This window comes from Miniopterus natalensis, chromosome 12 (genome assembly GCF_054644295.1).
Source record: "Miniopterus natalensis isolate mMinNat1 chromosome 12, mMinNat1.hap1, whole genome shotgun sequence".
NCBI lineage: Eukaryota > Metazoa > Chordata > Mammalia > Chiroptera > Miniopteridae > Miniopterus > Miniopterus natalensis.
In genome coordinates, this window is record NC_142092.1 from 31,652,138 (window position 1) to 31,724,226 (window position 72,089).

Consider the following 72,089-nt stretch of genomic DNA (forward strand, 5'->3'; position numbering starts at 1 on the left):
TGTCACAGAAATATGGTATTGTCCAAGGACCCCTAACATCTACACTAGAGGATCAACTTAAGAAATTTAGGAATGAATGGAATATACAACTTTGGAAGGCAGAGAGTAGCCAAGTCACTTTTGCTCTTGACGTCCTCTGCTGCTTTCAGGAGCCCTGCCTGAGTTAGGGGTTATCTGGTGTCTGCCCTGTGCACCATGGATGGGGTTCTGTACCCAGTTAGGCAGATTCCTTAAAATGAAATAGTGAATGTTTCAACATAGTCGTATTTTGGAGGTCACTGAAAATTACTTAAAAGAATAAATTAAACATTTGAAGTTAGTCTTTGTTTTAGCTACATTGTGTTACCTGGGGAACTTTTAGATAATCTTTTATTTTTGTTCATTAAATTTGAATATATAATAAATGCAACCTGTTGTTTATTTCTGGCTTTTTAAGATAGAGACCCAAGAAAACAAATGGTAATGTTGTCAGTTTCTCATCACAAAGTCTTCCCAGGTAATAACAAACATGAACACTGACATGTGTATCACATTTAATATAAATAATGGTCTATTTTTAGCCAGTAGTATTGCCGAAGTATTGCCTCCAAATATATCACACACTAGTCATGATGTGCACGTACAAGTTTGTGTGTGTATTAGTGGTGTTTTTTGTGTTGGTATCTTGTTTATTTTCAGTTGTAAAATTTTAGAAGCAGTGATTGTTTACTTCCTGGACACGTGTGGGCAACCACTTGAATTGCCCTGCTCTGTGAGCTCAAAGACTCAATGTGGCAGTGACTACTTAATGACTCTTAGATGAGAGCAATTCAGTGATCCTTTTGGGTTTTGTTTTTGTTTTCCAGAGTTGCTATAATGGACGTCAAAGCAAAAAAAAAATTCACAGGAAAAGGTACAAAGACATCACAAGAGAAAAACAGATTTTATAAAAGCAATGGTAAGATGGCCTTATCAAAATATGCTTCCTCTGTGGCAGTTTGTTTGGCCCTTATCTTTGGAGGGAGGGGCTTGTGGGATGAAGAGGCATGCAGCAAATTGCAGCCTTTATTGGTGGGTTAGAATTAGGATTAAAATAGGAAAAATCTTTGTTGCTGTGTGTTAGTGTGCATGTTCCCTGCGAAACTAACACATTTAAGAATAATTGCCAGGATAATTGGGGGATGCTATCCTCATAAAAGACTCCTCGTGTCAGCTAGTGATACTGTCGCCTCATGTTAGTCACACTAATTCACCACATTTTATTTTAATGTTTGATAAAGTGTGGCTGACTAATATATACTACTGGTAAGCTACATACTTTTATCTTCAAGATTTCTAATTGTGATGTCTTTATTATTCCATCAGGTGTCAGTATTGCAAAATAGAAAAGTCAGAGTCTGTGTAAATGATCGTTCCCTAAGCAATCTTGTGTGTTTTTTTCTTACAGCAGTCTTAGGGCATAGCTGTTGCAGTTTTCATTTCATTTGTTAGGTACTTAATTTGCAAGCTTTGTTGACCAAAGAATATTTTTGTCAAATAACTTTATTATAGGCTTTGAAAATTTTTTTCAAAAATTAGAATTTTTGAAAAATTAACATCTTTAATTTGTCTATATGGTATACCTTCTAAATTTCAAGTGTTTATTCTATTTTTAGATTCTTATAATTTTATTGAGCCTTTAGAAGTTATGCGTAAAGACTTTAATGACATGGAGACATTAAAGTAGAATACAAAGGTATATAAATAATACCTCATTTCTACTCTGTACTTAAAATAAAGAAATACATCAGCCTGACAACAAGTTATCTCTAGAATTATGGATAGTTTTATTATGTATTTCTCTACTTTATAGGTTTTCTGTAATGAACCTATATTATAATTTTATAATCAGAAAGTTTTTTAATTATGTTTTGGTATTTTAAATCCTGGTCTGTTCCATATTTGAGAGTAAGACAAAGTATGTTTCACCAAAGAGGGTGTAATTTTCTGTAACAAATACATCCCAGTGGATAAAAGAGATCTTGGCTCAGGATCATTGAACTAATAATTATTTATTATCGACACTAGATTCTGGTTCTTCAAAGACATTCCCAAGAAAAGTTGTTAAGGAAGATGGACCTAAAGTCACATCTAAGAACTTTCAGAAAAGTTCCACAAAACCAGGGAGAAAAGGTGTGAAGCAGTTCAAGAACAAGCAGCAAGGGGATAAAGTACCAAAGAACAAATTCCAGCAGGCAAACAAATTCAGCAAGAAGAGAAAATTCCAGCCAGACAGCAAAAGCGATGGTAAGCACCGATAGCTTCAGCATGGTTTTTGTGGGATCCTTCCCCTGCCTGAGCAGTTGCCAGAACCACTGTGCATAGGGACCCCAGAAATCTGTTAGAGACCTCGGTTCTTGTTTCTTGACAGGCAGTATTTGGGGTGGGGGCGAAGAGTAAGTGGTATTAAATAAACCACAGGAAGCATCTTCCTTGGTCAGATTGTCCTCCAGTGCTTGGAGTTCCTTATGTCCTAGGCCCTTGCTGAATTACCTAGCCCTAGAGTTAAGCTAAGTTGTAATGGCTTTATACAGAGGAATATCAATAAAACATTCCTTTTTGTGGGCTACCATTCATTCATTCAGTCAGTCATTAAACAAATATTTGAGTTTTCTGTACACTGTGGTTGGAGATGGGAAAAATAACCAATAAGTGTACAAGCCCTGTCTAATCAGCATAGAAGCTGGGCTCAAACAGTTAGCGTGTCCTGCTAAATATCTGCCTTGGCTAAGGATGTCTTGATGAACAAGAGATACATGGTCCCTGCTTTCACAATGCTTAGGCCACTCCAATACGGTCAACCCATGAGATGGCCCAGGTCCAGCAGGCAGTTCCAAGGAAGGTGTAGTATACACATGGCATATTTGACTGTCATTGGTTCAGGACAGCTTGCTAACTGATGGGATGTACTGGCAGGGCTCCTATTTGTCTGTTGAAACAAACTGCTGTTCTCTTTGTCATGATGTTCCAGGGGTCATTTCTAACCCAGAGCTTTGCTGTCTGCTGTACAGCATGCCCCTCTTGAGTATTATCTTCCATTGGTCTCCAGGTAGCATGGGCCATTGTACATACACCTTCTCTGCAGCACCATGGGAATTTCCCTGTCTTTCCTTTTTTTCTCCAGCTTGGCATATCCTAACTGCTCCTTTGCTGCCCACTGAGACACTGCCATACGGCCTTCTCAGTGCAGTTCCCCAGCCCTGACCCCTGCTCTCTACTCTCCCCGGGGCTGTTCACTAGAGGGACAGCAGCCTTAAGAAAGGGAGGCTGGGAGAGGAAGGAAGGGACATTTTCATTGTTTTTCATTAAGCCTGCTGGGTCCTTTTATGCTCCAGCTCCAGTGTCTTCTCTTCATCATGTTTTCTTCCTTTTCCCTCCATCATGACCACACCCCACAGTTTCTCTCTCAGGTTTCCTTTCCTACCTCTTTCCTCCCCTCTCCGATAGCTCCTAAGTCTCCCTTTCTCTACTGGGATTCTTGGCACCTGCATTTTAAACACACACGTTCTCACATCAAGATCCTGAGATCCTGCAGCCTGGTTCCTTCTATGGGGGATATGTTCCTGACATCTCAAAATGGAGCTCTGATTTTATTTTCTCGTATTTTCATACTAGCAACTGAGGGAGCTTGGATACTAGTCATCCCTAAAATTGATATATCTACTGCAGCCTAGCATGGTGTATGTCAAGGGTGCCCAAATGTTTGTGAACCTCTGAATCAGTTACTATCCTCTGTTATACAGTACATGATGGTCTAATATTAATGGTAAATAAGCCCTCTGTTACCTACAACCCTCTATTGCCAGGCCAGGGACAAATAACCAGTAAGGAGAATAAATACGTTGTATATTATATAGCCATTAAAAATTATGGTTTGAGGAATATTTATTTTCATGGAGGAACACTTACAATATAGTTATTAAGTTTAAGGGAAGACAAATTCTGAATTAGAGCCATATAAAACATGCATAGGTAAAAAGACAAGAGGGAAATAAAATGTTAATGGTTATATCTAAGTTTTGGGATTATAGGAGAATTTTGTTTTTGCATTCTCTAAGTTTTTATAATTTGTGTATTTCCTAATCAGAGAAAGGGAGATATTTAGAAGAAACTAATTCTCCAAAGAGTTCTTTGCAGGATACTCATGTTAACAATACACATTTTATTAAGTTGTGTGTTTGGCCTCATCAGGCTTTTCGATTCAATTGGTATGTTATTTATATTTTGAGGACAAAAAATACTAATAGAAAGACACTTGACTTTTATAGAATTACTTTGTAATTTTGATTGTGCATTGTCATGAGTAAGGCAGCAGAGCAGTTGTCTCTGGATTTGAATCCTGACTCTGCCACTTAGTAGCTGTATAACCTTTAACTAGGAGCTTAACTGCTTGGTGCCTTTGTTTCCCCAGTGTGAAGGGAAGGGTAATAATAGTACCTACCTCTTAGCAAATTCCCAGTATTCAGTACAGTATTAAGGATAGTCATCATTCTGTACGTTATCTAGACTTACTCATCCTACAGAGTTACAACTCTGTACCCTTGGCCCAGCGTGTTTCCATTTTCCCCAACTCCCTGCCTCTGGTAACCACTGTTCTATTGCCTGCTTCAGTGTATTTGGCGTTTTTAGATTCTACATGTACGTTAGATTTTACAGTCTTTTTCTTTTCTGTGTCTACCCCGGAACTCATCTTGTAAAAAAATACACACACACACACACACACACACACACACACACAGTACTCACCTTACAATAGAGTTGTAATTAAGTGACTTAATATATAACAGCACTCAGAATAGTGAATTTTTTATTTCATTTTTTTTCCTATTTTATTTATTTATTTATTTATTTTGGTTTTTTGTTGTTGTTTTTCCTATTTTAATTTGGACTAATTTTTGTTTTCCTTAAGAACTGATTATACCTAAAGTCCACTGAACTTAATGTTCTAAAGTAGAATTTTATTTTACTGAAAAAGATGCTTTTACCATCTTTTACCACCCTTTCAGTTTCCTTTTTTCTTTGTAGTCACCCTCTTAAGAATCAATAAATAGCTGTTGAATGAATGAATGGTTAGTGTCAACCAAATTTAAAATGTATAAACTGCTCAGAAAATGCAGTAAAGTATAAGTTTATGGAGAATGATATTTTCCCCCTTCTAGTTTCCCCATTGAGTAGAAATAGATCCTGATCAGTGATTGCCCTCTGTACATGATTTGTATTTGTTTGTGTCGCTCAGAATGTTAAATGTAACTGGTAATAATTTCTATAATGACCAGACTCGGCGACCAAGAAACCCAAATGGGATGATTTCAAAAAAAAGAAGAAAGAATTGAAGCAAAGCAGACAACTCAGTGATAGAACCAACTATGACGTTGTTGTTCGGGCAAAGCAGATTTGGGAGCTGGTGAGAAGGTAACACTACTCGGTGGCATCTTTATTAGTTCCTTTGAGATGATGAAGGAGTAAGAGTATCCCTTGTAAATAGTGAGATGCCCTAAAACAGATGACATACACTTGGGTTATTTAGGGAGCACTCCTAACACTCCAGTAGAGGCATGAGTATTTGGATGTCTGCTTGTTGTAGAAATGTGGGGATCACTAGGATGGTGTCAGATAGGTTTATGAAAATGTATGAGAGTTAAATTGGATTCGACATCCTTCCTGAAAGACTTCTGAGACAACGAAAGACAATTTTTTATCAGCTAGGTTTTGAGATACTTAAGTATTTGGTATCTTGCACTTGTTTTATTATTTTCTTTACTTTTGAAGTTCTGCCTGTGAAGATTTAGATTGATGCATGAAATTATACCTTGTGAGATGAGTTTCTGCCTTTGAGAAAATTACTTCTCTCTGGCTGCTCTGGAATAATAATTTTAACGTCAGAAGATTTGCTGCTTTCAAAGAGAAAATCACGCTTAACTGGGTGAACATACACTGAAACGGTTTTTAGTTTCTTGTGTTTAAAATTAAAATAATGTCTTTGCTTAAGCTATGTTTCCTCCCTCTTTTATTCTCTTTTATAGAAAAGATTGTGACAAAGAAAAAAGAGTGAAGTTGATGAGTGATTTGCAGAAGTTGATTCAAGGAAAAATTAAAACTGTAAGTAGGGCATACTTACAGTTGCAGTTTTAACTCTTGAAATTGACTTACCTCAGTAAAGGGTAGCTGACCATTTATGACAAGTGAAATTGTTGTTTTAAATGTATTTAGCCAACATTTTCAAATACTGACTAAGTAAAAAGTTTAATAATGAGAGAACTTATTTCTGGAAAATTATAAAAAGACTGTCCAAGTATTTGGCTGTGTTATTTTAAAATAATTTACTAAAATCGGTGTTCTTTAAAGCTATCTTGAAGAATTCATTAGTTCAGTAGTATGTGGTAGAATGTCTTGCTCTGAACTTCATATACTTTTGTATGTTCTAAATTGCTGGCTTTTTTTGTGTGTGTGATGCAAAATGATTACGTCATTCTTTTCTTCCATGCTTTTACACACATGCAAAGATCCTTAAAATGTTATAGATTTGGGAGTTCTAAAGTAATTTTCATTGTTGCTGTTTAGTCCTGTTTTATAATAAACTTCTGTTGGCTTGTATATTTGGATAAATACTTAGTGACTATCTAGTCTGTTAAGACAACAGATTCAGTAGCTTTGGGGACTCTGGAGGGGCAGCATTTGCCAAACCACGTACATATGTCCAACAGGCTACATTGTAGTTCGAAGAAATGTCTTGAAATAGCAAGTTCCCAGCAGCTACTTTCTTATAAATCCAGCCAGATCTTTCTAAAATAGAACTGTTCCTCTGCTCTAGTAGTGCGTTCTCCTTTATTTATAAATATTTTACACTCAGGATCCTTTACCAATTACCCTTAGGTTACTAGTACATGCCCATGGATGTGGGAGTTAGTCTGGTATTTAAATCTGGTGTTAAAGTCACTCTGATGCTTAATATATCTGTGCCTTTAGATAATGGCAACCTGTTATTTACTGTGTGTAGAAGTTGTGCTAACCAATGCATATATTGCCTCCTTTACCTTAAAGTCATCACTGTTAGACATTTCATACATCTAGCACTCAGATGAGTTAACTTTCAATCCAGGGTCACAGGAACAGAAAGTTCCTTAACTTCTCATAAACTTACTTTTTTTGCCTGCAAAGTGAGAATAACAACAGCCCACTCTTAAGATTGCTTTGAGGCCTAAATGAGAAAAATATATTTAAAGCATGTATATTGATTATATAGTAAGTAATCAATATATGCACAAAACAGCCTTATTTTTAAAATTTATTTATTTATTTTAGTTTTAATCATAAATGTTTATGTAAGTATCCCTTAAGGAAATTCTTCTGTGACTTTGATGGGTCTGATTTGTTAGAATTAAAAAATGTTAAAGACAGACTAAGCAACAAATAATGAGCACTATTAAAGTAAACTGGTACTGTAGCATAGTAAATAATTTTTCATGACTGATTGTTTGTGGTTATTGCTATGGAAAACTGATCAGCAGTCCTTCATTGAGGACCTAGTTCATCCAGTAGTTGTGAGGGGGAGATGGGTGAAGGAATCAGATTTGAACTACAACATATTTCTAGGAATATAATGAAAATGTGAGAAATGGAGAGATTAACTTATAATTGCCAATGTATGTGTTTACTTGTGTAGCAAGACTTTTTTAGATCTATACCTTTGGTTGCCAAAGCCAAACATTCTTAGATTTAAGAAATTATAGAATAATAGAATTTTTGAATTGGAAAATTCTCCTTGTAGGGAAAGCAACTTTCAGAGAAATGAGAAATATAATGTGTATAACCTAGACAGGTTTGTTTTGATATTTGGTTTTAATTAATAATGATAGGAATCTTGCAAAATGGTTAAATCTGTCCCTGTCTCAGTGCCGTATCATAGGCGGCAGAACCAAAGAATGCAATTTTGTACAATTAAAACAAGTATTTCTACTCCCCAGTAGCCTAGATTTAATTTTATCCATGAAGATCCTACCTTTTCTCTAACCAGGAATTCTGAAAGAGGTAACAATAAAACAGAAGTAATATGATAGAAACATAAATCTCAGAGAGACCCAAACTGTCTTCCCTACAGATTGCGTTTGCACATGATTCAACGCGTGTGATCCAGTGTTACATTCAGTATGGCAATGAAGAGCAAAGAAAGCAGGCTTTTGAAGAACTGCAAGGTATTTCTTATGTTTTGGAGATGAATTGTAATCATTTGTAATGAGTGACTTGTTTTCTCTTGAAATACCCAAGACTGTCCTGGGAAATAATTCTGTTGTGGGAAAGTAATGTGTCCTCTGTAGGACCTTTTTTATTTTATTATTTGTTCTTTGCCTGGGACAAACAGAGAGCTAGTTGTTTATATTCCTAGGATTATGCATTTATTTAGTTCCTTCCTTTGTTTCTAAGGAGTCATTGTAATGTATTTTGTTTTTCAGATGATTTGGTCGAATTAAGTAAAGCTAAGTATTCCAGAAATATTGTTAAGAAATTTCTCATGTATGGGTGAGTTGTTTTATTTTTAAAATATATTTTTATTAGTTTTTTAAAAGTGTGGATACTGATTGTGTGCACATGTTACTTAAATGTCTGTGGCCATAATAGTGGCCCTCAACAGATGCTTGTAAAGTTTCCAGGGAGCGTGGTCTTAAGAACAGTTCTTGAAGTTAATGTAAATTGATGGTACTTCCTTCACCATTTTTAGGGGAGTATATCTTGAAGCCCTGGAAGAAAAGTAGGATAATCACCTTGTAATTTGTTACCAGTATTTAGAGGGGAGAGGTTTGGAAGGGGCAGGTGAGTAAATACAGTAGCAGAGGCAGTGGGACAGGAAATGTAAAGATGGGAGGATTTCCTGAATTAGGTGGGATTGATACTTGTCTTGATTTCTCTTTTTGAGTGTAATAAGGTGCCAAAATATGCCAATCAACAACAAAAAAGTACAGTTGACAGAATTTTCAAAAACTATTTCTGACTATAATTATCAGCAGCTTGATTTTAGGATGTAATATAAATGCTTGTGACTGAGTCCTGTTTTAAAAGAGCATCCTTCGAATATGTTTTATTCATTTCCATGCATCGCTGGCCTTTACCTGGCCCTTTCCTTCTGTCCTCCCTTTTCCAAGCGGAACGGTTGGATGGGAACTACATTTGTTGAGCACTTGTTATGAGCTGGTCACAGTTCTCAGTACATCTTAACCCATTTAATCCTCATGTCAGCCTTATTCTTTCTCTTTCATGAATGAAGAAGCTGAGGCACAGAGGGGTTAAATAACTCGTTCAGGGTCTCGCAGCTGGTAAGCAGAGCCAGGTTTCAGCTCCTGGGTGACTTAGAAAGCTTGAGGCAGAAATGCAAAACAGTTTGATTTCCTTAGAAGCATTTCTCCGTGGTACACACCCACCCCCGCGTGATGAGTTGGTCTCAGGAGTTCTGTTGGTGTCAAGGTATGTTTTGTTGTCACCCAGCTTTCTCCTGTGTCACTTATCTTTTCCCTTTACCACATTGGGTTTAGGAGCAAACCACAGATTGCAGAGATAATCAGAAGTTTTAAAGGCCACGTGAGGAAGATGCTCCGACACGCGGAGGCCTCGGCCATTGTGGAGTATGCGTACAATGACAAGGCCATTTTGGAGCAGAGGAACATGTTGACAGAGGAGCTCTATGGGAACACATTTCAGCTCTACAAGGTAGCATTTCAAGGCATTTTTTTCTAGTGTTTTTACTTTTTCTATTACTTTATGATGCCCTGTTTTCAGAATGTGTTTTCAATTTGGCTGGTCATTTAAGAGACCATCTTAAAGTACCTTTTTCTTATGGATTATTTTGTCTCTGGTGATTATACTTTCTCTCTCACCCAGAGCACTACTTTTAAATCCCCTTTAAATTGAACTGCGTTTGTTCCTTCCTCCCAAGTGCTGTGTGTAATGCTTCAGTACTTCCGTTTCTGCAGTCAGATAGACCGAGGAAGAAGACGTAACAGTTAATGTAGCTGTGTGGCCACCCGACCAGCTCTGGCAGAAGTGCATCAGGCTCCCTGTTGTTGCCTTTTCCTGTGTTTCTTCATGTGTGTGGATTACCCTTCTCCAGCTTGTATGTAGAGAGGAAGGGGAGTAGAGAGACCCAACCTTGGATATATTCAGAGACTGAATCTGGAAAAGGCCAGTAATAAGACTAGGATATTTAAAGGATCTATTTCAGACCTTGGGATATAAATGCCCACACTTATCTCCAGGGATATGGATTAATTCCTGGGTTGAATTTAGTGCTTTGTTTCTTTTATAACAGTCACTACAGGAATATGCAGGTAAGTACAAAATACATGGTAAGGATTTGCAAACTGACAGCTTGATCTTGTAGTTAAGTATGTGCTAGGTGCTTGACAAGTACCTTTTGGCTGGTTGAGTTGGTTGGCCGGTTAGCCTGGCTCTTTATGTGCATTGGTGGCCATATACATTGAGAATCAGATAATCAGGAATTACTCCATGAGTGTATCTAAAGCAGGGCTTTTGTTATATGAATATGGGAAGTCTAAAACTTAATTTAAGTTTATTTAAAATGATGGTGATTGGTTTTCTTTGTTACGAAGCTGAAGAAACGTCATTAAATTTAGAAGGGTTTGATTTTTCTTGTGTTGCAGTCAGCAGATCACCCAACTCTGGAGAAAGTATTACAGGTACAGCCAGAGAAACTAGAGCTTATCATGGATGAAATGAAACAGATTTTAACTCCAATGGCCCAAAAGTAAGAAAGCTGGTTTTTGTTTTTTCTTAACAAATAGCGTTTAAAGGAGGAAAGTTTTGTATGACCCTTGCATAGAAGGGCGGATAGTTTTCCATATATAATCTGTTACTTCATTTGGATTGTAAGACTTAGAAATTGGGCATGTGAACTTCTTGGCACTTGGTCCATGGTGGAGGGGTTAAGGTGTACCCTCAGACCAGATGGGCTGGGTGTGAATCCTAGTGCCCCCTCCATCACCCCTCCATCACTAACTGTGACGTTGGGCAGTTTAACCTCTCTGTGCCTCAGTTTCCATATCTATAAAATTGGGATATAATAGTACATATATCATAGAGTTTTTTTGAAGATTAAATACATTGATATTTCCAAAACACTCAGAACAGTGCTTTGCCCATAAAGGCAACCTGTTTTTGCCAACTACTCAGACACTCACTGTGAACTGAAATCTTTGGTGCCTGGTCATCAGCCTCCACTATACACCTGAATTCACCAAGTGTCACACTGGGAAGCTTGGGTCGAGTAGGTGTTACAGTTTCTGATACTGTTTTGATCTACTTGAGTTTAACTTTGCTAAAATTATTTTATGAAACTGATGCATTATGAAGAATGCTTGACAGAGAGAAAATAGCTATAAAAAGTAAGTCCACATATAGATTTCTAATTGTATGTCCATTCTTGTGTAAAAAATATAAATGTCCTTATTTAAGAGAGTGTATTTTGAATCATTTCATCTTTGCTGATTAAGTACTAGAAATCTGTACCCTGGTTTTGGTCATAGATGGCAAGCATTAAAATATTTTTATAGTCTAAAAGTTTTGGGTTTTTTTAATCCTAATATTGCTGAAAGATACACTCTGTCTTTTGATAAATAACACTTGTTAAAACCATTTAACTTTCTTTGATTATTTTAGGACAACTGAGGTTACCTGTATCTGCATTACTGTAGTGCCAGATCTGACATATACTCTTTTCCCTTTTTTCTGTTTTCAGAGAAGCTGTGATTAAGCACTCATTGGTGCATAAAGTATTCTTGGACTTTTTTACCTACGCACCCCCAAAGCTAAGATCAGTAAGTTCTTGATTTTAGTTTTTAAACCAAAACACAAAAGAGCCATGTTAATATGTAAAACACTGCTTTGATATACATTATCTTTTGGAAATTTTAAAGATTTATTTAGAGAAGATAATGCACTAAACTTTCTTTGAGCAAGTCTACTAATTGTGTTTAGATTTCTACAAGAAGACAATAGAATTGACTGGTTTTATCAACTCCATTGAATTTTTATATTTTAATTATAATCCAGAGTATCCTCTAGCTAACCTAATTTAAAAATTAACAAATAGAGGGATATTCAGCATTCAGGTAGTTTTAAATTCACCTGTGCCAATACAACAACAAAAATTATGTTGGTGTTCAAAGGTTAGAGGAGGACACTTATGTAAAAAGTAGATGGACCATGAAAAATTGGACCTTCTATGATAGAGGGAAAAGGAACAGAGACTGAAGGCAAATTGCAGTGCCCTTTAAGTCAATGATGGGAACACAAATGAGAATTCATCGTTTAGTCCTAAACTTTGCCTCATCATGCAGTGAACTCATTGTCCATTTGTCCTAATTCATATAATAAGGCATAACTAAAGTAATGATACTGACTTCTTAACAAATATACCAGACTAAGCATTCATAAAAACTTTGACCTGCTCAAAATTGACATACAAAATAATTTTCCACCAACCTAAACTTGTGGCTCAGTGACTGTAGCAGCTGCTGCTTCTCTTTTGGGTAATTCTCTCCCTTTCCTGCCGAGCAGTGTCTCACAGTTCTAGATGTACTGAGGTGGGACTACATTTTCAGAACTGAAAAAAATTATCACTTGAATACATTCAGTGGTGGAAAATCTTTCTTTTTAGTGTTAAATGTGTTTTAGTAATAGCAAAAAAAAAAATTGTTGGGAACCTAGTGTCAGTATAAAGTAATGAGGCAAATCTTTTCTGGCCCTGGGGGCATTTTCAAAAAGAGAAACTAAAAAAAAACCTTTGGGGATAGTGGAAGCATAATTGGAATATGTGTATAACTCCCTGACTGGATAGCTTTGAAGAGAATCATGAGTTTAGGTACGTAAGTTAAAAGCCATGTCACTGAGATTCATCCTGGGTAAGGGTTGTAGGACAGTTAAAGGTGAAATTGCTTGTTCCTTATTGATAAAAATAAGCACCTACCTTCCTCTCCTGGCAGGAGACCTGTACTTATTTGTTTAATATAAATTTTTTTTTAAGTGGGAATGGACTAAAATGGGGCCCTGCAGTTGTTTACTGGAACTCACATCTGTATGCTGGACTTCTAAAATATAATTTAGAAATTATATGCATTGACAATGAAGAATAAAGATTAAAAATAAGCTAAACTACCTTGTAAGAAATTAACAATTGAGTTTTTATTAAAGGGTCATTGATAGTGTGGACCTATTCTAATATAGAGATTAATTTTATTAGGAAACTGTTATTTAGTATTTCTAGGGTTAATTGTCACTGTGATTTATGGAAGTAATCTGGTGATAAACTAAAAAGGAGATACTTTTTCAGCCAAATTAATGTTTTGGTTCTCATTATATGCATGTCTCTTTTAGGAAATAGCATTTTATTTATGTGGCTTTTCTGTTGCCTTCTTACCGTAGCCACCTCCTAGCCTCCTTTTTCTTGAAAAATCATTTAGAATATACTATAGATGTATATTCTTCTTTGAATAGACATTGAATTTTAATATAAATATATTTTATAAAATAGACAGGTATTTTAATAGAAATTGCTTGCCAGCAGTATTTGCTACTCTTGATGGAAAAGAATGTTCTTAGAAAGATGTGTGTCTCTGTGCTTGGCTACAAGATGAAAAGTTAAATTGTTTGCTACTTTTATTCTTTGTGCTTAACTGCTCCCCAGTAGATAGATTTTTTTAAAGGCAGAGAGAAAGAATAAACCAAAGCCCTGATGGCATTTGTTCCCCAGGAAATGATTGAAGCCATCCGTGAAGCAGTGGTATACCTGGCGCACACACATGATGGTGCCAGAGTGGCCATGCACTGCCTGTGGCATGGCACGCCCAAGGTAAGTGTGCGGGGCTTGACTTGCTGTCCTTATACTTGCTGTCGTCCTTGGTCTTAACCCTGTTGTGCATAAACAGCTTATCTTTGCAAAGTTGTGCCTCAGGGCCTCATAGGAAGTGCTCTTCTTTGGGCCTAGTGTTTCTTCTCTGCTGGAGTTTTCAAAAAGTATGAAAAACTTGAGTTGTCATTTTTTGGGAAGGGACCTGTCAAGCAAATAACTACAATATTTATGTTAGGCTCCCACTTACAGAAGCTTTGGTACCTGTCAGTCTCTGATTCCTCATTTAATGATCTTAATGGGGAAGATAGTGAACAGTTACACATTTGCTTATACGTGTGTTAAGTACTTTGAGGGAAAAGGTGAAAGTCCATATTAATTACAGAAGTTTAACAGAACTGATTCCCATATCTTTGAACAGTATAATTCTGCCTTTAAAAGACAGTTATATTTTGTCCACTTTTTAAATTAATACAAATTTAATTTCTATTCAACAAATATGCATTGAATGCCGTAGACTGTGTTTGAAGACAATTCAGGCATTGGAAGAGGGATCTCTCAGTTCTCACTATAAAAGGAGACCATTTCACTTGGTTTGCCTTGTGACTGATAATTTATCGTTTGGTATTTATGTCTGAATGGATAGCACATACAAGTCTTAAGATTCTAATAGCTCTGAAAAGGCTAATATATTGCAGTTTTTTTGTTCTGGCTGTAAAACTATTTTCACTAATGAAAAGTATGCCACTCCAATGACAGTTTAATATTACATAAAAATTTTGCATATGAAATACTTTTAATCTATAATTAAAAGTTGGGACAATTTTTCTTTTTTAAGGACAGGAAAGTGATTGTGAAAACAATGAAGACTTATGTTGAAAAGGTGGCTAATGTAAGTATAATATTTCTTTTAATTCTTTTTAATGAAATTATGTTTATTATGGAAAATTTGAAAAATTCAGAAAATTATCAAGGAAGTTATTCATTGTTTTATTACATTCTTTTCCTATGCATATGCATGCATTTTATATATTAAATTTATGCAAATGAGATTTCTCCTTTATTCATTTAACATTATATAGTGACACTTTTCCATTTTTATTAGATATTTTTCGAAGACCTGATATTTACTACCTTACTTAATGAATTTGTTAGGTCATATTAAACATGGAAATTACTGCCTAGAATAAATTCTAGTCAAGCCTTAGAGTTCTTTGGAATCCTTTGGAGATGCTCTAACAGCTTTCCTGGTGAAATTAGAGAATGCAGAAAATTTTTCTGAGGCATTAATGACCTCAAAAAATAGTATTTCTTTGTATTTAAATACTAAGTAGTTTTCCATAGTATTTCTAGAATGCTGGGTGAGGCAAAAGTAATTTTGCAGTTGTTCATAAGGAAAAGAAACTCTTGTTTTGTGTACTCACAACTGTAAACTTACTTTTGCCCACCTGGTATGTGTAGCAGCAAATACTATAAAATTTTTTGAGTTATTTTATATGTTAATGTTTTATAGCTTCTCATTTACTGGAGAACTAAAATTAGTGATATCAACAACTTTTTCCTATGAAAAATCTAATGAGAACTACTAGCATCTGGTGAATACTTAGTACAGTAAATATGAATTCGAGCACATACGCTGCTGTGTGATTGTATACATGCCTGTCTTCTGTAGGGTTGGAGACCAGGGAGAGAGTGTAAGACCACTTAAAAGGTAGCTAACCTTTCTGTAACAAAATGAAATAAGATTCTCTAGTGAGCCATTTCCAGAGTATGAGAATATGATTCATTATTCACCATGAAATAAGTCGTTTTGTATAACATTTTAATTTGAATATTTTAAATTAGAAATGAATAAAAATAGGATGTTAATAGAAAGTTCTAAAAGGTATTCATAGTAAAAGACATTTTAAGTAATAAAATTAGATTGTTTTAACTTTATAGTTTATTTGTAATAATGAGATTTTTTCGAGAAACTAATCCCTGCAAGGCTCTGATGGTAACAAGACATTAACAGTGCAGTGTAATTTTTATCTCAAGGAGTTGCTTCTAAGGGTTTAATACAACCCATGGATTTGATTTATTTAGAAGAGTTTAATTTCCAAACATTGGGGGTTTCTTGACATACTCTGTTATTTCAGTCCTTTTCAATTTATAAAGACTTATTTTATGGCCTAGTGTGGTCTATCTTAGTTTCTTAAAAGGAATGTGTTTTGTGGAGTCATAGGGTATAGTACTCTGTAGATGCCGATTAGATCAGGGTGGTGGATAGTGTTGTTCAGATCATCAGAGACTTTACTGATTTATCATTGTTTAGTTCTACCAGTGGATGAGAGAAGCCTGTTAAAATCTCCAACTGTAATTGTAGACTTGTCTATTTCTCACTTAAATTCTGTTACAGCCGCTTCTGTATTCAGCCAGAGATGTCCTGGGTATAGAACTTGAAAATCAGAAACCAGTGCTGTGTACTAGATGCACGATGTTCTCCTCTTTGCTTCCCTCACTTAAAGTATCTCGGAGGTCATTTCATTTCAATATGTGCACATCTACCCACATCACTTTTTTTGATGACTTCATACTATTTCATTATATGACTTCCAATAAGCCACTTAACCAGTCCCTACTGTTGGACACTTGGGTAATTTCTAGTTTTTTGTCATTTCAAGTAGTGTTCCAGTGCATGTCCTTTGTGCATACATGGGAGCATGTCTGTAAGATAAATCTAGAACTAAAGTTGCTGGATCAGAAGGTACATGCATTTTAAGTTTTTTAGATGTAAATTGCCCTTCAAAAAAGTTGAACTACTTTACATTCTCACCAATGACATAAAAGTATACCTGCTTTTCTCCAGACCTTTGCCAAATTAGTATATTATCAAGGGTTTCACTTCTGCCTATAGAATAGGTGGGAAATGATACTTTATTGTTTTCATTATTACCTTTAATTAATGAGTGAGCATTAATTCATGTGCGTAAAGCCATTTGCACTTCTCTTTTTCTATGAACTGACTCTTCATGTTCTTTGCCCATTTTAGTAGATTGTTGGTCTTTGTACAGTAAAGATGTTAGACCTTTGTTATTTTTCTCTAGTTTGTCTAATTGAAATGTTACCTGCCATATTCATCAGACCTGGCTCTGAATGGGGTTATAAAAAGTCAAATCCCCCCTCTTAGTAAAGAATGATTCATACTATCTAGGATACAAAAAGAATATACCATGAACTCTGAGAACACTTTCCCCTCCTCCCCCCTCTCCCCCCTCCTCCTCCTCCTCCTCCTTCTTTTCCCCTTCTTCCTCCTCCCCCTCCCCTTCTTCCTTTTCCTCCCCCCTCCTCCTTCCCTTTCCTCCTTCCCCTTCCTCCTCCCCCTTCCTCCTACCTCCTCTTCCCCCTCCCCCAACATAAAGTGCTGCTTTAATTCTTCAGAACAATACCAGCATCACAGAACAATTCTGTCATTTCAAGAGGTGGCAGTTGTGAAAGTCACCTAGTACTACTAGTCTAATTGTATAGGATTGTTTTAAAGAACTTGGGACGATACACAGACAAAGTGAAAGATTTGTATCCTCCAACCTAGAGGTGACTGTTACTTTACAGTGTTCTGGGGTTTTCTCTGCACATGTATTATGTACGTTTTGTATGTGTATAATTACAACTGAGTTTATATAATAGTTTTATATTCTTGGTGTGTTTTTTAACCTATTGAGTTTGTTTATTTTTTTTAGTTCAATTTTTTAGTAGCTGTTCATCAACAGGGTTCCTATTTTTGAAAAGTATTATATCCTGGTTAAAAAAACTGAGTTCGGGTTAGTTGATATTGAAGAATGTGCTTTTCTGTTTTTCTTTTTAATATCAACCTAGAATATAATTCAGTCAGTCCTGGTAAGAATCCCTTTGAGTGGCTTTTACCCCTCTGGTTTGTGTAATGCTGGGCAGGCTACAGGATTAGTGAGCTTCATGGAGGACGGGCGGGCTGCATGAAAGGGAGAGGGAGCGCTGTGTCTTTTTAACTTTCCCTGGCTTTGATCTCTGCAGGGCCAATACTCCCACTTGGTTTTACTGGCCGCATTTGATTGTATTGATGATACTAAGCTCGTGAAGCAGATTCTCATATCAGTAAGTAATTCTCATGGTCTTGAATTTAAGTTAAATCGATATATCATTTGTGGGTTTGTGTTACTTCACACATACATGTGTAAAGACTTTGAAGTATCTGCTTCTTGAAAGCCTTTTGTTAGTTATTAGTTGACTCATTAAGTCTTGTTTCGGGGTTTGCTTTATTCCTGTATAAGCCATAATCTTACAGCTTCATATTAATAATTAATATTGTTTTAAATATGTAAAAGAATGGTTGAATTAGGATAACATGGCTTTTTAAACCGTATGACATACTAAATGAAAATGTAGCAGTGCAGTGCTTAGATTTGCATAGAAATTCATTGACATAGTAATTCTTCAGTTATTCAAGAGTTCACATCCAGCAGAGGACATCCATGACCTTTCTCTCCCATTGGAGTAACTACCTCTACACAGTCACCCAGTCTGTCAGGACATCTGTCCTGATTGAGCTGGGGAAGAAAAACTGACAAAACTCACTCAATTGTGATACTTCCTAGAGCTTTCATGAAAGTTTTTAAGACTCAGATTAAAAATTATTACTAAAATGAAAATACTAGCTTCTTTTATACATTTCAGCAATTCCTTTTAGCATAGTATAATGACCATAAAGTGGTAGTAATTGAATGCAATTTATTTCACCCTAAATTTGCCTTCAGGAAAATTGAGCTGTTCTCTTGAAAGAACTGCTCCAAAGTAAAAACTGCATTGTGAAATCATTTCCTTGTTTCTGCAGTGATTGCCTTCTGAATCTGGTCTTCTCTTCCGTTCCTTGATTTCTAGTATGTAGGTAGTGTTGGGTATATAATAGAGGTTGCAGGGGTAGGGTTAAGAAATTGCAACATTGGTTGCAGGAAACATTTTAAAAACCACATAATCTGTATAGACATACTCATCTGAAAATTACACAAAGTTTCTCTTTGATACCATGGACAGGCCGTTGGAGAAATCTAAGTAACAGAAGCTACTTTCACAGCATCTGCAGGGAGAAGCAGATGGATGTTCAGAAAGAGACTTTACCTGTTGGCATGTGACGGTGCTGTGGCTCTCTCTGTAGCCTGTCTGGACCAGTAGAACTGAGTGTAGGGGAAAAAATGTATCAGCTAGTGGAGGGGAAGGAGATTTTTCTTAGATGCCAACTGTAGGTCCTAGTGTGTGTGAATTTCTCATGCCCTTGCTGTCATTTTCCAGCTTTTCCCTTGACTATTTTAAGATTATAATGACTTTCTTTGGGATAAGATTGTGGGAAGAAACCATTTGGCAAGACTTTCATGTCACAAACTAAGTATTTTGACACATTCCTTGTGACTTTATTACCCTTTTGACCCCAATCAGTAATGATTGTTTTTCATTCCTGTGACAGTGATGTGAGGCCATAGATTTGTTAATGAATAAAGTTGTTTCATGAAAATGGAAACAGGCTGGGCTATTCAAAGATTGCTTTTGCTTAATATTTTCAGGACAACTAAAATTTGCATAACTTCCAAATAGATTTCAAGAGAAGCCGTACTTCCTTCAGGATTTGCCACAATTTGTCTGCTAGATTTTTTTACAAAGATTTATCCCACTTAAAGTTGCTGTTGGAACAGTTTTAATTCCTTGTGCTTATCAGATTGATTCCCACCACTACTTAGCCCACATTCCTGATGACTTTCTCATGCTCAGGGCAGCTCTCTGAGAGTGGCCTGATTTACTGATCTCTTGCTTCTAACTGACAAATGCTCAAAAGGTTCTGTGTATCATTAAACTATGTAGCCAGTGATAAAATCCTGGAACACTAATTGCCTTTGCATTTTCCCCACCCGTTTACCAGAAAACCTGTTGCAGTAGGCAGTTCTTTTAAAAAATACACAAGGAAGCTTAGTGTTGCTAAGAATTCTTTTCAGGGTAATCAGACTTCCTGAAATACCAGGTCAAAATGACAGCCTGGTCAGCTGAGCCCTCACCTTTCAAAATGGATACACACTGTTTCCCACCTACTTTACTTTCCAAAATAAACATACTTATAAAATTTGATCCATTTTACCCTGGGATTGTTGGTTTGGTGCAGCTGCTTTGACAGCAGTGTTCCTCAGAAAAGGAAATATCTCTATACAGAAAGGTATAATGAATAAGACAGTGAGGATGCAGCCTCCTACTATCTGACAAAGAAGTAAAACTTCACAAATACAGTTAAAGTTCAGGTCCTTTGCATACCTATCCCCGATTGCATGTCCACCCCCCCACAACCATGGTGATGAATTTTGTATTTATTATTCGTATGCATTTCCTTACCCTTTTGCTACACGTAGATGTATATAGTACTATCTTGCATGTTTACAGATGCCATGTAAATGACATCTTGTAGGTTGTCTCATGCAACTTGCTTTTTTCTTTTGCTATTATGTTTGTGGAATTATCATCAGGGGTTGGCAAGCCTTTTTGAAAAGGGCCAGATAGTATTTTAGGCTTTGTGGGCTACATATGATCTCTGTTGCCTGTTCTCAGTTTGTTTTGTTTTTATTCTTGAACAGTCCTTTAAAATTTAAAGGCCGTTCTTATCTTGTAGGATTTACAAAACCAGGCTGCAGGTTGACCCACAGGACTTTGTTTGCCCCCCTCCTGTTCTAAATCATTTATTTTCCAACGCCAAATAGTGTTTTACTATGAGTATACTGCAGTTTATTTTTCCACTTTCTGTTGATGGACATTTAGATTGTTTATAATTTTAAAAACTTCAAAAACTCATTACGTTTTGCTGTTCCAAATAATTCTGTGAGCATTCTTGTATGTCTGTTTAGCAAAATTGCTGGATTGTCAGATATGTTGCACATAATGTGTATCTAGAGGGAGTCACGTGACCGTCCCACCCAATCACTGCAAAGCCTGTTGCATTGTGCAGTAAAGATATATTACTTTATAGCTATTTTCAGTTTGCAGTGTGACTTTTTTTTTCTTTTTTAAAAATATATCTTTATTGATTTCAGAGAGAGGAAAGGAGAGGGAGAGAGAGATAGAAACATCAATGATGAGAGAGTCATTGATCGAGCCCGCAACCCGGGCATGTGCCCTGACCGGGAATCGAACCCCGATCTCCTGGATCCCAGATCGACGCTCAACCACTGAGCCACGCCCGGCTGGGCAGACTTTTCTAATTTGCTTCTGGTCATGGCCCACAGTCAGGCCAGGGCATCATTTCCTTTTACAGATAAGGGAACTGATGTATGGAGAGGTTAAAAGATTTGCCAAAGGCTACACTGTTTGAGCTGATCAATAGTTGCAATAGTTGATTGGTTCTTCTTACCTGTTTCTACATGTTATTGTTCTCTTTGTTGTTCTCCTTTCTAGAAATTTCTCTCCTCTTTGTGTGTAACCCAGCTTAAAGAGAAATGAATTAGTGCTCTAATATAACAGCAGTCATACTGTTTCCTTTTAGGTATATGGTTTTGAGAGTAGGAAAGCTGGAATGAAGGGGGAGAATTAAGTGATTTCACACTCAAACGAACATAACTTTAGATTCTCAGTTCCTTAATTACAAACTGAAAGGCAGTAAAGTCCTTGAGTAGTATTTGCACGAGGCTTTAAGCCTCTCATGTTAAGGTAAAACCTTTCCTGCCCTTGTCTGTGTGTATTGCCCCAGTCCTTAAATGTGGGACCCACAGAGAAAGTGAGTACACTGAGGAATATGGTGCTGGTCTCATGCCACCCTTTCTGCTCCTTACACCAAGAACGAAAATAATAAAAAATGCATATGTTGAGCCCTGGCCAGTGTGGTTCGGTTGGAGCGTCCCCCATATACCAAAGGGTCACGAGTTTGATTCCAGTCAGGGCATATACCCGGGTTTCGGGTTTAATCCCTGGTTGGGGTGCATGTGGAAGGCAACTGGTCGATGTTTCTCTCCCTTTCTCTTTCTCTAAAATCAATAAAAGCATGTCCTTGAGAGGATTTTAAAAAATGCCTGTGTGGAGTCTACTTTGGGGCATGTTTACCTTGAAATTTCTAAAGAGCTCCCTCCTCTGTGATGTGTACATTTTTGTTTTGTCTTGCCCTTTTTACTGAAATTTCAAGTTCATTTTCCTTGGATGGTTGACATTTATATTACTTTTGAGGGGGTTAGTTCTGTTGTACCTGTTCTCTGGAAACCTTTCTGTTTATGGGGAAAACCTTTATACATGGCCTTAAACTTCTTCAAAGGTAGAAGAGCACAGTGGGGCTTAGAGTCATGGAAAGGGGTGACCATGTCCTAGATGAGTGGCCTTTACTTATCTACTTTAATTCACCTTATTTGTTTGGACCTTGGGCTTCTTATTTGTAACACGAAAGTAAGCTGTAGTACTTGTGTCGTCATGATGTAAGGAATATTTAAGGTGATGGACATAGCACTCTCAGCACAGGGTCTGGTTCCTGGTGAGCACGTAAGTGTTAGCTGCTGTAATTAATTATAGGAAGGACAATATACTTTTGTGCAGAAAATGAGCGATGCTTGAGACTTTAAAAAGAGAAATGTGTCTGGAATCTGGAGTTGCATCATCAACTTTGGGGTCATGAACTTTACTGTATCATGATCCCATGGTTGGTGACTGCCTTAATTTTTTTTCTTGTCTTAAAATTATTTTATTTTTTTAAATAAATGTATTGGGGTGACAGTGGTTAATAAAATTATATGGGTTTTAAGTGTACAATTCTGTGATACATATCTGTATATTGCATTATGTGTTCACCCCCAGAGTCAGGCCTCCTTTCATCACCATATGTTTAACCCCTTTTACTCTTCTATCCCCCTGTCTCCCTTCCCATCTGGTAACCACTATACAGTTGTCTGTGTCTATGAGTTTTTGCTTGTTTGTTTGTCTAGTTTGTTCATATGTTGCTTTCAATTTTGTATCCCACATGTGAGTGAAATCATATGGTTCTTAACTTTTTCCACCTGATCTACTTTGCTAGCATGATATTCTTAAGATCCATCCGTGTTGTTGCAAATGGCAGTGTTTCATCTTTTCTTATGGCTGGGCAGTGTTCCATTGTACATATGTACCACGTCTTTATCCAGTCACCTGCCAAAGGGCACTTCAATTGTTTCCATGTCCTGGCCACCGTGAATAATGTTGTGGTGAACACAGGGGTACATATGTCTTTACGAATAAATGTTTTCAAATTTTTCAGGTAGATACCCAGAAGAGGGGTTGCTGGGTCATATGGTAGCTCTCTTCTTAATTTTCTGAGGAACCGCCATACTGTTTTCTATAGTGGCTATTCCAGTTTACATTCCCATCTGCAGGGTATGAGGGTTCTTTTTTCTCCACAGCCTCTCCAACACTTGTTATTACCTATCTTGTTGATAATAGCCATTCTTACAGGTGTGACATGGTATCTCATTTTGGTTTTGATTTGCATTTCTCCTAGAGCTAGTGAAGTTGGGCATCTCCTGTATCTGTTGGCCATTTTTGTGTCTTCTTGGGAGAAGTGATGACTGACTTAATTTTTAGGTTGATTCCTAAAATTATTAATCTCATAGTAATAAATAGGCACTTAAGAGAGTAGCAGATCTGAGTATATCATCTCATGGAGAATTCCTTTCCTTAACAGAGAGTGTACGTTTTCTTTGAAAGAGACTAGAGTTGGAATTAGGGACCAGAATAGTCAGAGTCCTGCCACTGACATTCTACATCTTATGGTAAAGTCACCTCTCGTCTTTCTGGGTTCTTTGTCTGTAAACCTGGGTGATTGCACTGAATTCTTTCTATGGCCCCAGCCAGTTCTGAAGAATCTCTGGTGCGCAAGCATACATGGCTTTGAGTATCTATTAGGTTTGTTGCATGAAATAGGAATGTTAGAGGGGCAAATGCCTGATGATTTTTCTGCTGTGTATTCTCTATTAAGATCAGAGGAATTTAGCCCGGCCGGGTGTGGCTCAGCAGTTGAGCATCTACCTGTGATCCAGGAGGTCACGGTTCCATTCCGGGTCAGGGCACATGCCCGGGTTGCTCGCTTAGTCCCCAGTGGGGGCATGCAGGAGGCAGCCGGTCAATGACTCTCTCTCATCATTGATGTTTCTGTCTCTCTCTCTCCCTCTCCCTTCGTCTCTCTGAAATCAATAAAGATATATTTAAAAAAAAAAAAAAAGATTAGAGGAATTTAAACAGTGAATTTTCGTTCATTGGAAAAATCAGCAAATTTACACAGGAGCCTAGCTGGGGCAGGGATGACATTCCCTTTGTTTCTTAAATTCATACAACTAGAAAAGGTGGTTACTTTTTTGGGTAAGTTGATTGAAATTGTAATAGAGTGTAGTTATTTGTAACTGCTCCTAGAGTCTTTCTGCATGTTTCCCTTCCCCCTCTTTTTGTTTCCATTGCTATACCTAAATAGCCTTCATTTGCCATGACTAACCAGCCTAACTTTAAAAGCCTTTATCCATTTGCTCTGTTTAACAGTTTCTTTATCTCCCTTCACATACATCTATCTCAGTGGGGAAATTCTAGTAAGAGTCTTCTTCATCGACGCTGATGCTACACCTAAGTGCAGCTGCAAATTAACTGATCTGCTCAGTGACCCCAGCAAGCTATGTCGCTGGTAATGGTGGCCTAAGAAGTATCGGTTATATAGTGAATGAAGATAACGGCTTTAAATATTTTTTAAGTCTCTTTGAGCTTGGTCAGTTATATAAATGGATTTTTCAGTAATGCTAGTCACAATAGAGAATTCATTCTATGTTCTGAGTATAAATCAGTTTGTGCTTTAATGAGACAATTTCACAACTAGCTCCACATTTTTCGTTAAGTATGTTGGGGAAAATAGTTAAGTGTATATCTTTCTTTGCCATTCAGATTCCAAACATCCTTTAAGCATACAGGTTCATTTTTTGTTTCTATAATTTTACAGGAAATTATTAGTTCCTTGCCTAACATATTAAATGACAAATATGGAAGGAAGGTGCTGTTGTACCTACTAAGCCCCCGAGATCCTGCACATATAGTACGAGAAATCATTGAAGTTCTGCAGAAAGGAGATGGAAATGCACACAGGTAAGAACAGGAGAATGGCTTGTGCCCTTGGTCTTCTGATTTATTAACTTCAGTAGTGCATGCTTCCAGAATTCTACTTATGCATGCACACCCCTTCTCATACTCCCTCTCTCTAAAATTCAAAACGTGAATTCTATTTTTAAACCTGAAGTTGTTTTTATCTTGAAGAGGAAATAGAAGCATTGTGCCAAAAGAATGCCTGTGAGCCCCTTGCATGTAGTAGGCACTTAGGTGTGTGATTTGTTTTGGTTTTGCTTTATTTTTAAAGCTACTGATACCACATAATTGAGTACTCTAGAGAGTAGAACCCATAAAATTATATAAACATGTTCGTCTTGAAAGATATTTTGTTTGTCTTGAAAGATGTTTTGGATTGTTTGGGGTTTTTTTTATTACATGAGGCAAGCTTCGCTTATCGAATACTTGTTTTGTGCCAGGCATTAGTCACATCCTGGGGACACAAACATGAAAGAGATACCCCACCCTCATGCATAATAGAAAGATATAGGCAATTACAATAGCATGTGACAGAGACTGTTGTAAACCCTTAGAGGTTTTTGTAGAAATACGATCACCATATTTCCTTTGCCATTTATCTTATGACTCATTCAACCTGTTCCAACAGTAAGAAAGATACAGAGATCCGCCGCCGAGAGCTCTTAGAATCAGTCTCTCCAGCTCTGTTAAGCTACCTGCAAGGTCACGCCCAAGAAATGGTGCTAGATAAGTCTGCGTGTGTGTTGGTGCCTTGCATTCTGGGAGCTGCCATTGGAGACGTTCAGCCTGCCATGAATGCCATCGCCAGCTTGGCAGCAGCAGAGCTGCATCCTGGTGGCAAGGATGGAGAGGTAATGTGCTATTATAAGACAAGCAAGGAAGCTGCAGCAGCTGCGAAGAGGAGTTCAGTGATAATTAACTCACTGCATACCAACAGTGCATTTGAAAATTGAATTCAAAATGCAGTGCTGTTGAAATGCTGTCTTGCAGTGACTCCAGGAGTAAAAAGAAAATCCTTTTAATGTGTCTCTATTGTCCATGACAGCCCCAAGCTGTCTTTCTAGTAAATTCTATGCTCTTAATTCTGTTTTGAATTTGCTGTCGACTTTTGAACCTCTCTCTATTTGTACATGCCTTTTCCCTTAGTCTTGAGTGTTGCCCATATCTCTGTGTTCCTATGCTCTCCATGTAGAAAGCTTTACTCATCCTTCAGGGTCCCTAGAATCTTCTGTGACATCTTCCCTAATCCCCTTATTAAAAAGTCTTTGCTCTTTCTGATAGGTCCTGCCTATATTATTTGGGTCTTATGTTATTCTGCCTTTCATTTTATTCAAGTTTATTCAATTGTGTACCTGATCTGTGTTAGGCATTTGAGTCAGTGCTGCCCCCCCTTTCCCCTACCATCTTTAAGTTACCATTTTGGTGAACATGAACATAACATACTATTTAAATAAAAATGATCATTTCATATTGAGATAAGTGCTATGAAAAAAAACTATAGGTCCTATGGTATTATAAGCTGGAGCCATCCTATTCCCAAGAAAACTTCCCTGGGGCAGGGAAGTAGTCACACATGTGTAAACATTCAGCATTAGGTTTTAATGTTTCTGCTGTAGTGTTCTGTTCCATAGGTGTATCTGTACCTCAGAACTGCATATTGCAGTCTGAAAAGTGGTGAGCATGATCTCAGGATGAACATTGTGGGGCTTTTTAAACCGGAACTCATGAGGCCAAGCCTAAACTAGTTCTCAGTGGCTGTGTTGCCTTGAACAACTGTTTTCATTTTAGTCTTGAATTAGAATAGACCTCCAGGTATAATGGTCATTCTAAATAAAGATCTTTTAAGCCCATGAAACTTTCAGCTTTGCTGAATCCTTGTCTGTATTGATACAGGATGGCTTGTGGGCCAAGGCATGGATGAAAACAGCTTGTAAATTAATGTGTTCTTGACCCCTCATAGCTTCACATTGCAGAACATCCTGCAGGACATCTTGTGCTGAAGTGGTTAATAGAGCAAGATAAAAAGATGAAAGAAAATGGGAGAGAAGGTAGGTTGTTAAACTTGACCTTTTGTTGTAGCCTGTGTGAAATTTCAGTAATTCTTGGAGTCCCTAAATTTGATGTCAGCCATACAAGTTCAAGGGAGTTTGTTGAGTGTTCAGAAATAATGTCTGTGACTAAGAAATGATTTAGTGGTTGCAAGTACTGCTTTAGTAAATGCTAGAGATTTGTGTCCTAGAATCCTTTAGGTTTTTTTTTCTCTTTCCCACCCTCCCTCACTCTTGTCCTCTTGTCTCTGCTACTTCAGAATTCTGACTGAGCTTCGCTAGTTTTCTAAAACGCCATTCTATTCCTTGAGGATGATGAGAGCACTACAGTAGGGGGCCCATGTGTTAGTATCATGACCCCAGTTGAAAGGTATGATATTTATGTCTAGTGTTGAAGAAGGGACAGGCAGAAGAAAATTATCCTTATCAGAGAATTTTGAACTGGTGCCTATTTGGCATTGAAATACATGTGACCAAAGAGCAAGCCAGTCCTTGGCATTTATTGTTTTTTTCAGAAACCTCATAGCTGCTCTGTAGAAACTCAGCTCTCAAGGGGAGAACAGATCTTTTATCTAATTGAAAAGTTGCATACCATTTCCTTCTCAGTCCTGTCTTTGACCAGACCTTCTCTTACTAAATTCAACTCCATCTGGTATTTTAGCCACTAGAGAGATTTCCCCCCACTTGAGTAGTCTAGACTTTCTATTACTGTATCTGGAAAAAAAAGTGACAGATTGTAAATGTGTGTCTTTAGGCAAGTTGCAGTTCTAATGGCTAGTAAGGCAGTCAGTGTCCAGCAGAGCTGTCACTTCTCACTCTACCTTTGAGAATAGAATCTTGGAGCTATTTTCACTAAATTTTTTGTGGAAGAGATAGCTTCTTATATTTTAAAGAAAAAACAATGTACTGAATCATCTTTTTCATTAAAAATGTTGGTGCACATTTGAGCTGAGTTTATGTCAGAAAAGTTGATTGACTGACTTTTAAAGTCCAGAAACTTTCTAGTGATTTTTCTTCTTAATTAAAATGTGCTGGCAGCCCTAAAACATGCCTGCTTGGGCCTGAGATTTTTATCATTTTCATGTAGCAACACGAGTATGACTAGCTGCCTTGGGTATCTGTTGCTGTGTAACAAGTTACCTCAAAACAATAGTTTTCAAAACAGTAATAATTCGGTTAGGGTTTAGTGGAGCTTGTTTCTTCTCTGCCCAGAGTGCTGCTCATCTAGGGGCTGGAATATCCACTTTCACAGTGGCTGGCAGTGGCTGAGGCCAACAGCCTCTGTTCCTCTCCCTTGGCCCCTTAGGCTTCCTTACAACATGGTGGGTTCAGTTTTAAGAGAACAAAGTAGGTGTGTGGTTCTTTCATGGTTTAGCCTCAGAATTATTTAACATCACTTTTATTATCATATCCTCCCTGTTAAGTGAGTCATAAAGGCCCACTGAGATTTAAAAGTAGAAGACATCGATTCTATCTCTAGATTGGGAGGGGGCCAATATTCTGTAAGAGCATACAAGATATGATGTTGTAGTCACCTTTGGAAAACACCATCCACCTCACTAGCTGATCTCTCTCTCCTTAGCATGTGCCATGCAAAACAAAATAGCCATATATGCGTCTTGGCTTTTAAAGGCTCCTTTACATTGGGGTATCTTTCGATGAATTGTACATGGTGCCTACCTAAGATGCTTGCTTCCAAGATAGGTTGTCTCTGTCTCCATTTGCACTAAATTCTGGCCTTCAGAAGTTCCCCTTTGTCCAAGATTTAGTTACACTTCGATAGCACAGTGAATACACCAAGACCTTGAGAATCAGATATACCATAACAACAAAAGATGAGTGGTGTTTCAGATGGGTGAACATTTAGTATCGTAAAGAGTAATTGCCAAGTATAAGCACCGCTAGTGTTCACGGAACCTTCTTGAGTGAACATTTTCCATGAGGGGAAATTTAACTTCATTCAAACCCAAGGTGCTGCCGTCATAAATTTACTTCCTGAATACCTTTCAGGTCAGGGTTAAGTCTTTCAGTAGTACAAAGAAATGCAAACATGACCGAGAGTGTTTTATAAGAATTCATTGTTTCTCTTGAATAAATACTGCTAAGCATAGCTTAAGATTTGGACCAGATTTGAAAGAAATGGCTATACTATAAAAATACATTATATAATCCTGAATGGGAATTTTTAGTGTTAAGGGAGTTTGGGTGAGAACTCTTTTTATTAGCTTTTTTATTAAAACATACTCACAGATTTAAGGGCAGCAGAGAGGGAGATGGGAGTTTAAATCTTGGTATATTATGTTCACTAAGTTTCAATATATTTTACAGGTTGTTTTGCAAAAATACTTGTGGAGCATGTTGGCATGAAGAACCTGAGGTCCTGGACCAGGGTAAATCGAGGTGCCATTATTCTTTCTAGGTATGTGTCATGAGTGCCTTTCTCTCCTCGGGTCGCCATCCTGAGTTCTTGTTTATGCAACAGACTTCTCACATTTATTTCTCTGTTCCAGCATTTGTTCCCCATAGTCCAGGGTTACTCTCAGTCACTTATGATCTAGACGAGTGTACCAAATAGTAGAAAGCAGCTATAACTCTTCAGTCAATCCTCACAGTTTTTTTCATCTGCCCTCTTTTTGATGTCAAGAATCATAAAATTTTGACAGTCAAAGGAATCATGTGATTGTTTCTACACATTTATGCTTTTGACCAAAATGTATTTGTATTATTTTTAATGAATTAGCCTTGTCCCTATGAGAACAGTGAGTTATTTTTTCAATTGTGCTGAATTTACATGTAATTTTCATTCATTGTTTTCTACTATTCTAAAAGGCTTTAGGAAGCATTTGCTTCTGAAGTCTGCGCATGAATTGTTTATTTCTAATTAAAATGGATAGAAATATGATGATTTGTGAATTGAGGCATATACTTAACTTGCATATTGTTCTCTGGGCACAGTATGTTGAGTTTATAATTTACTGGTCTCTGAAATTTCCATGCATTCTATTCCCAGATGAAACCTTCTATTAAGAACATTCATTTAAAAATAGGTTTGTGAGTTATGTTGAAACAATCACTGTTGATTTTTTTCCTTGCTGTGTTACAGAGGTTTGGAAAACAGATACCAATCTTAGTTTGAATTTCCCTCAGTATTTCACATGCAAATATTATGCAGTTTCATCTGTAGTGTTTGTAAATGTTATGTGTTTGTTCAGTATATAATTTGATTTGGAAAACATATACTTACAAACATACACATTCCATATGAACATTTCTTTTTTTCAGGTATATCAGTATCTCCAAACATGGGTGTTACAGATTATTTTATTCATTTCTCGTTAAAATTAGTTAATTTTCCAGTTGATGTTTAATACCCAGAATATGTTAGCAGAAACATGAACTCTTTTGATATAAATTTCTTTACCAGGCATTTGGAATGTTAGCACCTACTGACACATTCTTTCATTACACTTAGTTAACTAAAAATTTCAGCAATGCCATAAAATTAGCTTATAGAGTTTTCTCATCAGTGAAAGCTGTGTGTAAGTGGGTTTCAAATATATGAGGGATGCTGTATTGTTATTATGGAATACTACTTAGAATTGGAGCAGGAGCACATGAAACATTTGGGATTCTGAAGGGAAGTTGGACTGTAGATTACCCAATAATTAATTAATGCAGCAATCATTTCTGTTTGGTTTTTAGAATATTGTCATGTGCTTGACTTATTTGGTAAAATTCTCTGCTTGTTTATATTTTACTTCAAACCCTTGCAGTTTTTTTCCTAAGTCTTTTTTATATTAACTGAAAAAGCATTCTGGCTGAAAAAGAAAATTGGCCTTGTGTGCATTCTGAAAAATAACTCAGGGAAGCAGAATTGTTTAGCACTTAAAAGCATGAGCTCTAGACAAACTGCCTGGGTTCTAGTCCCAACTCACTATGTGGCCTTGAGCAAGTTATTCAGCTTTTCTGAGTCTTAATTTCCTTGATGATAAAATGAGATTAATAATAATCCTGTGTTATGAAAAAAACTAAATGAGATGATACATATAAAATACTTAGCATTATGCCCAATACACATGTTCAATAAATATCAACTTTTATTACTGTTATGCATTATGTGATGGTGTGCTTAGCCAAAGTATATAAGATAAAATGGCCTCGTGAGTCACGGATCTATTAAAAGGGACTTTACTTTTCGACTTCGTGGGTGGGACGCAGAACTTGCTGCTGTGCCCCATGAGCGGGGTAGTGCTGCTTGGGGCTGCTACTTATCCTCTTTCTGGACCTCACAAAAGTTACTGGGACCAGGCGCTTTAAAAAGTGCCAAGAACATGTTTCAGAAGTCTACGTTTAAATGTCCTGCAGAAATGGGGGGAGAACAGGAAATTCAGCCCTGGTGTCCTGGTGCTGTCAAATTGCCTGAGTCCCAGCCCCTGCGTAAAGAGAAGGGCCTCCTTGTAGCCGGCCGCCAGGGCTCTGATCACTGTTGGGAGCACTCCAGAAGGTCTCCGAAAGCCGAGCTAACCTCATTTTGCTTAAGGGCTCACACTAATTGAGAGCTTTCTGAGTGTAGGGCTCTGGTTAGGTGCTTTACATACAAGATCATTTGACCCCCAAAACAGCACTGTGAGGAAGAATGTGGATTCTGTTGTTGATCCCACTTTATAGGTCAAGAATTTAAGTAGCATGCTCTTGGCTGTACAGTTACTGAGTGGCAGAGGCAGGTTTCAGATGTAGGCAGCTAAGCGCCAAGGTGAAGCTCTTCCCTCTTCACTAAATGTTTTAGCTGCAGAGTTCAGTAAGAAGGCCACTAACTGCTTCCCTTCACAGCCCCCCCTTTCCTCTCTGCGCACCTGTTCGTCCATGTGAATTCAGTTGCCCGATGAGTTCTCTTGGCCATCTGTTCTGTACATGTGGTGCCATGGAGAAAAACCCTGGGTTTGTGCTCCTGAGTTTAGGTGGAGAAGGGAAGACAGAATCACGTAGTAAATTAAGGCAGGGTATTAGTCCTAAAATAGTCAAAGTGAAAGTAGGGCCCATTCTGTATGGAACAGAGTTGTTCCTACTTTTGCTTGAGTGACTCCATCAGCAAGATTATGAAATGGTTTTTATTTATGTGGTTTTAGAATATAGGCTACTAGCCCCTGTTATTTATCTGATGAAACATATATTTATAGTTATAAGACTTGTCTCACAAGTCAATAAATTTTTGTATACTGTGGATGCAGGTAGCACTTGCAGACGATCTAGGGATTTTTATTAAATTTAGTTTATCTTCTCTCTTCAGCCTTCTCCAGAGTTCCAATCAAGAAGTTGGGAACACAGTCAAAGCTGGACTGAAAAGCCTGATTCCCACGTTGGAGAAAAACAAGAACACCAGCAAAGGAGTAGAAATGCTACTTGAAAAACTGTCTGTCTAGATGGAAACAACTAATGAGATGGAATCATTGTTTCTCTTCTGATCTGTTTTCCCAGAGTGGAAAGAAGGCCTAGGGGTCCACCTCACTGGCACTTTGAGTGCTCTGTATATTCTTCTTTGTATAAGAATTTATATATAAAATGCTTTCTAAAAATGCTCTTTTTTACAAAAATTCCAGCCATCTTCTTTATCATCTTGAGTAGTAAGTCAGTCAGTGAGGTGGTGATGTATAAGGTATAATGGTCATATGCAGTGGGGCCAGCCAAACACATATAAAGTGCTTGCGTGAGTTATTCAGGGAAAGACACCTTCTGTGAGCAGTAGTCCGAGAAGGCTTCATCGGGGGGAGGTGGGACTTGAGAGGACTTCACAGGAAAGCAGGGTGTGGAAACAAAGAGCTGAAGAGAGTTTTTGGTGGGAGCAGTGAGGTGGAACTTAATGGTTGTGAACTGAACTTCAGGAAGTGTTAGGGCCCTGATGGATGCAGGGTGGGAGGATACCCTGGCAACCAGGGCAGCTGCATTCCTAGCTGCCTTGTGGATTGGGTTCCATGTTAGATTTTGTTTGAAAGCTACTCGAAATTAGGGCTAATAGGGAGAAATGTGCTAGGTGAATTAGGGGAATCACAGTGGGTAGCAGTGTTAAGGTCAAGGTCACTGGGGAAATCTGCCTATCTTTGGATCTGGGCTTTCCAGGTAAATAGCTCCTTTTGATGAGATTTTCTTCATTGGGACTGGTCCTAAAGTAGTTGAAGCCTATAGGGTTTAGTTAGGAAGGAGATGCTAATTTGTTAACAGTGCAAAAGTTTTAACTTAAATTCAAGTAGGATGTTTGAATTTTATAACTGCACTTGGCTTTTAGCAATAAAACTTGGAAGGTTTGGTAGATCTTTCAGGCTCATGTAGCCCTGCCCTGACTACTTTAGATATCAAGCCTTGGTGCTTTCTCTAAGAACCTGCTATAACATGAGACCCACTGCGGTGTGTCGCTATAACTACAGTTGCTGGAGAACTGCAGTGCCTTTCCTGACCAGGCTACAGGGTCCCAGGACCACTCCCAACATTCAAGCTACCAGGACTCCACCTGCTACCTTCTCCTGCCTGGAATATTGAGCCCTGCCCAAAGAGCAAAGGAGCTGATATGTCTGTAATTCCCTTTGGCATGGATTTCCCCCACTCCACCCTAACTCCTGACACCGTATCCCTGCCACCCAGCCGGGTCTAAAGATGGAGGTGGGACAGCGGGGGTAACTGGGGATGAGGGTAGGAGGTGAATCCAAGAGGCAACATCAGAGCTTACTTTTGTTTGACTAATACATTGTGAATTTGTTTTCCATGTAAAGGGCCCATTCAGAAAGAGGCGGGGAACCCTACTATTTCCATCTATGAGACTAAAAAAATAATATACAGAAGTTTAAAAATTAGAGTACTACAAAGCGTATAATAAAAGCAGCAATCCTGCCCTGCGCTACTCCTCACTCCTGTCTGGCCTTCCCAGAAGCAACTACCTCCAAGTCTTTTAGGTCTGCTAAATTTTTAAATATATAGTTTTTGGTGCGTTTTGTTTTTGTTTTGTTTTGTTGTTTTATCTCAGTTTAGGTATTTTCTTTTGACTTCGTATTATGGGAAAATACAGATTAAGACTTCACCACCACTCCTCCCCCACTTTTTTCTCTCCATGTTCCCAATAGAATTGCATCATTTTTGATAAAGCAGTGTTTAGAGTTTATATGGTTATACTGATGTAAATTGTTGAATACTGAAATAACTGATAAACTCTCATTACATTTCCTAAACCATTTTATTTTCCCTGTAATTAATAGTTCCCTCATTTATTTTCATTTAGTTCAGTTTCTACTACATTCCTATTACTATTTTTCACAAACTTTTTATCAAAATTGGAAGAGAGTCCCTTCCCTGTGCCGACTTCGGTGTGTGCACATCAGATGCTTAGAGCTGTGGCACGCAGTGTCTTGCAGTCTTGAGAAGATAAAAAACATGCAGAGGATGGTTGAGTAGCAACAGGTAAGAAGAATCTGGAACTTTGGTGATGTTGAACTGCTGAACAAATCAACTCCTGGAGCTGCCTCCTCCTGGACTTCCAGTTATGCGAGGGAATAAACTCCCATTTATCATTCAGGCCATTGTGAATTGGATCTTTAGAAACTTGCAGCAAAAAGTGTGCTGACCTGACTAAATACTAATCTCCACACTATTCAACACAACAACTCAACTAGCATATTTTCTTCAGACGCCCTTCCTGGGGCCAGCTGGCTTTCTGGATGTCCTACCACAACCACCATCATTATCTGGGCCTTCCCTTCATTTCTGCTATGGAAAGTCCAATCTAGGACCCGTGCATTTCTTTTTCTTGCTGAACACCTTTTGTTGTTGCTGCTGCTGTTCAATGGATCAGTTGTTTAATTAAGTTAACACCTCTTTTGAATCTCTAGTTGCTTCCTGAGAAATGACTATGAGGCAAAATATTAAAGACCTTGCAAGTCAGAATGTCTCTATTCTGCACTTTCATACCTGGGTGCCTAGTTTAGCTGGATATAGAAATTAATTTTGCCTCAAAATTTGGAAGGCATTGGCCATTATTTTCTTTGGCTTGCAGAATTTTCTGTGAAAGTCCAATGCCATCCTAATCCTCCAGTCTTTTGTATGTGGCCTTGGTGATGGGCAGGGGGTGCTTCTGAAAGGTCACAGGACTTTTAAAAATCCCCAACTGCTTTATATTTCAGGTTCACACAAACTGGTATTTGTTGTGTATGTCTGTCTGTCATTCTTCATGCTGACACTTGTTGAACTGTTTTAGTCAGAAAAACAAAGCCTTTTCATTCTGGGAGCTGTATTTGTATTGTTTCTCTGATCCCCTGCCCTGGTTTTCTCAAATCTTTCTTTTTGAAACTCCTGTTATTGAGATTTTGAATGCTGGTTCAATCCTCTAGTTCTCTTTTTCAGTTCTTTGGCTTTTTGTTTTGCTTTTCTGGGTGAGATGTTTCCAGGCCTTCCATTGAAGAGTTTTTTGTTTGGTAATTTCTTGGATGAAATGTCTTTATGTCTCTGGGGATGTTATATATTTTGCATTCATTTGTTTTACTTTGTCTCTTCTGTTTTCGGCTCTGTTTATTTTGGTCTCTCCCTTAAGTTTGAGGCTTTCTTGGAGATCTTTGACTCTCCTTATATACTAAAAACTGATGAGAAAGGGGGCAGGCCCAACCTATTCTCCACTGTTGACTGTTCATTGCCCAGGTGACTGTGGATTCTGCTATTTCACTGGAGCCCTCCAGATGTCAGGATCTGTAAGCCTTTTGTTGGGGCCATTCATCACCTCCAGAGAGAAGTCTACCTGGCAGCCAGTATACTGTTTCCTCAACGCTCAGTGTGCAGATTTTAATTAACCCACCTGTCCTCAGTTCAGTGCCTCTCGTTCATGCTCTCTTGTACCTAATGCCCCCTGGCTGGGGAAACTAAACCAACATGAGTCCACAAAATAAACTTTCAGCCTTCTGCCAAGGTGTGGAGTGGTGGTCACCAGTTTTAGCAGTGTCCCTGTTTTCCATTCCAGGCCTCACCCAGTTTTCCCCAGTATCTAGCACCTCTAATTGCCAGGGTTTGCTATATAACCTGGTGAGAACCTCTTTTGCATGCCCTTGATACTCAGCTTTCTCAGCCCTGCTCCTTTCTGCAGTTTCCTTTGTTGCTATCATTCACCCATTGATAGTCTCTCTGGTCTTTTGAATTTATACCATTCTAAGCAGAAATCTACAAGTAGTTTTAACCAAACTGAAAACAGTGCACCTGGAGGGTTTATTTTCCATGTAAGAGCTGGGTTTGAGAATGTCTTTAATTTTTAAATTGAGCTTTTTGTAGTTTTCACATTGTACCAACCCTGTGCTTTCCCCAGGGATCAGACATTGCCTAGGACAGGGTTGGGGAACATTTTTTCTGCCAAGGGCCATTTGGATATTTATAATACCATTTGCAGGCCATATAAAATTATCAACTTAAAAATTATCTGTGAAAAAGCTCCTAGATTTATTGAATGTTGAGTCCTGCCTGCATTTTCCTTGGCAGGGCCAGATCAAATGATTTCATAGGCCATATACAGCCCTCGGGCTGGATGTTCCCCACCTCTGGCCTAGAAGGAAGAACCTCGTTTCCCCTTTAAGCTGTTCGTGGAACAGAATAAGAGCCTCTTGAAGGAAATGGCTTCCTGCGTGCCAAACTCAAATCTCTTTAAAATATGAGATGGCACTTCTGTGTTTTCAATGAAAATTTGGAGAGGTTACATTTTTTTTTTTTAATCCTCACTTGAGGATATTTTTCCCATTGCTTTTCAGAGAGATGGGAGGGAGGGAGAGAGACATGGATGTGAGAGAGACACATGGATTGCTTGCCTCCCCGCATGGGCCCTGACCGGGGTGGGGATCGAGCCTGCAACCAAGGTACCTGCCCTCGGTCAGAATCGAACCTGGGACCCTTCAGTCCGCGTGAGGGCCGACGCTCCGACCACTGAGCCAAGCCGGCTAAGGCAAAAAGGTTACATCTTAATTATTAATCACTCTTAAGCAATGTATATTTAGAATAATGGTTAAAAGACCACAAAATTGCCCTGGCCGTTTTGGCTCAGTGGTTAGAGCGTAGGCCCTCGGACTGAAGAGTCCCAGGTTCGATTCCGGCCAAGGGCATGTGCCTTGGTGGCAGGCTCGTCCCCAGCCCTGGTTGGGGTGTGCACAGGAGGCAACCAATCCATGTGTCTCTCACATTGATGTTTTTTTCTCTCTTTCCCTTTCACTCTCTCTGAAAAGCAATGGAAAAAATATCCTCGGGTGAGAATTAAAAAAAAGAGAGAGCACAAAATCTCAAAAAGCACAGCAGTCAATACTGAGTCACTAATCATAAACTATTTCTATACCAAAACTAAAGAGCTAAATACAGAAATCTGCCTCTTGCGCTCTTGTCTCCTCTGAATTGCTTAACCTAAGGAAACCAAGTTTCTAATCACCTCCATCTGTTATGGGGGTGATAAAATTTTTGTGATAAAATCCTAACCACCACCCGCTTCCCCCAACCTCAGAATATGACTGTATTTGGAGATAGGGTCTTTAAGGAGGTAACTAAGATGAAATGAAGTCATGAGTTGGCCCCCATCCAATGTGACTGGTGCCCTTATAAGGAGAGATTCAGACACACATACATAAAGAGAAGACCATGTGAAGACAAGATGACCATCGACAAGCCAGGGAGTGAGGCCTCTGAGGGAAATCCACCCTGCAAACACCTTTATCTTGGACTTCCAGCCTCCAGAAACTGAGGACATAATTTTCTGTTTAAGCCCCACCCTGCCTGTGGGGCTTGTTACAGTCCTAGCAAACTACATCTTTCCTTTTTAAAATTTAAAGACACCACCACCACCAAAGTACCCTGAATTCCTTAACCTTCTCCCCAGATGGACAGTCTTATTTTTTTTTTTAATCAAAATGAACAGTGTTAACCAGGGGATCTGTTTTTATCTTTGCATTGCATGTCTTTTATGAATAGTAACTAAACTAAACGGTTCCTCTGCCCTGCATTCCAAAGCATGCAAACAGAAACTGCTGTGTGCATGTTTGTGCCCAATGTGGTGCCGTGGAAGATAGGGCCCATATTTCCACTCCCACCCCTATCAAGTAATGGTGTTTGGAAACCATCAAAATATTTTACCCAGTTTTAGACATGGACTCATGCCCAATGTTGAATGTAACTGGACAAAGCGAGCTGCGGAAATGTGGTAATGAGAAATACTCGTCTGTGATGTCTTGTCCTTAGGGAATTATTTATGTCCCGGAGAAAATGATTAGCTCTTAGCTGCACCTGATACGTGATGACTACTTGAGTGGAAGGTGATAGGAATATGGTTGGATTATGAGAATCATTTCGCTTTGTGCTCTTGGTGACTGTAATTCAGCATAATGAATAATTGAGATGTTTTCAACAACTTCCAGATGCTTAAAAACAGGCTTTCCTTTTAGATAGAAATTCTCTGACATTTAAAACTCATTGATACACCTACTAGTAAAGGCACTAACTTGCTGCTTGCTATGACATTCAATAATGGGAAGTGATAGAAGAATTAGCATGCTTCTTAGAGACCTACGTAACAGCAAGAAAGTGCTTTTGAGGAAATGGGCAAGTCTTTTGAGTTTTATTTTTCTTGACATATCAACTCTTCTGCCCCATCTGTATTGCATGATATTTAAGTTTAGTTCTAAATACAGATCCGTTGGAGTCCATTGTGTCTGCTCGGAATAACCTGGCGGACATATGCTTTGGTCTGTCTCCCACATTTTGCAGCCATCCTATTTGGGTGACCTTCCGCTGGGTACACATGACCCAGGTCTCCCAAATCAACACCATTCCCTTGGCCACAAGGATTAGTTTATGGGTGAAGTGTACTCTTATTAATAAGTAGCATCAAATCTGAATCTGGCAGAGGAACAGAACCCCAGGCACTTGGAGCTCTGGGGCGTCTGTGAGATAAATCATGGAAGAAGCTCACCCTTCCCCTGGGAGCTCAAGCTCCTTAGCCTGTTGCCTGGTGCTGCCTGCCTGGATATTGCAGTCCATCAGTTGTACAAATGTACTTTTTTGATCTTATTTTAACATCTGAAAGGATGCATCTTACAGTTGATGGCATCTTACAGTTGATGCATCTTACAGTTGATGGCATCTTTTAATAGACTTTTTTTTTCTTGGCGACACAAAATAATGGTGGGTTTTACAGTCAAGGCATGCTACAATTGGTAAAATAGAGCATTCCATCTTTTCCTCTGGATAGCCTGCTTGCTTTCCTGTAGTAGAGTTTTATTCCTCTCAAAATTTCATTGCTAGATTCCTACCTGTCTCCTGCTATATATTTGTGTGCAAGTCACACCCCTTTGGAAATTGAAAATCTGGTAAAATTAGAGACAGTGTAGGATAGAGACAAGGAGCCCTGGCGCAGAACCACTTTGTGCTTTTTGAGCAAGTCTCATTCTAAATATAGATCCACTGGACTCCACCGTGTCTGCTCATAGGAACCTAGTGGACATATGCTTTGGATCCCGGAAGACCCAGGGTACCCTGACATGCCTCGGGAGTTTCGACGTGGTGGGGGTAGGAGCAGAGTAGACGGGGCTCCTGACCAGCTACCTGGGCTCCTGTCATCTCCCTCATCTCTTCTGGAGGAAGCGGTGTGAGGGCCTGACTGCGGTCACCCGCGCCTGTGCCCCACGCCGCCTGCTCAGTGCCCGGGAGGGAAGCGCTGGGCCGGAGGCAGATTTCCTGTGACGCCAAAGACACTCAAGCATCAGGGCCCCTGGCTGCTGGGCTTTCCAAAGCCTGCTACCTAATACTTTATTGATAATTTTTTTTTTTTCTTTAGGGGAGATCCTAAATGGTACAAGCTTCAGGCCCCATAAACCCCGGGTCCTCCCTTGCATTAGGCCCGAGCTGAATGTGCAGGTGCCACTGCAGACCTGTCGTATGGACTGAAAATGCAGTCTTAGCACGAGCCAGCCGTCTGGAGTGGGTGGGGGTGCTTATTAAGTGATGGCAAAAGCAATGTTACCGTATTCCTGCTAATGAACCGATGTAAACTGCCTGTTGTTATGCTTCTTTCATCTCCTCCACCAACACTTGTATCTGAGAAGCATGGCTACACTGCCTTGGTGAAATTCTGCTCCATTCCCTTCTAGTTATGTGACATCAGGTACATTAACCAACCTCTGCAAGCCCCAGTTTATTGTTTTTGTCTTTTTCCATCTACAAAAATAACAATTTCTCATAGAATTGTGAAGGTGGAACAAGATACTGTCACGATGTATTTAACACAGTGCCTGGACACACAGAAAGTTGGTTTTCCTTATTGCCATCATTGAGTGATTAGTTCAAGCAGAAACAGCTAGTTGCCCATCTCAATACCTCAGAAACAACTGGGTTTTAGCTGGTGGCCAGTGCCCATCTCAGACATTTCCAGCCTTCACAGGAGAGGCTTTTGTCTGTTAGGTATAAGAGGAGGTGTTGTGTTCAGCTAGGATGTCACAGTAAAGTATAGTGAGTGCCTTTCTCTGGTCTTTTCTCCATCCTGCTCCTTTGAACTGATATGTGATGGCTGGAACTCTAGCAGCTGTATTGGATCACGGAGGCAGGCTTTTGCCCTAGGGCTAGAGTGGTGAGCAGAGTGGAGCATGGGTCTCTGACAACATCCTGGAGACGCTGTGCTAGCCTCAGAATGCTGGCGCTCAGGTTCTTTAACAAAGGCAGAGTTCTCAAATCACCTGGAGGGATCATTAAAACAGATTTTTGAGCCCCGCTCCCAAAGTTTCTGATTCAGTAGGTACAGTTTGGAGCCTAAGAGTTTGCATTTTTACCAAGTTCCTAGGTGATGTGGATGGTGTGCTGGTCCCAGGACCATGTTTTGAAAACCAAGACGGTATGTGTTAGGGAAATGAACATTTATCTCATTTAAGCCACTACTAGTTTGGGCTATTCTGTTATTTAAAATGAGTCTAATACATTATTTAACTTTAGTGACTACTTGCTCAGCGAAGTGATAAAAAGCAAAAGTATTGAAATGCCACTCAAAGTGAAGTAGAGATGGGGTGAATTGCAAATTGAGTTTTTGACCTCTGCACCATTCATTCATTTGTCAAATGAGTACTGAGCACCTAATATGTGCTAGGTGTATACAGCACGAGATGTAGACCATGAATGAACAGCAGTTACCTCCTCGCTGATACGCGGAATTCAGCTGAGACAGACTCACTGTAACCAGTGTCTGCAGGAGAATGATTCACTAAGCCAGCAACTCCCCATCACCCACTGAGTCTGGAAATGGGGGGGACACAGGGCTGAAGGGGTCCTTAGAGGCCATCTAGTGCAGTAGTAACCAACCTCACCTGCACACTGGAATCACCTAAGGAGCTTTAAAATACGGATGCCTGGGTCTGTCTCCAGGATTTTAATTGGGCTGGGTGGGGCCTGGGTATCTGGATTGTTGAAAGTTCCCCTGGTGATTCTAATGGGCATCCTAGGTTGAAACCCACCGATCTAAACCAATCCAGAGAGAGGAGGCGACTACCCCAAGGTGATATAGAGGGTCAGAGGCAGGTCTGCTGTCCCGCCAAGTGCCCTTCAGGTGCCTGGCTGGCTCTTGAAACCTGCCCGAGGCTGGGTACACTGCCAGGCCAATCCTTCTGCGCCCTTAATTGTCAACGACATAGGATGTATGGTGCTCCAGGCACTCTTCCACTCCCAGCTTGGTGACAGAAAGCTCACTGCAGCTCATCAGTTTCGCTAACAAGATTTTCCTTGGTGACAGTGAAACAGATCATTTTAATTAGCGTTAGATAATGAATTTAAACAGCATTGAAGTAACTCCAGAATCTCCCTTAACTGTCCTAAATAACATCATGCAGGAAATATCTAGTGGGATTTACTGTGGAGAAACGTCTGCTGAGGCCACAGCTGAAAGTCTCCTTACATGGGGCTTGTTTTCCCTGGTTTTACTTTGAAAACAGTCGGGTTAGAACCAGAGGCTGTGAGAGCTGCAGAGACTCAGATGTCATCTGGTGTCCTGGCCTCTCATCTGGTATGCACATATCTCCCTGTCTGCTCGTCCCCATGATGTGACAGTGACCCTGCTGGTGACAGGGAGTTTACTCCCGATCTCCCGAGAAACCCTCTCCACCCAGGAAGAGCGTCCCCTGTAGCTTCCCCCTTTGATCCCAGTTCTGCTCTGGGAATTCATTCCTGTGCTTCGCTCTCAAGGGAGCAGGGCAGCGTGTCTGAGGGCATCCTAAGGGATTTGAATAGATGTTTGGGATCAACACTGCTGCTGGTTAGCCTTTGACTGAAGGGACTGGGACAATGACATCTTTGTGGCCCTGGAAGAGCTTCCAAGTAGTTTTCCTCTCCCCCCTAAATTTCTATGGAATTGGCAGTAGATATTTTTGATTCATGCTTCTCTGAAAGAAAATGGAAAAAGAAAAATCTTGCCAGCCTTTTAAGGCATTAGGCTGTGGACATGATCATCTTGTCATCATGATGTTATGGTCTCCCAGGTCCTCTTCTGACATAGAAAGGGGGTTCTTCCCTCTCTCCCCAACCCCACAAGCTGTTCCATCACCAGACCTGAGCTGCTTTATGGTAACATGAGTTGGTAACGTGAAATCGCAGGAGCTAAAGACTCTTAGGTTCCAGTTTTCTTGCATCTTTTGAACATAAATTTCATAAAGTGACATAGTAAGAGATAATTACCTAATAATCTCTTTTCTGTGGGTGAAAATAAAAAATGTTCACTTTGTTTTGTCTTTGCTTTAAAAAGAATTTTTGAAGTTATAACACTCGTTGAGGAAATGTACAGTCGCATCCCTTGTCTCTTTAACTCATGGTTGCTATGACATCATCTGGTGTCCCGCTGTGCGGTTTTGACACTAATCACCCGGAGTCAGTGTCAGCTTGTGTGTTTAAGGGCTCGGTTCCCAGTAAGACGGCCTTTTCTTTAGTTGCCAGCCACCTGCAGTTCTGACCACTGACTACAACTTCACAGGTTCCCACAATACCCTCACAAAACTCAGGAAAGCGCTGTGTTGATGACGACGGTTTTCTTACAAAGGGTGCAAATCAGGACTAGCCAAGGGAAAAATGCATGGGCGGAGGTGTGGAAGGGTCTGGAATGAAGGGCCCAGCGGAATCGGGGCATCACGCTCTGTACACATTTGTGTTCACCAATCCGGAGGCTCCGTTTCGCTCAGCGTCTGGAGTTTTTGCTGGGGTTTCATTATGCGGGCATGAGCGAGGGAATCCCTGGCCATGGGACTGAGCTTAATCCCCAGCCCCTCTCTCCTCCCGGGAGGTGGGGCTGGCTCCAAGTTCCAACCCTCCCATCACAGTCTTTCCGATGACCAGCCCCTATCCTGAAGCATCTCACCTCTCAGCATAGACTCGGGTGTGATCCAAGAACACTTGAGTAACAAAAGCACTCCAATTACTTGGGAAATTACAAGGATTTAGATTCTCCTTCCTAGGAACCGGTGACAAAGGCCAGTCAAACTTACTACACAACAGAATGATTCAACTAGATGTGCTTGCAGAGCAGTGGGAGGCACGAGTGAAGTTCTGTCTGCAATGTGCCCACTCTGACACCCAGTCAGCCTGCGCCCCAAAGTGGGTATGAAATGGACTTGAATCAGTGGTTGCTGTATTTGGTCCCCACACACCTCTCACAGGGTTGTGTAACGCCTGTGTTTAGAAGATCGCGCTCTATTACATTGTGCATTGTTAAGTGCATTATGCATTTATACGTATGGGTCACATGCAGTGCTCATGGTCACAGCGTAGTTCCTTATGCTGAGCCAAATCTGCGCCCTGGTCCCCCGGAGTCACGCAGAGGACGACACCCTCTGTCCCAAGAGGGCTTTCAGTGGTTGAAGACAGATCCCGTGTGCTGTACATTTTCTCTGCAAAGCAAACATTCCCTGGTTTCTTCAAACACTTTTTCATACATTCTTCTACATATAGTTTTTTAGGACAACCTCATTAGCCTTCTCATGAATATTTAATGCCCCTTTGTGTAGTACTTGCCAAGAACTGAACACAGTACTCCAACATAATGTATACACTGCTGAAAGAACTATAACCTTCAGCATAGTTCTACATTCCCTGATTTCACATTCAGTGCCCATTCATTCAATCATTCTGCAATTACACTTTTTTACATGGATTATAATTCCTCCACCTTTTTAGAAAAATTTCTCCACCATTTTACAGATCAAGTAAACGCACTTGGTGGACACTTGTTCCTCAGACACCTAGCATCCATCTCCCTTGCTCCTGGTAATTTTATGAAGAAGCATCATGATTTTTCTCTGGCCAGCCACTTTCTCACTGTCAGTCTCTACACAGACGTGGGAGTATAACCCAGGACTGAACAATCATCATTCCAGTCACCTCATCAAAGCGATGGGATGTTAGGCTTAAATCGTTGGGAAAGAGTGGTTCTCTTTCCACTGGTGTTGCAATTCTGATACGATAAAACAAAAACCCTCGAGTTACTACTGGATGAAGTCAGCATGGAAGAAAGTTGAACAGAGGGAGAGAGACTGAGTCTCTGTGACATCATTTGAGCCCGGCTTCCAACTTTGCCTGTAGACAGATTTAACTTGGACTTTTCAGTTACTTGAAATTGCTGGGTTTCGTCTGTTTGCTTACACCAATTTTAGCTTTAGTCAAAAGAGTCCTGACATACCTATTTTCTATTCAGTGGTGCGGTGGTATGTGTTTACCAACCTTCTCTGGCGAGGAGGGGAAAGGAAAGGTCCTGATTTGTAGTGCTTACTGTTTCTGTGGTCTGAACACCCCACCATGACCAGTTACAACCTAACAACATGATGCCAATCTCCTCATGTCGTTTCTGATAATTTAATGATCTGCTCTCACAAGCCAATTTCGGCACACTGTAGTGTCTATGTTCTTAAGCTTCTAATAAAAATTTTAATCAAGACTGAGCCAAGGATCAAGCTCAGAAACCAACTGAGAACTCCCCTTTGCTGCCCAAGTAGTCATGGACACACACCAATCAACACACTTGGGGCAAACCCAACAAGCTACAACTTTAACTCCTTTTACTAACATCCAGCTCATGTTTCTACTTTGTCCAATATCATGAGAGAATGTGAGAAATTTTGCTCATGACAGGTCCTCTCTACCCTTGCATCCCTTTGCTCTGTCAACCCAGTCACCACGAGAAATGAAGTCACCTTGTCATGACTTGCTTTAATGACTCACACTGTCCCCTCCTTCCCCCTAAGGATCACTGCTTTCCATTCTAAACAGCAAACCCAATGCTAAATCCTCGGGCTTGGAATTTTCTTGCTTGCCAATGGTCTATTGTTTCTGGAATATGTCCCTTCTCCCCATTTGGAAAACTTGAACATTGCCTGTGTCAAGTCTTTCTTCACTTTCACAGATTATTTTGAGTATGTGTCATGGGAGAAATTATAAATGATTGGATTTGGACTTTTGTCTAATTGTTGTCTCTTTTATTTTTGTAATTTTGCCCACACTTATTTACCCTCCAACAGATATGCAAGTACTTATGGGTCTAGAGCCCTGCCTTATGAAAAGAAATAAGTTCTTTTTTAATCTGTTCAATCTTGAAATCTGTGACTTTCTTAATAATGCTTGTTGTAGCCTTTTGGATAAGAACAAACTCCCACTGGTAGAATTTCTCTCCTTTTGCTTCACTTAAATGCTCTTCACCGTGTCTGTTGCATATCTATGGATTTCCAATTAAGACTATACCCTCTTGACATTCCACGTGACTCTGCTTTGCCTACTACTAGATATTTCTTGTGAATGATTCAGGTTTCCATTGGGTCACACTTTGGTGAGATCCTCAACCCACTAAGTTTTCTTGACATCTATAGGACAATAGTTCCCTTGGGTTAAAATTCCGTGTTTACTGTAATCACTCCTAATTTTTGTACATCAGTATAAAGACACCTGAGGTCAGAAGCACTACATCTAAATGCATCCTCCATGGTTTCTTCGTGGGAATTACTGCCACTTTATCTAGCCATCTTTCCTCTTTGGTCAGTTCCCAAATTCCTTACACCAGCTCTCCTTGGGTAAAAAACCATGACAGTAAGACCTCTACAACCAAGTCACTCAGTTGCCAAACCAGGAAGCTGTAGGGCACAGTGTCTCTAGCGTTCAAAAGGGACCCATCATTCTTGGCTTCTAGTCCTACCCTGTCAACTGGCTGACTGTGACCTTTGACTAACAACTTTAAGTCTCTAAAATTTGCTCTTCTCACTTGATAGGTGAAATTAGCAATGTCTGCCCTGCCCATATCACAGAGCTATGTTCAGAATGAAATGAGATGGGGTGTGTGGGAGTGTTTGTGAACTGAGCATTACACACAGGTGAGCTACTGCTAGTTGCATTACCAAAGCTGCTTGTGAAATGCAGAATGCGAAGTTAAGATAGATTTGTGGCATTTTGACATAGCACTCATGATCCAGTCATGATCAGTTCTTACTTCACTGACACAGCATCACAACAGGAGGAGAAACATGACTAATTAACTTGCCGAGCTCATTAATTTTCATTTGATCTTTGGTTGACATCTCTACTAGTAACGTACTGAGCTAAACACAGAGCAAAGGGGCTCTTGGGCCAGTGGAACTGTTTTCTCTTTTAGAGGAGCCTAAATGAAACGACAGTGCCCACGGATAAGCACAACAATTAGCTGCTTTGCTCACTTTAAATAACCCTTTCTCTCCATTCCATGCTCCTGGGAAGGGGAGGAAGAAGGGGAGAGATAAAAATAGTGGTTTATTTTCGTGTCAGTAATTGAATGATGGTAATTTACAACTGATAAAATTAATTGCTGCCCTTATCACTGGGTTGTCTAGAAGGTTTCTTTAGAATCCACTGGTTACCCATCAAGTCTCAAGGAAGGGCGAGGTGCCAGATTTGGGCCTAGCCTGTGTAATAATTCCTTACCAATCTGAAATAAACACCGTGGGAAACAGGCTGTTACAAGGGATTTACAAGTTAAAGCAAAGTAATTTAAAAGTCATTGGTTATATGTGAATATTATTTTGTGAATAATGTTAGGAAGACATGATTATTTAAAAAATCACAGGGTACGGAATGAGTAATATTAAAGCAAGTCTGGAGCAGGGAAAAGCATCCACAGTCACACCAAGTTAGCATACCCTTCCAGCTCTTGTTCACATGCACGGATATTGCCCACGTGGTGGAAATAAACTTGAGCAGCATGGTAAGAAAATTTTTCCTCGCAAATTATACCTGTCATCAGAGTAGGTAAAAAGTCCATTTCTGTGATTATTAGGACTCTGTGGCCTCCAGCGCATGTGGTCACGTAAGAATCCTGCATGAACCTGGTGCCAGACTGTGGGAAGAGCCTGGGCCTAGGTCCATGGTGTCACAGTTATTGTCAGTGGTGCTATAGAGCTGGTTCTGTAGAGCTGGTCCTTGCCATTCGATGGGCACTCCTCTCCCCACAGTGCCCCTTTGAGCAGCCTTCGCTCTGACCTTGAATGCTGCTTCCAAGCTGCAGTGCTTATGAGTCCGTGTGCCATAGCTCTGCACAGACACCCTCCCCCGGGGACTCCGAGTTCAGGCAGTGACTTGGAAACACGGGATTCTTACTCTCCTCCCAGGCTCAGGAGGCTATCACCCCGCCAGACGAAGCCAGCTCCACCTCTTTAACTCACAGCACCAGCTTCCAGCCCCTTCCTCTTTGGTTCTCAGCATAATCCCAGCCCCTCAACTTCCAGTGTAAAGCCTTTTGCCATTAAACACAAATGTATTTTTGCAGTAGTACTAAATTTCACTTTGATTGCATCACTTAATCCGTTATCGTTGCATTGTAGTGTGGAGGCTAGGCACTTTTATTTTTCTGGGGTTCCATGTGAATCCACCACTGATCTCCTCAGTGTCAATGGATTATTTCTGTTCAAATAACTTTTTTTTCTATGTGTTGATAGCGTATTGTAAATTTTTTAATCATTTTATATAGACAGTATGAGCTGCCATTATACTCATATAAATTGTTATTGATAAGCTGAAATACTTATTATTTTAGTTATAATTATATCAGTTTTTCTGTTAAACAAATACAAGTGGACAATTTTTCAATTTAAAATTAAGGCATAATATTGATGTTACATCTAGTGCAGAGAGAGAAACAAGTGCTCTAAAGCCTTAGTCCATTCGGGCTGCTATAACAGAAGTACCACAGACTGGGTGGCTTAAACAACGAGCCGCATCCTCACGGTTCCGAAGGCTGTGAAGTCCAAGATCCAGCCCTGGCAGAGCCAGCTTCCTGGTTCTTAACAGCTGTGTTCTCACGGGGGGCCAGGGAGCTCCCCGAGGTCTCTTATAAGGACTCTAATCTCACTCATGAGGGCTCTACCCTCAGGACCCCAGCACCTTCCAAAGGTCTGACACCCCAATATGGCCACACTGGGGACTAGGCTTCAGCATATGAATTTTGAGAGGACGCAAACATTCAGTCTATAGGATACAACAAGAACAGTTTTATTTAAAAAGGGGGGGAGACTAGAAGGAGATATATTGCACATTTCACAAAGAAAGGCAATTGCAATTTGTTACAGCAGAACAAAATGAAAAAGGTGTTTGTCATGTAAAAAGTGAGACATTTTAAGCCATTAAAACTGAAATTTCCTCTTACCATTCAAAAAAGGATTGACAGAGCCAACTGAAATCAGAATTAAATGTTCAGCAGGAAAAAAATTAAAATGATTTCTAACAGAATTGGAACTTGGAACTTTGCCTGAATTCTTGTGCACACATACCCACACCCACCCACACCACCCTTATTTTTAGATGAAGAGACGGTAAAAAATAAAAAATCTTTTTCAGTTATGGAAACTGTTAGACAATTAGGAGAAGCTTAAAAATATTTTACAAAAGACAAGAGATCTTGAATTAAGCAAACAAAGAATTTCCCATAGAATATAAGGCTTTTCTAACAATATCAGAGATCAATTCATTCTAAATGTACAAAATTGCAAGTACTTCTGTTTAGCTTTATATAAGCTATGAGTTATGTGTGATATAAAAGATACTGCCCAGTTAATACTGAGTACATTTTATAGCAAAGGACTTATGAGTTTATGGAGAAATGTTCCCAATTTGTGACTTAAAAATTAAAATTCACAATGTGGATATACTTGAATCTATTACATCTGTTGAAGAACTTCCCCCAAACAAAGATCAGTTTCTAGCAAGACAGACAGTGTTACAGCTATGTTAGATCAAAAGTCTGGGTTCACTGTAATTTAATTCAAGAAATGGATGCTTCCCTTATTGCTTCATTCCGCTGTGTGATATCGACAGTGTTAAAGTTTGTGTGAGTCCTGTGTTCCTGGAGAAGTTCACCTGTAAAGGGCCACTGGTCCTCACACTTTCTGAGAGAAGACTCACCTCCACCCCACCTCAATGACCAGGACTCTCTTGCTTACCTCGCTGTATATTCCAAGGTCCCCTTTTCTTTAAAAGAAAATAAATAAATAAATAAATAAATAAATAAATAAATAAATAAATGTATTTTTTTCCTTCAAAGAAATGGGAAGAGGCCTTTCCTCGCACCTCTTGCATAGAATAAAATGTCACAAAATTTTACTATAAGATACAAAACTGTTTACTACCCATAAGGTAATACTCCATTGCATCTTCATCCCACAAAATTTTGCATTTCTGTTAACAAGAATCTTTTGCATTCTATTAGACCTCTAGAAGTTAACTTCTAGCTCTACAGAATTGCAGAAGAGTCAGACAATTGAAGTTACAGACCTCTTCAGAATCAGAAAACCCTGCAGACTTTCTCTAAATAACTAGCATTCTTTTGAAAGGACACACTCAATAATTATCTTTCTGTCCATTACAAAACCTTTCACAATTTTTCCTGGCATTTTCAAATTGTATGGATTTAAAATCTGTAAGACGAAACTGTACACCAAGACCTTGGTAAAGAATATAGCTCTCAACTGTCCATTCGTTATCAAACTAGAGAAATTTTTATCTATATCTATAATCTCTCTCTCTAGGTATATATATAAATATGTATATATACGTTATCCATACACATACATACACACACTATGCATACACACACACACTATACATACATACATAGGGTTACTAAGACAAGGTACAGTCCATTCATTTCTCTCAAAGACAGACAGCCTAGACTTGCGCTTTGGAGCTTAACAGGCGTTAACACCCAGGGAGCTGTGTGTCTGGAATAGTGTTTTGGCTCCTGTGAAAACGCGTTTATTAACTTGTATCCTCAGCTCACACCTAGGGACACCAAGAGAAGCAAACATACAAAACTGGAATTATGTGTGTTGTAGGGATGTCTTGTGCTAAAACCCACACTTGGGTCCAGTTCCACTGCTCTCAGCCCCAGCCATCCCATCTTTGAAAGACTTTAAATGCAGACAGAGGACTCCCACCCCTCTTCATCTATGCTCCCACCACAGGGAAGGGCATGTTCTCCTTGATCCCCTCTGTCTTCTTATGGGGTTTCTGAGAATCAGAATCTCTGAGGATGGGGCTCCGGCATCTGTAATTTTAAAGATTTCAGATGGTTCCAATTTGTGTTAAAGGATGGACAACATTGTGTCAAGGTTGCAAACTTTCTCAGAGAACAAATGTTTCCTTTAAACTAGTTACCCTCAAGCAGAACACATGTCCCACAAAGTTAGGAAATGTAATTTGATTTGAGGGAGAGTTATAGAATATTAGAGTTAAAGGGAATTTGTAGTCCAAAGGGGAGAAGGGACTTTTCCAAAGTTACTCATCTCAGTGGCAGAGGCAGGGATAGAGCCTGGTGTGGCTGGTAGAAATGGAGACAGTGCCTATGACCTTGGCTCCCTGGCCTTACTTCTGTGATTATGTTATGTGACGTGACAGGAGACACCGGAAGATTGTCCAGGTGGGCTTAATGTAATCCCATGAGCCTTATAAAAGCAGAGAGCTTTCTCCATCTAGTGGCAGAAGTCAGAAAAATTCAGAGCACGAGGTGGACTTGGCGCAGCGGCTCTGTTGCTGTTCAGTTCTCAGCTCTCTGTTGTTGGGACAGAGGCGGCCGTGTGGGAGGACCTTGTGACACTGTGATATACTAAGAAGTATATGTTTGGTCTGCATGCCTGGTTCTTGGCGCAGAGCTCCTAAAATCCTTGTCATTTCCTGGTAGATAGGAGTGAGAAGAGTGTCTTTTGTTAATCAAAATAAGGCCCTTTTAACCACACCTGAAGTGATGCTATTGAGATGACCCTTGGCAGGCCCCTAGATAGTATCTAGGCTTATGATTAAAGGAGATTGAAATAATCAACAATAGCCAATGATTTAACCAACTATTCCTAGGTAATGGAATCTCCTATAGAAGCCCAAACTGATGAGGTCCTGAGAGCTTATGAATTGGGGAACACATCCACGTGCCAGGAGGCTGGTGTACCCCAACTTCCTGGGGACAGAAGCTTCTGAGCTTGGGACTCTTCCAGAGTTCACCCTTTAGCTGTTTATTTTTATCATTTTAAATATCCTTTACAATGAACCAGTAAATACAAGCAGTATTTCTTTGAATTCTTTGAGTTCTAGTAAAGTATGAAACCTGAGGAGGGGGTTGTGGGACCCCCCGCCCCTCCTCAGCCTAATTTATAACCAGCTGGTCAGAAGTACAGGTGGCCTGGACTTGCGACTATAGTCTGAAGTAGAGGGAGCTTGTGGGACTGAGTCCTTAAATGTGTAGTCTGTGTTAACTCTGGGTAGTTAGTGTCAGGACTGAATTAAATTGTAGGACCCTCAGTAGGTGTCCACAGAGAATTGGAGAACTGCTTGGTGTAGAAAGTCCACACATTTCATATCAGAAGTACTGTCAGTAGAAACAGCACAGGCCTTGAGATGCTAAAATTAATCTCTGGCCAACAGGCAGGAGGAGACAGGAACCTCAGTCTTACAATGGCAAGGAATTGAATTTTGAGCAATAACTTGAATGAGCTAGGAAGCAATTGATCCCACAGAAGCTCCATGTAAGAACCCAAACTGGTCAACACTTTAAGTTTGGCTTTGTGAGGCCCTAAGCAGAGAATCCAGCCAAGTCCCCCTGGGCTCCTGACCAACAGAACTGAGAGCTGATAAATGGGTTATTGTTTTAAGCTGCTCAGGTGGTGGCCGTTGTAATGCAGCAACAGAAACCAATACAAAGCTGTGGGGCCTTTGGCCTTTACAGCACTCAGCATCTTCACAGCCTGGAGGGAAGCTGGTCCTTCTGTTCCCTTGTGAGGGGCGCATTGGTTTAGAGCAGTGATTTTCAACTTTTTTCTTCTCATGGCACACATAAACTAATTACTAAAATTCTGCAGCACACCAAAAAATATATTTTTGCTGATCTGACCAAAAAATAGGTATCATTTTGATTCATTCACATAGAATGGCCTATTGTTATATTGGCTGTTGTCATTTTTTATTTGACAATCTCAGGGAAAAGAGGTCAGAGTCCCTGACTAAATAGCCACGTATTGCACACGTTTTAAAATTCTTGCGGCACCCAGGTTGAAAATCGCTGGTTTAGAGAGGTAAAGGAATTTGAATTGTGCTGTCGTCTCTGCTGATGAAAACCCCGCTGCCACTGGTGAGTGGCTCCCAGGAGCCAGCACTGTAACTGGATGCTGTGCATTCGGTGCTTCGCTTACTTCTCAGCATCTATCATAATGCCTCTAGAATTTCCTGTTTTATAGACAAAGAAACTGACACCCAGTAAGGCAAGAAGGTGGCCCGAGATCTCGCTGCTGATGAGTGCAGGGCTTCAGATCAGGCGCATCTGGCCCTGTGGTTTGGTGCCGATGACACCCAGTGACTTTGCATTGGTTTCCTAGGGCTACTCTGACAAAGTAGCAGCAGACTAGGTGGCTCAAACACCAGAGATTTTTATTGTCTCCCAGTTCTGGAGGCCAGTAGTCTGAGCTCAAGGTGACAGCAGGGGTGGTTCCCTAAGAGATGTGAGGAAAGAAAGGATCTGTTCAGGCCTCAACTTTAGCTTCTGGTGGTTTACGGGCAATTGTTGGTGTCCCTGGGCTTGTAGAAGCATCATCCTAATTTCTGCTGTCACCTTCACATGGCATTATCACTGTGTGCCTGTCTAGGTGTCCAAATTTCCCCCTTTTATATAAACACAGTCATATTGGATTAGGACCCACCTTAATGACCTCATCTCAAGACCTGGTCATCTGCAAAGACCCCGTTTCCCATTCACAGACCCTGGGGGAAGGGCGTCAACATCTTGGGGAGGAACTCAATTCAACCTGTAACGCACCTCAACTGCAGTTCTCGGGGGAGAAGCGCAGCCCTTGTGCAGATGTGTATCGCCCTGTCCCATTAACCCTACAGCTGGACACTGAAATCGGTAGTGAGGCCCAGGCAGAGGGTTAAAGGGAATCAGTGCTCCGTGTCCTGCCCTTTCAGTCTTCCCTTGCTTGTCGCTCCATCCCAGGCCTCCAGGCACCTCGCCTCCTGAGGTCCGAGCAGAGGAAGCTGTTAACCCCTCCTGGCCGGCTGCCCCCTGCTGCGTGGTCCAAATCCTGCTCTTCTCAGCAGAACTGTGGAGCAGCGGCCAGTTCTTGCGTGGAGGAGGGATGGGGCTGGTGGGGGTGTTTCAGGGCATTGCTGGGGCTTCCTGGAACAACTGGTCACAGGCCCAGGTCAGAAAGCACCTGCTGCCATCACTTCACTTGCTGCTTTCTCCTTTTACCAGATGAGAGCCTATCGCTGCCATTTGTTAGCTTTCTGCTGCGAGCCAGGCCCTCTTCTCGGGACTTTGTCCATAAGAGCTCACTGTATTTTCATTATCACACTCCGTGCTTTGTGTGTGCAAAGCATCTTGACTGCATCTCTGAGAGAGCAGAACAGATTTCATTTTCATTCGGGGGATGGGCAAGCACAGAGCTTGACACGATCTAGGGAGGGCTGAAACCCAGTTCACAGAAGCAGCCAGGCTTCCAGGGGAGCTGCTAACGGCCCTGGTCTAGAGAAGCCGTTTTATTGGCACCTGTCGATGGGGACCTTTTAGAATTTGCCCCCTCCCTTGGTCCAGGTAGCAGGCAGCCATGCCTGAGATCCCTGCCCCCTCCTGACGTTCCTGCGTACATGCTCCCTCACGTACACCCGTTCAGGCACACACGAGCCTTGTGAGCTCACTTTTGGGAAGAAATCATGCCTTTCCTTTGATAAGTTCTCCTTGCAGCTCTACTATACCCTCTCCATCAGTGTGTGCCATGATCTGCTCCCAAGGACCCTCTTCAAGGGAAGCCTCAGCCCAGTACAGTCTTAATTCCCAGCTGGAGTTTCTGTCTTGACTCTTTGCTACATATTTAACATTTTTGTTGTTATTGGTTTTAGAGAGGGGGAGGGAGAGAGAGAGAGAGAAACATCAATGAGAGAGAAACATTGATTGGCTGCCTCCTACAAGCCCCCTACTGGGAACAGAGCCTGCAGCCTGAGCGTGTGCCCTGACTGGGAGTCGAACCGGTGACCTCTCAGTGCATGGGATGCCGCTCAACCAACTAAGCCACGCCAGCCAGGGCACTACTATTCTTTAGGAAGTGCAGGGCTGGCACACGGTAGGTGCTTTATGAAGAATGCTGACGGTCTGTGTTTATGTATCAGCCATCTTTTGCTTCACGACCAGTTGTCCCAAGTTTAGAAGCTTGAAGTAACACATATGTATTAGCTCATGGTTTCTGTGGGGCAGGAATCCAGGCAAGATGTAACTTGGTGGTTCCGGCTTGGGGTCTCTCAGGAGGTGGTGGTGAAGTTTTCACCTGGACCTGCAGTCATCTAGGGCTGGTGGACCTGCTTCCAACTCACTCTCAGGGTTGAGGTCCGTCTCTGGCTGTTGGCTGGATACCTCGCCCCATGGGCTCTCCAATGGCTTCCTGAATGTCCTCATGTCATGGCAGCTGGCTTCTCCTAGAGCAAGTGATTTGAGAGAGAGGCCAAGACAGAAGCAGCAGTCTTTTATTACTCCATCTTAGAGGCGATACCCATCACTTCGGCTGCATTCTGTAGATCTCACTGATATCCGCTCTGGTACAACGTGGGAGGGGTGAATACCAGGCCCTGGGGTCATTGAGGGCCACCTTGCAGGACAGCTTCCACAATTTGTCTATACAGATATTTTACATTTTTCAGAGAACTTCTCACACACTATCTCATTTTTTAAAAATGTTTTTCCATGGACTTTTCTTGTTTTTCCAATAAATCAAAAAAGCTTCTCAAGGGAAAAGAATGTCACATTTCCAGATCACTTGTCCCTTCCCCACAATGTCCCAACCCACACCAGTGAGCAAAACAATAAAAATGAACCAAGCTTCTGTGTGTTTGGAAATAGCAGTATTCATTGCGTGAATTAGCTTGGCTACTTTACATTCTCAACCTCAGTTTTTGCTTGTATGTAATGGGGTGAAGAGGAGAAAGGGTTGGACCAGATGTTCTCTAAGGACCCTTCTAGTGAGCTGCAAGGGTTTTTTCCTAAAGTGAATGGGACTATCCCTACATGACAGAAACAAAAGCAGAAGGTTGGGGAGTTCACCCAACTTTACCAGGGCAGTTGCTGGCCAAGCCAGGAGAAGAACGGCCTTCTCCAGGCTGTGGGACTGATGAACTTGGGGCCAGCCAGCCCTTTATTTGTTGTCTTAGTAGTAGTAGTATTACTACTAGTTCTACTAACCATCACCACTCTGCCATTCATTTAACATCTACTAACTGCCACGACCATTTCAAGGGTTTATAGTGTCCATGTGAGTAACAATAATCTTATCCCCTAGAGATGATTCCCATTTTACAGGGGGAAAAACTAACCCTCACTGAGTTTTACCTGATGATTGGCCCTAAATCACCAAGAGAGGAGTGGAAAGCTGGAGGTTGACATTGAGAGGCTGGGTGACTTCATCCCAGCCACCCACAGTTTCTGGCAAGGCAGCTACACTGCAGGCAGCTGCCACCAGCCCACGCTGAAAGGGTGAAGTGACCTCCAGGGCCACCTGTGTAGAGGATGGCCTTGACTCCATAGCTATCTGACTGCTTCTCAAACAGGTGGACTGCTACAGTCTGAGCCAAGTACAAGATGGGGAAAAATGCCACATGTTTGCTTTGCACACAGCTCGGTGCCCTTGGCTTCCAGAGTGCAGGAGCAGCCGCAGGCATGGAGGGCCTGGGGAGAGGAGTGAGGACCCAGTGCCCTCCCAGGAGCAGCCCTGCCGCTGCCCCCTGCCTTAGGATACCGTGCTAATCTCTGCCATTTTCTTGCAAAACCTGGGCTTCGTCTTTCCCCCATCTCAGGGAATTCCCCTCTCTTCTCTTGGGGTTCGGCTACTCATAGCCCCGTGTCGATTCCAAACTCTAGTCTCTGTTGCCCTTCAGTTCTGCGTGATTCCGCTCTATCCCTTAATGTGCTCTGGCTTCCCAAGCAAAGCCCTGAGTAGCAGCCCTGAAAACTTTTTATTTATTTTATTTTTTAATTTTTATTTTTGTTTAAAATATTACAGATGTCCCTTTTTGAAAACTTTTTAAAGAAGTTCCTAATTCCCCCTGGGAGCCCGGAACGCACAGGCCTGCTGGTTCGCTTTAGAAATCGTTAGGGGTAGGGAGGAGAAACTTTCTCTTCTATGCTTTGGAGGTTGGTTTGGTGTTTTTTCCAGCAAGGAGAAAGAGACAGATCAACAGCTCATTACATCAGCCTTCATTTATTCCCTGCGTTGTTTGTCCATTTGTTCCCTAGACCTACATACCTGGTATTATTCCCCCAACCTTAAAAACGAGGAACTGAGGCTCAGAGACACTACATAACCAGCCTCAGGTCATACAAGTAGTGAGAGTAGACTGAGAGTCTGATGTCAGATATGGGTAACCTGAGCCACAGGCTGCGGGCCTGGTAGTGGTGAGCACCTATCACATGTCAGACTGTATCTTCCAGATGTTTCTGGACACTGTCTAATTTTTACTGTTGCGACAACCCTGTGGGATAGGTATTTTGGCACCACTGTATGGATTATGAAACTGGATCAGCAAGATTAGGTAACTTGCCCAAGGACATAGAGCTTAGACATGGCAGGAGCTGAGAAGTTCAAAATGCCCTTGTGGTGCCTTCCTTCCTCCAGTCTCCAGGGCCAAGAGGGAATTCCAGGCTCTGGGTGCTCCGGGTCAGGTCATTCCTTGCCAAGACTCTATGCAAAGTGGATCCACTGCTCCTTGTGTCTTCAAGATGAACCCCAGTTATGAACTAGGCTGTTGGAGCCATTGAGTTAGCAGCTTTTCTGAGGTTGTAAGAGGCCCATGGAAAGGGGCTCCATAAAACACGCCAGGTATGGGTGATTGTCAGTATAGCACCAAATAATATTTTGGGGGAAAAAGATGAAAACTCAGATGGATTTCTGACCTCCTGAAGGCATGACCCAGTCTCAGTGCCCCTCCCCTCTGTTCTCCCTCTTCTTTCATTTCCTTCTTTCCTATGTCAGTGTCCCTCCGTTCCCTAATTGTAGATATATCTTTCTGTTTTCCTCTTCTCCCTCCTCCCTCCCTCCCTCCCTCCCTCCCTCCCTCCCTCCCTCCCTCCCTCCCTCCCTCCCTCCCTCCCTCCCTCCCTCCCTCCCTCCCGTCTCTCATTTTCTTACCTTTCATTCCTTGACCCCCTTTCTCCTCAGCTTTCTCGGAGAACAAAGAAAAAAACATTGTTTTGAAAGAATATTCATTTCCAAGGTGTGGGTGAAATGACTTTCTCTCCTTTTTTGAGGTTCCCTTGAGCATCCTGTTCTTTAATGAAATAAATGGCCTGGAGAAGACATGGGGAGTGGAGGTCGGTTGGTAGGTCTGTCCATGTTGGGTTCTCTTTTTCTCCTTGTACGACCTCTGTAGTCGAGGGCGATGGGCAGAGCTGGGCAAATTTATCACTGGCCTCTTGCCCTGTGCTACTTCTGAAATAGAAATAAATGACAGGGATTTTGAAGACATTTGAAAGGAGAGAGGGAGAAATCCCTTTTGATAGTGAATTTTGAAGCTGATAGAAAAACCACCCTCTTCCTGAATGCCGTTTTAATTTCCATGGAAGAGTGGGCCTGAGGGAGGCCAGCCTCTCTTTCTCCTCAATGAGTTTGGCTACAACAGTTGCATGTGGTAGAACCAGGGGGACAGACCTGATGGTGGTGCACTGACTCTAAAAGTGAGAAGCAGAGGTGTCAGGAGAGTGCACCACACAGAACTCGGCAGTCTTCATTGGGCAGCATGTGGAGCAGTGAGGAAAGAACAAGGACTTGGGTTTCAAGCATATGTGAATCCAAATCCATGCTGCATTAGTTTATGCCTCTGAAACCTTGTCATATTGCTTAACTGCTTTGTGCCTTTGTTTCCTAGTCTGTCAAATGGAGATAACAGTCCCTACCTCGCTGGGTTGTCATAAGGACTGGAGATGATGTATAATAATAACAGTGATAACTAGCATGGATTTGGACAACTATATGCCAGACATTGTGCTAAGTGTGCACATTAGCTCACATGAAGTGCCCAGAGCAATGCTTGGCTCATCATGGGCATTTGACACATGGTAAGTAACTTTGCTACCCAGCACTGTGTAGGAGAGTGAAAAAATGACTTCAAGACATGAACATTTAAGATACATGAGTATTTCAAGTCACTTTCCTATTGTGAAATGGAGAAGCTTCAGCTTCTCTGGAACCTTGATATAAAAAGAAATATTCATCAAGATGGATTAGGTGGTGGCTTCAGAAAGAAACCACCCCCAAAACTCAGAGTCTTTATCCAACAAAGGTATATTTCTCACTTAGAGTACACGCCCAATGGGGGTCGGCCTGGGGTTCTGCTCATCACTGTCACTTAGAGTCGTGATAGATGGACGCTCCATCTTGGCATCTGTTTCCACAATTACCAAGACAGGAAAAAGGAGGGCTGATGGAGAGAAGCAGCGATGAAATGCTTCTGCCCAAAAGCAACACACATCTTTTTTGTTCACATTTGTCTGGCCAAGGCCAGCCACTTGGCCACATGTAATTTGAATGTAGTGGAGAAATGCAGTCTACTTCCAGGAGAACTAAAAATATTTGTGAATGGACCAATAACCATGGACCCTAATGGAGCAGCACAGAAGGGCGTGCTGTGAGCGGTGGACATCACTGACGCTGCGTTGTAAAGGATGAATAAGAAGAGCTACCGTGAATGGAGCGTCTACCATGACAGGTATTGTGTGAGTACTTTGCATTCATATATCTGTTAATCTTTCCAGGGAGGTGTTAATAATCTCCATATTATAACGTAGAAACTGAGGCTCAAGGAAGTTTTATTAAAAAGGCTTAATAGTATTAAGGATAGCAGGAAGAATCTGCACAGATTTTCTGGATTTACAGGAAAATCCTTCAAAAAGAACAGTGTAGCCCGGCCGGGTGTGGCTCAGAGGTTAAGCGTCAACCTAGGATCCAGGCAATCAGGGTTTGATTCCCGGTCAGGGCACATGCCCGGGTTGCGGGCTCAATCAATGACTCTTTCATCATTGACGTTTCTCTCTCTCTCTCTCTCCTTCCCTCCCTCCCTCCCTCTGAAATCAATAAAGATATATTTAAAAAAAAAAAAAAAAAGAACAGTGTAGGCCTGGCTGGTGTGAGTCAGTTGCTTGAGCACCATCCCTTGCATCGAAAGGTCACCGGTTCAGTTCCCGGTCAGGGCACATGCCCAGGTTGCTGCAGGTTCAGTCCCAGTTGTGGTGCATAAGGGAGGCAACTGATTGATGTTTCTCTCACATCGATGTTCCTCTCTCTCTCCCCCCTCTCCCTTCCTCTCACTCTAAAATCAATAAAAACATATTTTTTTAAAAAAAGAACAGTGTAGTTGGAGGCTATAGAGACTGATATGTAGTCCCATTTCCTAATTTTTAAAGTCTGAGCATGTGCCAGGATAGCAGACAGGTCTTGAGTGTCAACTCTGACAGATTTGCATTGGCTGCTAGGGAACTGCAATGAGAAGGCTCTCCAATGAGAGAGGGTTGTGATTAATTAAGAATGTCTGCTGTGGGCATAGGTAAGGGATGGCAGCATGGAAAACAGATGTTTGTCATCTCTGGGCACATTTCTTAACTCCTCTAGGTATCAGTTATATCGCTTACAAAACAAGGTTAATAAAACCTTACCTGAGTGAAGGTAGGATATTGGCCAAGAGAGTTTTTTTATATCCTCAGAGGGGACTTTCTGTCCCTAGGTGCATATATTCCAACTCATTTTATGCATACCGTTGCATCATGTAGTCATGAAAATTCATTAGTATGTGTGGGATGGGGCTTCTGAAGGGAACTCAACAGATTGAGTCATTGAAAACTGCTCCTAAAAAGAGCAGAGACTTTGACAGAAAGAATGAATCATTTATTGGCACTTAAGGGTGCCAATCATCACTGCCCTACCAACCATCTGTGAGCTGAATATGCCTCCTGGTCTCTAAATCCAAGGCCCGTATTTCTGTCTGGGGTGATACGCTGAGGAGGCATGAATCCTCAGATAAACATACTTCCTCTTTTCAGTTGTGCTTTGGGGAATACGAGCAATATCTGTTTCTTAAGGTAGACAAGATGTACTAATCAGGATCCCAGTGGGAAATATACTCAAAGGGTTTATTTGAAGAGATTTTAATAGAGGTTCTATTTATAGAGCTATGGTCACGTTAAGGGAACCAACAAGGGCAGTGAGATAATCAGTGACTAGCAATGCAAGGGGCCATTGCCACTCACAGCCTGAAGGAATGACAGGAGGGAGGTGTTACTGGAACCAGTAAGTGCTGTGGCTGAGCAAAAAGGCTGCTCAACTGAGCCATGGCTGTGGAAACTGAGCTGCTAGCCAAAATCCTGCCACACCAGGCGAGGTGGGGAGTTAATACCCAGAACGATCTCTCCTCTCATCTGCTGATAGCCTACCGGAGGGTAAGGGAGCCCGGGTGGTAGAGACATGGAAGACAGACCCCTTGGACCATGCAGCAGGGGTGGAGCAGGGTGAATAATGGCTCTAGAAGGACAAATGGAGAGGGCCCGGCACACATGAATAGACATATGAGTAGAATACATGTGTAGAATCACATGAATTTTAAAGATGTCACATCAGAGTTGAATAGGGAGGAAAGAGGGAGCACTGAGGCATGGGGAACCACATTCATCCCGATTTTGAGGGGCAGGCATCAGCCTGGATGAGGAAATTTGAAGCTTTGGGGAATATTTTTTTGAGTGACAATCTGATGTTTTTCTTTAATTTTAAGACACTCCTCCTGATCTCAGAGCAGATACCTACATAGGGGCAGATATAAGGCCTACAACTGCACTGCCCAACGTGGCAGCCTGGAGCCACATGTGGCCATTTATAGTTTAATGAAACTTATTAGAATGAGATGAAATAAAAAATTTAGTTCCTGAATCACACTAGCTACATTTCAAGTGCTCAATACTCGCACATGGTTATGCTCTATTAGATAGTGCATAATGTTCCCATCACTATGGCAAGTTCTACTGGGCCAGCTGGCCTGGATCCTTGTGCATGGCCCTGGAGGGCGAGGGGGCTGGCGACAGGATCAAATGCTGTTTTCACCACGAAATCCCCTTCTTGATGACAAGCGACTCTATCTGGGCTTGTATGGTTTTCCTGTGCAACCAGCAAAATACTAATGATGATGATTGCAGCCCACAATTATTTAGTTCTTAAACATGAGCCAAACAGTGTGCTAAGGGTTTTATCTCCATTTTAATGGTGCAGAAACTGAGGCTTAGAGAAATTAAGTGACCACACAATATTAAGTTGCACCATATGATATTGCCATTATTTAGCTGTTTTTGATGAAAATGGCAAATTCACATGATTCAACCTCACAGTACATGGCAGAGCCAGGTTTCAAATCCAGCTCCAAAGACCATGTCAAGTTCAATGTGGCTAAGCCTCTGGAAGTGACCACCTTGAACCTCTTTCATAGGGCTGTTGAAGGATTGAGTGATGCTGGTTCTATGCCTGGCGCACAGTGGGGCTCATGGAATGCTGGGTTTTTTGTTTCTACTCCCTTCTGTCTGTCAGTCTCATTCTCTTGGGAGACAGAGCACAGCTGTTTAAACAGATGTGGCTAGTGAGACTGGGATGAGGGGGCTGCTGTCATTTACCAGATCCCCTCCCAGGGACCTGGAAAAGTTCATCTTCCTCACCAAGACCTCCTGTACCCCCCCTTCCCCACCCCTCTCTCTCTCAGGGAGTCTCTTCTGCTGGGCTCGTCAGGGTCATTCTCTCTGTGTCTCGAGCAGAAGGAGGGGTGATGACACTGACCCTTCCTGTTCCCTGTGTCCTTAACATCCCCAGCAGATGTACTTCATCAACAAGCCCCTCCCCTGGAGATCTCAGAAGGAGCTGGAAGGCTGGGGGTGGACTAGAGGGGCAGCTGCTGCACTGAGCTTGTCAGGTGGTTATATAAGCTGTGCTCCGACCTCCCTCCTGTTGTAACTGTTTCCATGGTTCTTTCTGGCAAGGAACCCAATTCAAAATCCCTCCCTCTTATTTGGCAAGAGGGAGAGAAGTCCCCTTGGTGGAGGGTCCTGCTATTTAGGTGGGGTTTTAGGATTTGAGGGTAATTGCCATCCATATGAGTAGCCTTTGTCTCTTGGAAGCAGTAGTATAGGGTGGCCAGATCTAGCAAATGAGAACAGAGGACGCTCAGTTCAATTTGAATTGAAAACAAATAATAGATAATTTTTTAGTGGAAGTATATACCATGCAATAATTGGGACATACTTCTAATAATTGTTTATTTATCTGGAATTCAAATTTACTCAAGCATTCTGTATTTTATTGAGCAATCTTCCAATAAACAGTGGGATTTCTGTCCACCCTTCAGATGCCAAGTCAGTTATGATGACGCTAAGGGCATTTGGGAGTAGGGGGGAGGGAGATGTGGATCTAGGTTTTTCCAGCTGCACCCCAGTTTCACATTCAGAGGGAAGTGATTTAGACCCACGGTTCTCAGGATGTGATCCCTGGACCAGCAGCATCAGCATCAGCATCATCTGGTACATGGTAGAGACACAAATGCCAAGGTATCACCCAGACCTACGGAATCAGAGACTCTGGGGGTGGGCCCAGTCATCTGTATTTAACCAACCCTCCGGGTGAGGCTGATGCAGTTTGAAAACCATAAGTTTAGATTTTGAGCAAGGGCCTTAGGCATCAGACAGATCAGGGCTGGAAGCCCAGTCTCACTATTTACTGACTGTGCCAACTTGGCTGAATTACTTAACCTCTCTGAGCTTTTGTTTCTTTCTCAATAAAAAAGGAAAGTAATACCTAATTTAAGGACATATCAAGGATGAAATGAAGTTATATTTTATAAAATACAACCCATAGTGCCTGTAATTGCAAGAACAAACAAAACGATTACTCTCATTTATACGATACAAGTGTAGGTCCAGCCGTGCCCTGAGACACATTTGGTGGTCAGCAGGCCAAAAGTTCAATTAGGGCAATCTCCATTTGCTCAGCACAAACGAGCCTTTAATTTCCAGGACTTCAATTTCCAAGAGTCCTATGGAAAAAGGAAGAAATTAGGAGAAAAGGGGGCAGCAAGAAAAAGGACCAGCACCCGGTTTCCTGGCCCACAGACAGGGCCCAGAGTGGAGGCCACATTGATCTCAATCACTTGTTCAGGGCTCTTCCCAGAACAGTGCCCCAAAGGCAGTTGGTTTTTTTCTGTTTGTTTGTTTTCCATGGAAAGATGAGAGAAAGGAGGCCTGGAGAGGTGAGAGCATGTCGGGCTCCTGTCAGGGGGGAGGGATTAACACACTTCAGCATATTTGAAAGGCTGAGTCTGGGGCTCTCATGTTAAACCCTAGACCAGGATTTCTCAGTGTTGGCTCTTGATATTTTGAGTCAAATAATTCTTTGCCATGGGGTTGTCCTGTGCATATTTAGCAGCATCCCAGGTCTCTACCTACTAGATGCCATACCCCCATCACAATGGTGACAGTCAAAAGCATCTCTAGAAATTACCAAATTTCCAGGGGGTGGGGGGAGGGCATGGACAATAAACAGATCTCCCTGAGCTGAGAACCATTGGTCTAGAGAATCTACTAGACAGCACTCTAACCATACAGTTTCCACAGCTTCCATTTATTGAGCATTTACAAATATCTTCATTCTCCGTGTTCATATTACAAGGCAGTTTCTTATTACTTACATTTTACAGTTGAAGAAACTGAGGTCAGACAGTTAGTAACTCGTCCCAAATCCTACAGCTGGTAGATCTGGGCGTCGGACTGAGGTTGGTCTAATGCCAAAGCTCCTATCGTTCCTGCTGCAGCAGTCCCCTCTCTCTGGAAGATCAAGGGTTTCTTGTCTTTAATGTAAAGCAAGGCTTCTCAAGTCCCAAAATATGTATTGAGAAGCTACAAGAGAAGCTAAGGAGTTGCTCCTCTCAAGGTGTTCTCAATGTCAATGTCATTGGGATGGTCGGGCTCTCACCCAGCACAACAGGAGGCAGCCTGAGTGTGGATTCAGGCGAACATCCGTGAGCTCGGGCCCTGGGAACTCAAAGCCCTCCTCGCACGTCTGCCTCCCGTGCCCCCTCGCGGGCCAGCCTGATGGGGACGGCCTGGGGCAGTCACCCCGCTGGCCTTGGGGTGGGCCGCGCGTTGCTGGCCGCCAGGCACGCGGCCACCTTCTGCCGGGCCCTGCGCGCGAAGCGCACCCGCCCCCTTTCCCGGCGCATGGCCGTGTACTCGTAGGCCTTGAGCTTGCTGTAGTAATCGGAGAACTTGTTGTAGAGGATGGAGATGGGCATCCCGTTGAGGATGATGCCCAGAGCGATGCAGAGGAAGGCGAAGAGCCTGCCCAGGTGGGTCTCCGGGAACATGTCTCCGTAGCCCACAGTGGAGATGCTCACCTGTGTAGGAAGGAAGGCGGGAGTGAAGTGTCAGCTCCACGAGGGAGGCAGGGAGGGGGCGGGAGGGACGGGTCCTGTCTCCCTGAAGGTGCACCTGGGTCGTGCAAGAGCCCCCCAGGGAGCCAGCTTCAGGAGGTTCCAGAAAGTTTGCCTGCGGGACTCCTGTCACGGAAAGGAACAAGCTTTGGAGCTGCAAGACTTGGTTGAAGTCCTGATTATGGCTTCTAAATCTTTTTACATACAATACAGGAGAGATAGTACCTACTTTAAAGGGTGTTGTGAAGAGCACTAAGACAACATATGTGAGGTCCCCGCTGTAGAAAGGGCTCAATAAATGTTGGCCTCTGCCTCCCCTCAGCCTGGGGCCCTGGGTTTGCCTACGTGATACACATACTGAAAAGAGCTCAGGCCCAGGACCAGTCAGACCCGGGTTCAAGTCCTGCTCTGACCCTTCCCAGCATAGTGACCTCCAGCAAAATAGTCAGAGTCTCGACGCCTTGGTTCCTTCACTTGAAACAGGAGGACACGAGCTAACTCTCAGGAGTCCTGAGGACTAAGCCAGACAATGAATATCAAGCACTTAGCACAGTGTCAGGCACACAAAAGGCACTAAGCAGCCTCTCTGTGGTTTTCCTCTCATCTTTAAAGTGGAGACAGTTATAACACTTCTCAGACTTATTATGTCATTCAAACAAGATATTTTATATACAAGTGCTTTAATTGCAAATGTTTGCAGAAACTCTCATTATTTTGTGAAGGGACTTTATTTAAGACATTACCAACCAAGCATATGCTCACCCTGCATGAAATCCTTCCCATAACTCTTGTCGCCATGCTTTAGATTCTACTAATTAGAGATTCATTTAGGTTAACAAGCTTTTGTTTTAACATGCAGATGCCCACGGAACTAGTTATGTCAGAGTAGCGAGAGGAAAACCCTGGAAAACCTCTTGGGGCTTGTTGTTTATGCCTCATGTACTAAGACTCCCTTTGGATTCTAGACTATTGGCTAAATTAGGCAGGGCTGTTGCTTACAGTTGAAAAAACTGCATTGCACAACTCCAGGGGGACACTGTGTGCTTCACTGATTTGCAGTGGTGATGTCACAATTTTCCAGCAGATGGTAGTAAAATGTGCAGAGTAATCCAGCTGTTCTGCACCAAAATGGCCTTTAGCTTAGAAATGCAAACTTTATTATTATTATTATTTATAATGTAAGGGTTAGTTTGAACTTAGAATAAGTGTGATTGATTAGTTAGAATGAAATGGAGAAGTGAGCCAGCTGGGCAAATCTGGGGGAGTCGATAAGAACAGTAGCTCCACCCAGCCCATAGAGAAAACTTGCACCTCTCCTTTGGGGCGGGAGACCCACAACCCCTCACTGCTCCATCCTTGGCGAGAGACCTGCTGAGGGATGGGCTGTCCTCCCCAAGGTAGAAGAATAGAGACAAGCATGTAAGAGAGGCAGAATGGTGTAGACTAGGGCAAGGAGGCAGGCATGGCACTAGCTATGGACCCAAATCCGCTTCTCAGCTGCGTGGCTTGGGCAAGTCACCTCAAATCTCTCTGCCTCCGTTTCCACTTTTGAAACGATGGGAGAATACTCCCTACCTCACGGGGTAGTTGTGGGAATGGAAGGAGTGCCTGGCTCAGGGCCTGTGAGTGCTAATGTTAGTTCTTATGCTCATTCGACTGACAGGCTGTGGAAACAGGCTCCTCCCTGGCTCCTGCTGAGCATGAGGGAGACTGGCTGGCACACTCTGGCTCCAGGACAGAATCTCTTTCCCCTGCCTCTGGATCAAGGGTGATGAGAGGCAGTGATAAGGTGAGAGTGCAGGTCAATCTCAAAGTGCGCTTGCGTGTGTGTGTGTGTGTGTGTCTGTACGTGCCCGTGCGCGTTGGCACTGGCCACACCAGAAGTAAAAGAACCCGAGTCAGATCTCTGTCCAGGTGTGTGAACTAAACATGTGTCACTAACAGCATCACTCACACCTCACACCTCTGTATGAATGTTTAGTCAGTCCCCATTCCCTAAAGGAGGCCTAAAGGGCATTTGGATAATAGAGGTGAGTGACAAGAAAGGTAGTTTTGGAACAGGAAGCTTCCCTGAAAGGCCAAGGCAGAGGCTTCCAGGTAAACTGGCCCCTCAGGGGTGCAGGGGTGCGGGGGAGGGAGAAGGGAAGATGCACAGGAAGGAAAATAATTGAGACAAAGTGCCTTTTAAGAACCTGTAATCAGTCCTCATACTGGCCTTGCTTCATTCCCAAACCCAATTCGTTTTTTTTTTTTTTTGGCTGAACTTAGAGTGAAAAGTTAAAAGCAAAGAGAATTGGCTTAAGAAAGATTAAATATATGATGTGCAGATTATGGTCTAAATATTTTTGTATATCTTGGATCTCTATTTTTAGAGAAAAGATCTCTTCTGCTAGGAGGCTCTGTATGACTGGTGTTGAAGAACTTGCTCAAAATGCAAAGCTAATTTATGCATTGCCGGTTTTGTGGATAATTTAACTCAACCAGTGATCTGCTTGCTCCTTGACGCCAAAAGGAACTTGGGATTCCTTGGCTTTAGGGGACTTTTTCTCCATGTTCCACAGGCCAAACCATTTCTCCCTGGATGGGCATTAAAAATTGAAGGCCTCAGACTGACCCATATGATTTTGCAGAATGAATTCTCACATTAGTATGAGTTGGGTTTGGATATGTGAACAAAATTTCTACAATCCATTTTTTTTAAACACACATAACAGCAGCTTTATCGAGGTATAATTTACATGATATGAAATTCACTTGTTCCAAAAGTATAGTTAAATGATTTTTAGTGGATTTATAGTGTTGAGCAATCATCACTAAAATCCGAGTTCAGAACACTTCCATCACCTCAAAAACATCCCTTGTTCCCGTTTGCTGTTACTTTGCATTACCACCTCCAGCCCCAGGTAATCACTGATCTACTTGCCTTCTTTGTAGATTTGCCTCTTCTGGAAATTTTCTCTGGCTTCTTTCACTCTGCCTAATATTTTTGAGGTTCATCCAGTTTGTAAACCCATCTTAATATCCTGAAAAAACTGGCTGGCTCAGCCATTCTGTAAACTGGAAACTTACCATTCCATTGAAAGCTTACATATTTTCCCTAGCCTTTGGGTCCCAAAAGCCAGAATGTGACCTTCTCCTAGCAGCTCACCCACTAATCAGTCCCAAGCCTCATACCCTCAAATCTTGGCCTACTAAACATCACAAGGACGACAAGCATCCAGTTTTTCTCCAAAACTTTAGAATGGCTATACCTGAATTTCTTTTTCAACAAGGAATGTTTGTTTCCTTCATAAGGACCTAGGCATATACTAAACCTTGGCAGCCAATAATCCATGCATTTTGGGATTACAATCCCAAGGAATAAACCTGATTTTTCAAAATAATTAACAACCCTTCCAGTTTTTCCAAAAAATTTAAGGGGGTAAATTTTCTGGCTAAAATTATTACCTATCTCAGTCCTTCAAGGATTTAGCTTCAAAAGCTACACTTAGCCAAGCCATGCTGCTGCTGCGACAAATATTTGAGGAATTCCTCTTTGGGATTATAATCTGCGCAGAGGAGTCAGTGGTATGACCTTGAAACTAGTGGTCTTGTTGGGCCACAATTAGGACACAGTTATCGCCTCAACTACCTTGAGCATTAAGTTTAGGTGCCAACCTTAAACTCAAGGATCTGGGCTATTTTAAAATGTTGAATCCACGCTCAAAAAGGTAGAGATTGAGCATGATTACAAAGAGGCAAATGGACATGTCACAGACTCTAAAGAGTTTCTCAGTGAAATTCAAAGAACGTTTTGTTCAGCGGAAGCACTGTTAGAATCAGGTCATGGGTGACCACCTCAAAGAGAACCACCAGCTCATCTGTACATTTCAGGTCTGACATGTATGTAAATTGTGCAAAAGCTAAAGGAAGTTTGGGAGTCTATTAACCTACCCATAGAAAAGTACATAATAATATGATGTCCTCTTCATCTTCAGCTTACCTGGTACTTCTCCCTGCCCTCTACAATTCAGTCACATCCCACTCAAGTCATAATGGTCAAACAGGAGCATAGCTTAAAAAGATAGGAGGGGACCACCCCCAAATCAGGAGTCCACAAGATCAAAAGTCATAAAAGTACCTAATAGACCGTGGCCATAGACAGCTCCTGTGCTAGTTCTGAAGGAGCTGGAACTTGAATGCCTTCTGGGCCAGACATTTACCTGTTGTCGCTCAGTCCCAAGCCTCATACAGTTCTCTGCTGTATTTTGTAATTCTGCAACTGGGAGTCTGCAAACTACATTTCCTGAGAATTCCCTTGCCTACTGTCTTCTGGTTGTGTCCTGCCAATGAGAGACACTGTTGGGAGACTGGAAGGTGCGATGAGGAGATGAGGGTCTCTATAGCTGCTTCTGTTTCTGTCACCCTCCAGTAACAGCAGATATTTATGGCTCAGGCATCTTTTGGCACACTCGGCACCAACCTCATGGTGCCATCTTAGGGGTCCCTGCAGCAGCTACACAGAGGCTCCGCCTCTGCACTCCTTGGTAGGTAACTCTCCCTTCTCCTACTTGTTCCCCCAATTTTAGGGCTGATAGCTATTTCCTACATTTACTGATCTTTGGGTTATCTCAGTTTCCCCCTTTTGCTTCTAGCCTTCTAACACCTATGTGTCTACTTCCTTGTATCAAATTCCCTCTGTTTAAAACACCCACATAGTTTTCTATTTTCCTGACTATAACTTGACCTTCCAAATGGGTCTCCTCAAAGCACGCAATCAATCTATAAAAATAAGATATTATATTGCCTTGGTCAGGTAACTCAGTCGGTTAGAGCGTCATTCTGATATGCCAAGGTTGAGGGTTTGATCCCCTGGTCAGGGCACATACAAGAATCAACCAAGGAATGCATAAATAAGTGGAACAACAAATTGAGGTTTCTCTCTATCTCCCTTCCTCTCTCTCTAAAATCAATAATGATTAAAAAAGTAAAAAATAATAATATAAAATAAATTTCAGTGATCTCATAAATACCACCTATTTGCAAGGAAATGATATCATACTTTAAGAAAACAAAGATAGGAGCAAGGTCTCTGGGGCACAATTATCAGGTGCCTCAGCCAGAGATAAATTTCCTTTTTTGAAGAGTTTTTGTAGGAATGAGTTCATGACATAGTTTCCTGTTTGGTTTCTACAGCTCTAACTGGCTCTGGAGAGCTCAGGAGGAAATGGTTTGTTGAACAGTCCATTTGCCCTTTTCTACGTAAAAACATAGCCACACTGAAGGCCAGTGATTAAAGCTTCGCCACAGAACTAATTATTCTTGTTGAGCTGTGCCATGCGATTCCCACGCCCAGGCACCCCTGGGAGCTGCAGCATGGCTGCAGTCGCTCCAAGCAGGGGCCCATCTATCTGAACACTCAGAAGCTGTCCCCAGATAGAACAGCTGACCCTTTTGTATGTCCCACAGTCTCTCTTTTTCCCCAGGAGAGAAGGAATCACTTCTGTTTTATTTTCCCCCAAATGGATCTGGAAGCAGAAGTTATTGTGTTCATGTGATAAAGACTATTAGCTAGTCAGATATGGTAGCTTCTATTTATTGTGGATATACTACAGGCTAGCATCTTACATATGTTTCCTATTACATTAGAGCTCACAAATAACCGCCATGTGACAGCAGAGTAGGACGGGTCTATTTTATATCCTAATACACGAGAGTTTGCAGACATGAGTGCCCACGAGGGATTTGTTTTGCAGCTGTAGGAGAATTCACAGTAATGAAAATTATTGTATTCCTCTTAAAACCCTGAGTAGAGCAGAAGAAGGATGCAGGTTCCTTGGCATAGAGAGAGGGAAGATTATTAAAAGCAAGTCATATTTGGGGTTATCTGAAAGCAATAAAAACATAGAAGACTGGATTAGAGAATCTAACATGGGTAAATATACCACAAGGGACAGCACTGGAGCGGTGGAAGAAGACACTCCTATTATTCTTTACCTCATCTTGAAAATTTCAGTGTGCCAGGGTATGTTTTCTGATGTGTGTAATATACCTGAGCAGGAATACCTTAGAATGATTGAATTCCTGGAACTAATTCTTCATATCTTCCTTTATCCAAGCTCTTGGCTGAATAACTTTACAGGGCTTTCCTATAGTGAGCGGGCTACCCCCTGCCCTTGGGCTCTGAGTTTGGCCTTGTTGAAGAGAAGCTTACACAGTACTTGCATGACTGGGAGCTCACTCATCCTTTGCCATGTCTGCTGGAAAATGAAAGATACGTAGCTTAGTCTCCTCCTTCATTCCAGCCATCAGCCAGCTGACCATCAGATATGAGGCCAAACGAGAAGAATCTTCTAGTTGAAACCAGCCTAAATTGCTGACTCGCAAACTCAGTAGCTAAAGAAATACTTGGCATTTTAAGCCACTGAGTTTTGGGGTAGTTTGTGAAGCATCATTATTGTGGCAATAAATAGCTTAGAATTTATGAATAACTAAATACACATTGATCATGGATGTGTGCTCGATAATTTTAAATTCTGTCTGCATCATTTCAACAGTGTTCTTTTCTCTTTGTTCTACTGAGAATACAAACGCTTAGTGTACAATATGCAATGTTAGCAGAAGTATTAAGAAGAATTGGGTTAATAAGACATCAGTCTTGGGGAATAGAACAGTCCTCACATGTTCAACGGTAATTGTCCTTGTAGATTAGTCTAGAAATAAATACAAGTTATCAGTCTTTTATCTAATTCATAATGATTTTTACTAGTATAAATAATTCTCATAGAATAAAATGGACAAAGGCTATTGATAAAGGTTAAGGCTGGAAAATGATAAGGTTGAAATGTATACATTTTGGTTTGTGAAAATAGTGTCTGATAGAGATAAAAGCCACACAAAAAACCCAAAACCTCATATTGGTAAAAGCAATCATTGGTAAAATTAATGGAAAACACTGGTCTTGAGTAACATAATTTCAGCTAATATAAAAAAAGGGGATCATTTGAAGGTTTTAAAACATCATTGTATATTAAGCCAATCAAGAAATTAAATGGGATCAATGGACATTCACTTCAGGGAATTTTTAGAAAATA

The 72,089-nt window shown here is 41.2% G+C and overlaps 2 protein-coding genes across 2 annotated transcripts in view; one reads left to right on the forward strand and one right to left on the reverse strand.

Moving 5' to 3' along the window:
- The first annotated feature begins 855 nt into the window (after window positions 1–855).
- On the forward strand, window positions 856–32,605 carry PUM3 (pumilio RNA binding family member 3). Its single transcript, XM_016214299.2, has 17 exons — window positions 856–937; window positions 2,047–2,265; window positions 5,295–5,430; window positions 6,042–6,117; window positions 8,117–8,210; window positions 8,469–8,535; window positions 9,543–9,717; window positions 10,668–10,771; window positions 11,762–11,840; window positions 13,775–13,873; window positions 14,709–14,762; window positions 17,900–17,980; window positions 24,843–24,985; window positions 25,611–25,833; window positions 26,943–27,030; window positions 29,359–29,449; window positions 32,318–32,605. The coding sequence occupies exons 1-17, from the start codon at window positions 856–858 to the stop codon at window positions 32,448–32,450; spliced, it is 1,944 nt and encodes a 647-aa protein (XP_016069785.2). The 3' UTR covers window positions 32,451–32,605.
- Window positions 32,606–64,698: 32,093 nt separating this feature from the next.
- Window positions 64,699–72,089, reverse strand: part of KCNV2 (potassium voltage-gated channel modifier subfamily V member 2) — a 10,735-nt gene continuing 3,344 nt past the window's right edge. The window contains exon 2 of the mRNA XM_087822541.1: window positions 64,699–64,980. Within this exon, the coding sequence (XP_087678667.1) occupies window positions 64,699–64,980 (282 nt within the window). The remainder of the gene's footprint in view (window positions 64,981–72,089) is intronic.

What these genes read in the sequence shown, in the direction of transcription:
- PUM3 (XM_016214299.2), top strand. Translation starts at nt 856, where the DNA reads ATGGACGTCAAAGCAAAAAAAAAATTCACAGGAAAAGGTACAAAGACA. An exon ending in GGCTTTTGAAGAACTGCAAG is followed by an intron (nt 8,211 to 8,468) that starts GTATTTCTTATG and finishes TTTGTTTTTCAG; the next exon opens with ATGATTTGGTCGAATTAAGT. An exon ending in ATGTTGAAAAGGTGGCTAAT is followed by an intron (nt 14,763 to 17,899) that starts GTAAGTATAATA and finishes TGATCTCTGCAG; the next exon opens with GGCCAATACTCCCACTTGGT.